The 72,089-nt window shown below is 37.0% G+C and overlaps 1 long non-coding RNA gene across 2 annotated transcripts; it reads right to left on the bottom strand.

The window, feature by feature from the left end:
• Nucleotides 1–28,935: 28,935 nt before the first annotated feature.
• Nucleotides 28,936–56,144, bottom strand: LOC140843556 (uncharacterized). 2 transcript variants are annotated; one of them, XR_012121407.1, is made up of 4 exons: nt 56,045–56,144; nt 51,652–51,778; nt 42,432–42,491; nt 28,936–29,176 (listed from the first exon to the last, which is right to left on the bottom strand). It is a non-coding gene; the product is annotated as an uncharacterized lncRNA (long non-coding RNA). The 2 variants fall into 2 exon arrangements; XR_012121406.1 differs by having other exon boundaries at nt 55,908–56,092.
• Nucleotides 56,145–72,089: the final 15,945 nt, after the last annotated feature.

Here is a 72,089-nt window from a genome sequence, read left to right as displayed (position 1 = left end):
CAACCGAAGAATAGGAAGGTGCTGATCATTTGTCTGAGCTGTTTTTAATTTTTAAACAGGAAAAGGATAGCTTTTTCAGAGATCTCACAGGTATGAATGATAAAGATTATACTGATATTTAATTTTCTATAACTGGGCCAAAGGACAACGGACGGCTACAAGTGAATATTTGAGAGCTATTTGTAAATTTAGTTTTCTAGTCCCAAAAAGAATGGGGTCTGCTAGAAAAGAAGATGGAGATTGGGTTTGAATCATGATTCTCCAATTTACTAACAGAGACTTTTAATAGATTTTTTTTAGTCACTTTGAACCAATTTTCTCATCTATTAAGCGATGAAATAATATCTATTTCTCTGCGTGGTTATGAGAAGTTAATAAGACAGTGTCAGTCATTTAGTGAAATATCTGAATCGTATTGTGTTTTATTGTTCTGATTTATAGGAAGGGTTAGGTTTGTGAAGACATAGAGGTATCTATTAAATGTCTAGAGGTATTTTTTTTTTTGACAGTAGATGTGGTTGAAGTTAACAAAGTAAGTAAGTATTTCAAAACAACTGAATTTTGTTAAAGTCATATGACTGGTATGAAAAAGTTTATCTAATTGCTTTTCCAGAAAACATAATTAAGAATTAATGCTAAATATATTGTTCCCTTACTATGTTCATAAAACCACAATAATATAAAATATTAATGTGCCACCTGTTTGTGTTTTTATGAGGCTTATTTAAAAAGAGCATTTCTTTGGAAATAGGTCAGTAAAGATGACAGATTAAAATCTATATTGACTTTGAGCAGTATTTTCTCAAACAATTCCATCATTTTCACTTATGTTAATCTGTAGTATTATTATGTTTTAAGGGATAATTAATCATTATTTGAGGACATTTACAGAGCAGATGTATATCACCCAGTATAAGTCAAAATCAGAAAAATATCACATGCTCAATTAAAGGCTTTATTATAACTTGAATTCTGATTAAAAAAAGGAATATGTGTTCTTAACTATTGATGGATGGAACCTTGGTTGATTTTCATTAGGAATTTTTGAATCTTCCAAAAATGATCTTATATAATTAAATTAAAACAAAATCCAATGAGAGTAGACAGAAATTTAGAGCAACTCATTTGTTTTGATCACACCTTATGTTCTAAAAAGGTAACAGAGAATCAGGGAAGAAGAAATAAGATATGTTCAGGCCTCCATCCTGCTTTCCTACTGTCTGGCCTTATTTGATGTGGATTCCATATTACAAGCCCCCTGAATGGAAAGGTTTCCCAGCAGGCCTCCATGTCTTCACATCACACACCCTTCACAGGCCTGTCTCCCACGCTTCCACTAGTGTCACTGTTCTAAGACATAGTATTATGTTTTTACCTCTTATGGTCAAAAAGTCAGATGATCCCTTATTTAACAGAGAAAATTCAGTCTGTTTATATTTAAGACCCTTCCCACTGTAAATTACCTCACTGCTTTCTTTCCTCCCAGCATTTCTTTCCTCTGACCTAAGCTTGTCCTTGGGCTGCCCTGAGGGCTTTGCTGATAGTTTCCATCCTATTCCATTTACCTGGCATTTTAGTCTGCTCATCTTAGCCCATTGAAATCTTGTTAAGGACCAAGTTAAATGCCGTATATCTGTGGGTCCTTTGATGACATTGCAGGCATTTCTACTCTCATGCTACTTTATATTTACAGTATAGAATTTTTTAAAAGTTAGCTATAAATTTACTCCCTCTTCTACTAAGATAAGAGTCTGTTTGTTTTTGTATTACCTAGCACATAATCTGAGGAGGTGTACACAGTAGATTCTTAGACACATTTGTTGAGTTAAATTAATATCCATAAATATATGCCATGCAGTTACCTTTTTGTGCCATAGGATTTGCTTTCTTTCAGTAGCTACCAATCTGGGATCAATGCCGATTGCCTTTGCGGCACATGGGAAAGAGGACTGAGGAAACGTCTTGGCCTCTGTCCGCCTTGCTGCATGATCTATCCCACCACTTCCTGCCTTGTGCTTGCGTCATCTCGTTTCTCAAACAACTGCATCATTTTCACTTACAAAATCCTAGGTCATATACACTACATGGTATATAATTTCTGCTTTTATCCAAAAATGTGTTAGTAAAAACTATGTCTTTTTTTAAATTTATTATTTTGTATCCATTTAGTGAGGAATTCCCTTACTGACCACTCATTAAGAGTCCGTCCTGTCCTCTTTGAGTTTTCACATACTCAGAATAGAGGTGAATCTGATAACCTCATCAGATTTTTTTTTTTTCAGTTTTCAGTTATAAAGATTGCAAGGAGAATGAAAAATCCACTGTCCAATTAGGCATTATTCGTCCTCACATTTTTCTCCACGACTGTATTTGACTAAGAAGCCAAATATTCAAAACCTTACATGAAGAGCAACATAATGTGTAGATTAGAGTCCAAAATCTGTTGCTGAGGAAACTGGTAAAGTCATTTGGTTTCTCTGGGCTTTAGTTTTCACATATGTAAAATGTGAGAGTTTAGGTGATGTCTATATTTTTTCTTCTTAAAATTCTTGTTATTTCAGAAAAAAATCAGTTTTAACCAATTCAAGGTTAATACTAGAACTATACAAATTTACATTTAGGAGGCTATGTAGTAAATCATTCTTAAAGTCATGGATTCATACAATATCAGAGTTGGAGGGAAAGTTAAAGCCACATAGTCTAGTCTTTCCCCTCTCAGCAGAGATGTCACATTTATATCCATACTAGGAAATCACTTTCTATCAGTCAAATATGGTCTGAAATAACAAACTTATTATATCAAAACTTAACCTGTTCCACTGTTGGACAAGATGGTTTATCAGGAAACTCTTACAGTTTGCATTTGAATTTCTGTCTCCTACAAATCTGTGGTTAAAAGGGCCTAGAGATCCCAAAGAATGTTTGCTTAGAACTGTGGAATTCTGTCCATGGTCATGACTTTGAGCAGATAAGGATTCACAAAAGAGGCCATTTTAACCAACCAAGGTCTCATCATCTGCAGAAGGCAGAATTCTGAAAGCATGCCCCCATCTTCGGCTTCCATAACCTAATCCCCATACTGTGAATATGATGAGATATCGCTGTGGTACCTGGTTATGCTTTATGGTATAGGTGAATTTAAGTGAGGAAAATTTTCCAGGTGGGCCTGACTGAATACTATAAATCCTTAAAAGCAGAGAGCTTTCTCTGGCTGGTGATAGGAAAGGAAGTGAGAGGGATTCAAAGTATGACGAAGTCTTGACAATTCTGCTGGCTTTGAAGAGGGCCTTGAGAGAAAGAACGTGTGTGGCTTCTATGAGCAGAGAGTGACCCCCAGCTTACAGCACCAAGGAAATGGAGCTCTCAGGCTCACTACCTCAAGGAACTGACTTCTGTCAGCAACATGGAGAAGTTTGGAAGCAGATTTGTCTACAGACCCTCCAGGGAATTCAGTCCAGGAAACGCCTTGATTATAGTTTTATGCAGAGACTCATGCCATATCCTGTCAGATTTCTGACCTACTAAACTGCAACTAATAAATGGCTGTTGATGAAGCTGTTTAATTTGTGGCCATTTGTTATGTAATAACAGAAAAGTGACGCATTACCTAAGAAACAATGTGGTACAGAGTTTATATGTAAATGGAGTACTGATAGAACTAAAGATTCTAAAATTTTACCAAGAGATCTAGTGTTTCCTTCAGAGGAAAATGTTTCAGTTAAGCCGTAATCTTGAAAAATGTGTTTTTCTTAAAGACTGGTTGTTGGCAGCCGCGCTCAGAAAATAGCGCCCAATGCAGGGCAGCCGGAAGGCCCCGAACTTCCTAATGACAAATCATCCCACACCACTAAACTACATGCTAATTGCGCCTTGGCATAAGGACCAATGAGACCCACCAAATGGTTATGCTAATAAGGCATATGGAGCCGCACCAACCAGGTCAGAGCATGAGAACTATATAAGCAAGCCTCTCCTTCCCCTCTGGGTCCTGCCCAACTCATTTGTTTCACAAAGAGCTGAAGAATAAAGCTTTCTGCAGAAGAATCCTGCTGTTGTTGTGTGCTGTTCTTGCCGGCGAGGACGGGGCACGCGACAAGTGGTGCCGAATCCCGGGAACCAGAACATCACCGGCACAGGGAGGACCCTTCAGACATCTGGAGAGGATTCAGAACTGCAGGTCAGAAGAAAGCCCGGAGGGGTAAGTTCCGAGAGGCCCCTGCTTTTTAGGATGATGGTTGATGGTTCTCTGTAAATAAGGAGGCACCATGGGGAATGCACCGTCATTAGTCACGGCGCTGCAGACAGCTCTCAAAGAGCGAAACTTGAAGGTCTCCAGCAAAGTCTTAGGATCTTTTGTGAAGGAGATAGACCATGTGGCCCCCTGGTTCATTTGTTCAGGGTCCCTCTCAATCCCGAGCTGGGACAAACTGGGGAAAGATCTTGATAGAGAGGAGGAGGAGGGTAGCCTGAGGGGAGGCACCAGGCCCCTCTGGAAACTGATTAGAGCTTGTCTGCAAGATGAGAGATGTGAAAAGGTAATAAAAGAAGGTCAGAGAGCATTGACAGATATCCAAGAGAGCATGTCAGAAACGGAACGGGAAACAGAGAGCGCGCGCGGCCGAAAAAAGGCCACAAAAACGAAGGTAAAGAAACCTCAGAGTGAGGGAGAAAGCCCGCCTAGGGCAAAAGCGAAAGAGCCCCGAGAAGCGAGTGACGATCGCCTTGGAGAAAATAGTAAATACCCCTGGAAAGAGTTGAGGGACCTCCAACTCTCCAATAGGGAATCTGAGGAGGAATTAACGTCCGCAGAGGAAGGGGAAGAAAATAAAACCACAGAGTGTAGAAGTAAGGGAACCAGCAAAGTTGAAAAGCGGACCAAGGAAAAAATGAAAGCAGGGTGTCCCCCGACGCCCTTTCCCCCTCCACCTTACGTGAGTGGCGCACTCTCCTTTTGCCACCCAGATACTCTTCAGGCAATTAGACAAATGTTTCCTGTATTTGAGGATAACGGTGTACGCTCTCACCAGCCCCTGAGCCATAAACAAGTTAAAGACTTAGCAGAATCCGTCCGAGCTTATGGGGTCAGTGCCAACTATACCATAGCACAAGTTGAGAGATTAACAGAGACAGCCATGACACCCGCAGACTGGCAATATGTAACTAAGGCATGCCTTTCTAGTATGGGGCAATACATAGAATGGAAGGCATTGTGGCATGATATCAGCATGACCCAGGCACGCGCAAATGCGGCCGAAGGACAGCCTGCGTGGTCATATGATATGCTGATGGGCCAAGGACAGTGGGTAGCCAACCAGACCGCCTTCCCCTTACAGGTATATGCACAAATAAACACGTGCGCCGCCAAGGCATGGAAAGCCCTCAACAACAAAGGAGAAGTATCAGGCAATTTGACAAAAATTATTCAGGGGCTGAGCGAGCCATTTTCTGACTTTGTCGCTCATATGATGGAGGCCGCAGGCAGAATATTTGGAGATCAGGAACAAGCAATGCCCCTAGTGGAGCAATTAGTATTTGAACAATGTACCAAGGAATGCAGACAGGCGATAACACCCTGGAAACAAAAAGGGATACATGCCTGGTTGAAAGCCTGTAGAGAAATAGGAGGGCCACTCACCAATGCGGGCCTAGCCGCGGCCATATTACAGAGCCACAAACAAGCCAGGATCACTAACAGAAGTATCAAATGCTTTCAATGCGGGAAATTAGGACATATAAAGAGAGAGTGTAGGAGCCCAGCTTCAGAACAAACAACCCAAAAGACCCCTGGGTTGTGCCCTAAGTGTAAGAAAGGCAGGCATTGGGCTAATGAGTGCCGGTCTATTAAAGATATAGAAGGGAAACCCTTAGAACTGCCAAAAAACGCCCAGAGGGGCCCCCGTCACCAGGGCCCGCAAATATATGGGGCAACCAGCACGCAAGTGTCATTCGGGAACAACCAGGCCCCCCAAGGAGAGCCACTTCAGGTTCCGCGGGATTGGACATCCGTGCCACCACCAGAATAGTGTTGACTCCACAGATGGGAGTTCAGCCTATCCCTTCAGACTTTAAAGGTCCCCTACCACCAAATACCATTGGGTTACTCCTAGGGCGCTCTTCTGCTGCATTGAAAGGCCTGGTAGTTCATCCCGGAGTCATAGATCAAGATTATGAAGGACAGGTAAAAATCATGTGTTCGGCCCCTAGAGGAATCTACCCTATATCTCCGGGAGACCGCATAGCCCAGCTCTTAGTTTTACCTAGTCTCCACGCCAATTATCCTGCTACCAACACGGAGAGGGGAGAAAGGGGCTTCGGCTCCTCTGACTGGGATTCAGCCTTCATAGTATTAGATTTAGCAGACAGACCAAAATTAACTCTTCAAATAGAGGGAAAGAGCTTTGAGGGAATCCTAGACACTGGAGCAGATAAAAGTATTATCTCTGCAACCTGGTGGCCCTCCAAGTGGCCTGTGACCCAATCCTCACATTCATTACAAAGTTTAGGATATGAGTCAAGCCCTTCAATTAGTGCCAAACCATTGAAATGGCGAGCCCCTGAAGGACAAGAGGGTACAGTCACCCCTTATGTACTCCCTCTACCGGTCAATTTATGGGGGAGGGATGTCATGAGAGACTTAGGCCTCAAACTCATTAATGAATACTCCACCCCCGCCCAAGGCATGATGATGGACATGGGATACATCCCTGGCAAGGGGCTGGGGAAACACCAACAGGGACACATAGAGCCCATCCTGCCCAAAGTAAAGAATGACCGTCACGGCCTGGGTTTTTCATAGGGGCCATTGAAGATGCCATGCCCATACCTTGGCTCACAGAGGAGGCCGTATGGGTTCCTCAGTGGCCCCTATCCTCTGAAAAATTAGAAGCAGCTCATTGCTTAGTGCAAGAGCAGCTCCAAGTGGGACACCTAGAACCCTCTGTGTCCCCATGGAACACACCCATATTTGTAATCAGGAAAAAGTCAAGATCATAGAGGTTGCTTCATGATCTGAGAGCAGTAAATGCTCAAATGAGAATGCTTGGACCCGTACAACGGGGACTGCCACTCCTCTCTGCCTTACCCAAAGAATGGAAAGTGCTCATAATAGATATTAAAGATTGTTTCTTTTCTATACCTCTAAGCTCCAAGGACAGGGAAAGATTTGCTTTTACTTTGCCAGCTATTAACCATGAACAACCCGATGCCAGATTTCAGTGGAAGGTCCTCCCTCAAGGAATGGCAAATAGCCCCACCATATGTCAACTGTACCTTCAGTGAGCGCTAGACCCAATTCGTAAGACCTATCCCACGCTAAAGATCATCCATTACATGGATGACATCCTTCTTTGCTCCCCACAACCAGCAGAAATAGAAGAAGCATATATAGATCTCACTAGATCCCTAGAAAATTGGAGACTGAATATAGCAAGCGAGAAGGTCCAAAAATCTAGTGTTAGCAAATTCCTAGGAGCAACCATTTACACAGATGTAATTTGCCCCCAAAAGCTTGAGATAAGACATAATCAATTGCGAAATTTGAATGACTTCCAAAAACTCCTAGGGTATATTAATTGGTTGCGCCCATACTTAAAGATACCCACCACTGAATTGACTCCACTATTTAAAACCCTAGAAGGAGACCCACAACTAACGTCACCGCGCTCCCTCACACCTGAGGCATTACAAGCCATTCGCAAAGTAGAACAGGCTTTGATGACAGCACAATTAAATAGAGTGCAATAGAATGAACCCTTTGAGTTGTGTGTGCTTCCCACCCCGGAGCTGCCAACAGCAGTTTTATGGCAGCACGGCCCACTGATCTGGATCCATCCCCAAGCCTCTCAGGCTAGGACAATAGAGTACTATCCGGCAGCCATGGCCAAACTTGCTTTGAGAGGAGTAAAAACCTCCATGACACATTTCGGAGAGGCTCCAGCTAAAATTATAACCCCTTACAGCGTAGAACAGATACAAGTATTATGTGCTATGAACGATGATTGGGCCATACTTGCTTACAGTTTCTCAGGAACCTTTGATAATCATTTCCCTAAACATCCCCTCATCAACTTCGCCAAAAATCATCTCCTAGTATTTCCTCGGGTCACTAGCCTAACCTCGCTGCCTCATGGAAAAACAGTTTACACGGACGGGTCTAAGACAGGCACAGGTGCCTATGTCCATGATGGCAAAGTTGTGACAAAAGGCTACACGCCTGACACTCCACAAATAGTGGAATGTCGCATAGTCTTAGAGGTCCTACAAATCTTTCCTGAACCTTTAAATATTGTGTCTGACTCCTGTTATGTAGTTAATGCAGTCAAATCTCTAGAAGTGGCCGGGCTAATCAAAGCATCCAGCCCAGTAGCCACTTTGTTCAAACAGATACAATCAGCACTACTTCATAGGCAATCTCCTTTGTATATAACTCATATCAGAGCACATTCAGGCCTTCCCGGGCCTATGACCCAAGGCAACCACCTGGCAGACCTCGCAACCAGAAATATAGCTTTTCCCCTGCTAGACCCTATCACCACAGCTTCAAAATTCCATACACAATTTCATGTCACTGCCGAAACACTGCGCAAGCGGTTTAGCATAACCAGGGCCGAAGCTAGGAACATTGTCCTTAGCTGCCAACATTGCTGCAGCTTCCTTCCCACACCTCATGTTGGGATCAACCCCAGAGGTATTAGGCCTTTACAAGTTTGGCAAATGGATGTGACGCATATTTCATCTTTTGGGAAACTGAAATATGTACATGTATCCGTGGATACTTGTTCAGGAGTCATCTTTGCCTCCCCATTGTCAGGAGAGAAAGCTTCCCATGTCATCCAGCACTGCCTTGAGGCTTGGAGCGCATGGGGGTTACCACAGATTCTGAAAACAGATAATGGCCCAGCCTATACCTCTACAAAATTTGCTCAATTTTGTCATCACATGGGGATAAAACATATCACTGGCCTTCCCTACAACCCACAGGGTCAAGGGATTGTGGAACGCGCAAACCGCACGCTCAAATCCTATTTACTTAAACAAAAAGGGGGAATTGAAGATATACCCCCCCACACCAAAAACTGCCATAGCCCTAGCACTTTTCACTATAAATTTTTTGAATCTGGATGCTCAAGGCCATACAGCAGCGGATCGCCATAATCAGTGGCCAAAAGACCCACAAGAACTAGTAAAATGGAAGGACGTGTTATCTAACCAATGGAAGGGCCCGGATCCAATCATAATCAGATCCAGGGGAGCTGTGTGTGTTTTCCCCCAGGGTGAAGAAAATCCCTTCTGGATCCCGGAGCGCCTAACGAGGAAAGTCCTAAACAAAGGAGATGACTTCGCTATACCTCCTGACCCTGCTCCTGACACTGGAGACCCCGACTCAGGGAGTATTGAGATGGGGAATCCTGTCTGCCTTTCCTAAGCCTATGCCTGTCCGTTTCAATGCAGCCGTTTTTCCGCGCTTTTTCACTACCAATGCTAGTATGAACTTGCCCTACTTAGTTAAAGACACCCTAGTAGCTCCCCTGGGAGAAAACCGATCCTTCGTAACTAATGGGTCATTATGCTTCACCACTCAGAATCTAGCTGGCTGTATCTCCCTGAAACGGAGGAAATACGGATGGTTCAGTGACATAATTCTAGAGGCCAGTAGCCTCCCCGTTATGTCAGCTAAATTTGAAGGGCCTAATAAGGAAGGGAGCCCGCCCTATAAGAACATGACTATCCACCAGATGGTTCTCTGGATCAATGGCACATTTGTACACTCTCCCAGGAACAATTCCACCGACAGGCCTCGTCAACCCAAATATGCCTCCCATTGTGTGGGCGACTATGAGGGAGAGCTGTGGCCCTGGACTGACTGTCAGTCAACTGTAGTAACGTGGGCAACTGAGAGGCAGGAGTTTACCATCTCCCCAGATATAGAGGGACGGCCAGCCAATGAGGCTGGGTAGCCAGTAAAGGTGCTCGAAGGCGAGTTTCGTCAGCAGCTGAGCATGAACCCCTTCCATAAATGGATGCTGTGTGGAGTCAATGGCTCGTGTACCGACCTCTCCCCCTTTTCCGCCCTCCAGGGTGGGGGAATCGGTGTAAAAAATATCACCTTTTGGTGCGAGAATAACCACATGCGCGCACACTGGAACATGATCATGACCCATAACAACGAGAACTACACGTGTTCAGCAAAATCAGGTCCAGAGTCACCTAATTCCCTTTTTCCACCTTCTCCAGTATGCGTATACCCCCCATTTCTGTTTATCTTATCCAATAGTAGCTTTGACTCCTGCTCCAATGAAACCTGCTTTCTGTCTCAGTGTTGGGATGCGCGTAACTTTACCAATGCTTTGGTAGTCCGCATCCCCCGTTGGGTCCCTGTTCCCGTAGACGCCCCTAACACCATGACTCTGTTTCGAGAAAGGCGCGATTTCGGTGTTACAGCCGCCATAGTGCTCCTAATCTCCGCGACCGCGGTCACAGCCACCGCCGCTGGTATAGCTTTAGACACCTCCATCAAATCGGCTACAGAGCTCAATAACCTTGCAGCCTCAGTAGCTTCTGCCCTGGACCAACAGTCCACACTTGATGGCAAACTGAAAGGAGGAATAATGATCCTCAATCAACGCATAGATCTCGTGGAGGAACAAATAGAGGTGCTCTGGCAAATGGCCCAATTGGGATGTGAGCGGAAATATCGTGCCCTCTGCATCACTAGCATTCAATATAAAAATTTTACACGGGCAGCTAATCTGTCACGAGACCTGTCCCAGTATCTTTCAGGAAACTGGTCCCAAGACTTCGATGGGACACTAGAAGAGCTGCGGCGAGAAATTATCCACATCAACTCCACCCGTCTAGATATCTCCGTAGCGGAAGGACTCTCTTCCTGGTTCCTCAGAGCTCTCTCCCACGTCAAGGAGTGGGCGGGCATGTCTGGGATGGGCGTGTTCCTGCTTGGAGGTCTCATGCTCTTACTCTGGTTGTTATGCAGACTCCGCAACCAACATAAGCAGGACAAGGTGATCCTTGCTCAAGCCCTAATGGCGATAGACGTTGGCGCCTCTCCTCAAGTGTGGCTCAACATGCTTAAGAAGGAAGCTCGGCTTTAGCTTGAGGTAGCTCTTGCACCCTGAGCCTATGTGGCACTGCACCAGGCCCGAGTACCTCAATGCTTAATCACAGCTTTCTTTAAGAAGCTCATGGTGCAAGAGGGTTGAGAAAAAGGGTCCAAACCCTTTGTACCAAGTGGTCCAAACGCCAGCCAGAGGATGCGAGGCAAAGCACTGCAAGAGGTCTTGGACCCCTCTGAGAGGCATGCCTGACTGCATAGGGGTAGATGCCCAGAACCCCTCTCCAAAAAGGGGGCATCAGGAAGTATGATGGAGGTCAGGCCTCTGTCTCCGCCTCTGCTGGCAAGTTCCGCCTTGAGCTTCTGTTAGACAAAAAAGGGGGAGATGTTGGCAGCCGCGCTCAGAAAATAGCGCCCAATGCAGGGCAGCCGGAAGGCCCCGAACTTCCTAATGACAAATCATCCCACACCACTAAACTACATGCTAATTGCGCCTTGGCATAAGGACCAATGAGACCCACCAAATGGTTATGCTAATAAGGCATATGGAGCCGCACCAACCAGGTCAGAGCATGAGAACTATATAAGCAAGCCTCTCCTTCCCCTCTGGGTCCTGCCCAACTCATTTGTTTCACAAAGAGCTGAAGAATAAAGCTTTCTGCAGAAGAATCCTGCTGTTGTTGCGTGCTGTTCTTGCCGGCGAGGACAGGGCACGCGACAACTGGTATTTCATATGAAGACAAACATAGCTGTTTAATCCTTAGAATTTCCAGAGAGAAGTTGCTTATATTAATAACCAGTGTTAGAAACTTGGACAGAAATAAAAAAACTGAATAAAGGCAGTCCAGCTGAATAGTTTTTTATATAATTAAATATATAAGATTCTTTCTAGTCAAATATTAGGGTCACAAATTCTTCTTTATGGTCACTTCATTTTGAGTGACAAAATGTTCTTATATAAAAAAATGCATTGAAAACTGAAAATATTATATAGAAAAAAACATAGCTGACATTAATGAGGTGATTTCTCTTACATTATTATAATATTACAGATAAGGAAACTAAGGCACAGAGATTATGTTTAATGTCCCTAGAGACACAGAGGTAGTAATTACTGAAGCTAGAATGTGAAGCTATGCTCCAGAGCTATGGTCTAAACATTACTTACTGTTTATATGTGTGTGTGTATGTGTGTGTGTGTATGTGTGAGAGAGACATAGATTGTTATCCATACATTCATAAGAAATTACAATATAAAGGTCAATTTCTTTTTGCCTGGACAATATATAAAACATAGACAAAGATATCGTTTTTAACAAAAACTTATACAAAACAAACATCTATAGCTCAGTGGCTTTTCACAAACATCCCTATAACCACCACCTAATTGAGATAATAAAACATTGCGTATTTTCTTATTTTCACTGTCAGGTAATTAAAAGTATTTTCTTCTCATTGTGATTGTTTATTTGACCTTGAGTTATTTATGAATGCATCACTCAGTATCCCAACATATGGGTTTCTAGTTAAGATTTTTTATTAAGTTTTAATTTAATTGATTTTCAGTGACAGAAGATGATGTGTATGATTTCAAGCATTGAAATTTTTTGAGACGTGCTTTATGGCACAGCATATGGTCAATTTTGTAAATTTTCAGTGTGCTTGAAAAGAATTTATATTCAGCATTTGGGAGCACAATAGCTTCACTATTAAGTCAAATTTACTAGTCACATACTCAGATCTTTTTTCAGTCTGATTTTGGTGTGCTTCCTCATGAGTTACTGAGACAGGATAAATTCTTATAATTATTTATTTTTCCATTACTTATGTCAGTTTTGTTGTCTACTTATAAAAATTTATAATTTCTTGATTAAATCTTTTAACATTGATAAAATATCAGTTTATCCCAGTAGTGCTTTTTTGCCTTGAAGTCTATTTTAACATTAATATTTTCACATTACTATGAGTGTTTACATGATTTATCTTTATTCATACATTTATTTGTACTCTCTACATCCTTGTATTTTAGACATTTCCCTTGTAAATAACAAATAGTTGAAACAACTTTTTACAGTTTTGCAATTTTTGTGTTTAATTTGAGCATGCATTACAGTTACATGTAAATCTATGTTATAAAATGTCATATTTGTTTGTATAAATGTATAAATCCCATTCCTTTTTTCTTCCTTTCTTATTTTCTTTTAGATTATTTTTATTCTACTTTTTCTTATAATGCAGTGAAACTCATCCACTACATTACTATTCTTTTAATAGAGCTCTTAAAGTTTACTGCATGAAGTATTCTACTTGCCTTGTTCCCTTACTTTTAGAAATTGTCAATACTGTATAATAATAATTATTTACACATGTCATTCTGATTGTTGTTCTGTAGAATCATATTGACTTATATTTATTCTTTTTTACCATTCTTGAAATGATGCTCCTAATTCTTCCATGCATCTCTAAGCTTCCATTTAGAAACATTTTCCTTCTCCAGCGAATCCTTCATCCTGTAATATTACTATTTGAGTATGAATGCTGGTAATAAAATATTACATTATTATTTTTTGCTTGCAAAGTCAGAGTTTCATACAAAAATTTTTAAAGAAAGCAAGTTAAATCGATTTCACAATGAACACGGACACTAGTACTACCTAGATTCTGCCATTAATAGTTTTAGTGCATTTGCTTTCCTACATATGTTTCTATTCGTATATCTATTCATAAATTTATTGTATTTTTTTATGCATTTCAAAGTTAATTGGTTTTAGGGAAATTAGTTACTGAAATGTGATCTAAAGCCTCTCATAGTACACATCTATTTCTTGCTTACCGTCGTTATTACGCACCTAGATTAATAGTTTATCAAATAAATAGTTTATTTGTCTCGGGGTGAGTCCTAGACTCTAAATCCTGTCCCACTAGCATTGTGAAGCTGTCATATCTTCAGTATTCAGCCGTTGGTTTCTGGGCTTTTCGCGCACCTTCCCAGAGGTACCCTGCCTTTAAGATTGGCCTGATTCTTAGATTCACTCCAGGTGCCACCATCCTCCCCTGAATCCTATCCTAATAATTCTCAACTCTCGTGACAGATTTCCACTTGTTTAATGTACATCTTAAAAGAAAAAACTTTCTGTGTCTTCTAATTCTCTCCAACAGGAACGTTCTGAATTACCTGTTTCTGCATTACTTGGTCTATAGTGGAAATACCAAACAGTAGAATCTGGTCAACATGAGACATGAAACTCTAAAATGTAAAATAAAGGAAATTAGAGATGTTTGGAATGAAGTCAGGACAAGATACTCAGTGCCTTCTTCACTTATAGCCCACAACACATAGTGCCCAGTCTCCTCTACAGAACATAGAATTCTATAGAATTGGAAGTCACTTTATTGGTGTATGCTGATTTCTCTCTCTCTCTTTCTCTCTCATATTTAAAAATATAATATATATCTTTCCTCTTGCTTATTACCTCTGTATCCTCTTTCTAATTAAATTATTTCTGACTCAATAGTAAGTAGCTCCTGAGTTAATGAGTGCACGAGCCTAAAAATCCCAGGAGAAAAAAGACCTTTTCTTTATTGTCCTTAAGTAACTTTATATGTATATTGAAGCCCTTTTTTGCTAGGTGGGTAGGTAATTCCATCTCATTTATTACTGGAACCTCTTCTATTATCAGAATTTCACCATTATCTGAAATAAGTTGGTAATTCATAGAGAACATGGGAAGAACTTCTGGTCACTAGTGTCTAATAGATTTGATTTTAAAACTTGCAATAAACCTTTTAATTCTATCAGCAGTCTGTTTCCTGGAAAACTAGTTGGATACCAGAGATTTTCCTGTTTGTCTTTGGCTTGTTTTCGCTAAAGCTCTGAGCATTATGCCTACAGACCCGCTAGCCTGGCTTTACACTATGGCTCCCTCCTCAGGCATTATTATCTCAAGGGATTGTTTTTCTTGAGAGCCACAATCTCTCCTTATTCTATAGTTATGTGGTAACCTTTTTGCTTCTCAAAGACTTCATTTTCCTCCAGGATAAGTAGAATTTTTTTTTTAAAGAAAGAAGAGTTTATTTAGTATTTTTCTGCTTTATGCCACACCAAAATATGTAAGTCAAGGATTTTCATAAAATATCTGGAGAGTCAGTTGGCACTTGGGGTGGTGCAAAGTTAGGCAGGGAGAAGAAATAACGGAAAAAATAACATATATACATATTTCAGCATTATTCTGCTGGATGAGCTATATCGCACACTCTTCAGAGTATGATAACATAAAGAATCAAATTATCTAGCCAGTTTTAAACATAATCAGAGATCTTTTCTAGTACCAGGTGTCTACAGTGGGAGAACCCAGCTCCTTTCTTTACAAATCTTGTGTGTTTTGGCCCAAGATAATAGATGCAGAATCTAGTTGGTAGTGTGATCATCATACTTACACACAAAAAAGTCATTCAGTTCATTTAACATCTTCATTTTATATTTACGTAGTTACATGGCTGAGAGGATATTTTTTTTGGAGTCAGGCTTTATAAACCATAGGTTATGAATTTGTTTACATAAGCAATTTTAAAGAACCGTCATATCCAAAGTGAATTAAAACAGGATATTGAAGAGCTATCTGCGCTCCTGTGTTCATTGCAGCATTATTTACAATAGCCAAGACATGGAAACAATCTAAGTGCTCATAAAAAGATGTGGTAAAGAAGGTGGATAAAGAAGATGGGTATATATGCAATGGGACATTCAGCTATGAGAAATAAGGAAATTCTGCCATTTACATAATACAAATGGACCTTGAAGGCATTATGCTAAGTGAAATAAGTTTGAGAGAAAAGAAATACTGCATGGTATCACCTATATGTAACATCAAAAAAAATAGTCAAACATAGAAATATAATGGAAAAGTGGATGTGCTAACTAGATGGGGAGAATCCCTTCGCAATGGATCCATATTTCAGATCACCATGATATAAACTAAACAGCTTACAATTTTCTATGTTAATTATGCCTTAATAAAACTGAACTAAAAGGTAAGAATGAGGAGCAACATCTATTGCATGTGTTTGTCATGAGTTCTCTCATTCTCATTTTCCCCATGAAATTAGATCAGTTCTCCTGGTTCTTTTTTTTTCCTGGTACAGGCACAGACATGCTGCTTAAATCTTCCTAGAAATGATGGCATCTTGGAAATGGTGACAATATTAGAAAGTAATATTAGAAATATTACTTCTCAGTGTCTATGAGTCTACTGCTATTTTGTTCATTTTGTTTTGCTTTGTTTTTAGATTACACAAGTCAGTGAAGCCATGTAGTATTTGTATTTTTCCACTTGGTTTATTTCACTTAGCATAATACCCTCTAGTTCTATCCATGTTGTTGCAAATGCAGGATTTCTCTTTTTATGGTTGAATATTATTCCATTGTATATAGGTACCATCTCCTCTTTATCCATTCATCTATTGATGGGCACTTTGGTTATTTCAACATCTTGGTTATTATAAATATTGTGGCTATAAACATAGGGGTGTGTATGTCTTTTTGAATCAGGGATTTTGTTTTCTTTGGATAAATTCCTAGAAGTGGAATAACTGGGTCAGATGGTATTTCTATTTGGTAGTTTTTGAGGTACCTCCAAACTGCTTTCCACAATGGCTACACTAACTGACATCCCCACCAACAGTGTAGGAGGGTTTGCATTTTTCCACATCCTCACCAGCACTTGTTACTTCTTGTCTTTTTATAGTGGCCATTCTAACTGGCATGAGACGATATCTCATTGTGGTTTTGATTTGTATTTCCCTGATGCTTAAGGATGTGGACCATTTTTTTCATGTGCCTGTTGGCCATCTGTATGTCTTCTTTGGAAAAATGTCTGTTCAGGTCCACTGCCCATTTTTTAACTGGGTTACTTTTTTTTCGGTGTTGAGTCACATTAGTTCTTTATAAATTTTGTATGTTAAACCCTCATCAGATAAATCACTTATGAATATATTCTCCCATACTGTAGGTAGTCTTTTTATTCTTTTAATGATGTAATTTGCTGTATAGAAGCTTTTTAGTTTGATGTAGTCCCAAAATCATCTTTTATTTTGTTTCTCTTGCCCAAGGAGATTTGTCCAGGAAAAATTGCTCATACTTATTTATGTTCAAGAGAATTTTGCCTATATTTTCTTCTAAAAGTTTAATGGTTTCATGTCTTACATTTAGGTCTTTGATCTATTTCAAGTTTACTTTTGTGTAAAGAGTTAGAGTAATCCATTGTTATTCTCTTACATGTAGCTGACTGGTTTTCCTAACACCAGTTATTAAAGAGACTATCTTTTCCCCAATGTATACTCATGTCTCGTCTGTCATATTAATTGACCATATATGTGAGGGCTTAAATCTGGGCTCTCTATTCTGTTCCATTGATCTCTGTTCTTGTGCCAGTACCAAACAGTTTTGATTACTGTAGTTTTATAGTATACTTTGAAGTCAGGGAGCATAATAACCCCAGCTTTGTTCATCTTTCTCAGGATTGTTTTGGTTCTTTGGGGTCTTTTGACGTTCCATATGAATTTTAGGATTATTTTCTCTAGCTCATTGAAAAATGCTTTTGGTATTTTGATAGGGATTGCATTGAATCTGTAAATTGTTTTGGTCAGGATGGCCATTTTGATAATATTAATTCCTTCTATCCATGAACATGGGATAGATTTCCATTTATTTGTGTCTTCTTTAAATTCTGAATATTCTGACTTTATAAATAAAGAAGAACAGAAGGTTATAATCTATTCATTAAGTTCATCAATCAATATCTATTTTATGACATGATCCATAGTGTTTCCTGAATGCCCCTAAATTATCAAACTTCTGAATCTATAGGGAATGGGAGATTTCCCTACAATTTAGTGGGATTATGAGACCTGAATTTTCTTCCTCTTTATGCTTTATCTTTTCTCTCCACCTTATCTGCCTTTTCTCTTGAAAGCTTTTTGTTAAGAAAAATGGCCATTTAGTTATTCAGATATTTATCAATATCTACTTATTGAAATAAAGTTAATCTCATTCAATTCCAGTCAATCTGTCCAAATTTCATAAGACAAAGGCAGAAACCATTTGCCCAGCCAGCACTTTTTTGTAGTGAGAACTAAGTAAACACTGCAAATGAAGTGGTAGGAAATCTGAGGACCCTCTGTTAGAGCTCATGCACATATCCAAGTTACCAAGCCTTAAGAATGATTTAGCAGCAATATGCCAACATTGGCAAGTAATTGTATTTCACTGACATTCATACTACAGAGTGAAGAAATACTGTACTGGGAACCAGGACATGTAAGCACTGATATAATGCAAAGCATTTATTTATTTATTTATTTACTTATTTTTTTATTGTTTTTTTTTGAGAGGGCATCTCTTATATTTATTGATCAAATGATTGTTAACAACAATAAAATTCTGTATAGGGGACTCAATGCATAATCATTAATCAATCCCAAGCCTAATTCTCAACAGTCTCCAATCTTCTGAAGCATAAAGAGCAAGTTCCTACATGGTGAACAGTACAAGGGCAGTCATCACAGAAACTTTTGGTTTTGATCACGCATCATGAACTATAAACAATCAGGTCAATTATGATTATTTGTTTGATTTTTATACTTGATTTATATGTGAATCCCACATTTCTCCCTTATTATTATTATTATTATTTTTTTTTTTAAATAAAATGCTGGAGTGGTAGGTAGATGCAAGATAAAGGTAGAAAACAGTTTAGTGTTGTAAGAGGGCAAATGTAGATGATCAGGTGTGTGCCTGTAGACTAAGTATTAATCCAAGCTAGACAAGGGCATTAAAACATCCACAGATGCAGAAGATTTCTCTCAAAACATGGGGGTGAAGTTCTAAGCCTCACCTCTGTTGATCCCCAATTTCTCACCTGATGGCCCCCCTGCGACTGTGCCTGTCTTAGATTGTTCCTCCCTTGAGGAATCTTACCCATCTCCGGCTACAAAGTATTTATTTGATCTAAAACAAATACTTTACTTCAGTTTCTTTAATTGAAATAGAACAAAACTGCTTACCTACTTAGAGAGAAATAGGGGCATATTTGAAGTTATATTTTTCAGTCATTTATAGTTGTTTTACAAACTCATATTATCAGACATCATAATCTTTATTATTTGGAAGGTAGCACAAATTTAACACTGAACCAAATATTCTAAATATTTGTGAATTAGTTTAGAGTTCTAGATCAGTATACAGGGAACATACTGTGATACAAAATCCAGATGTTAAGCAGCTTTATCTCAACCTCTTTTGTAAGCCACAGAAAGTAAATTGCTGGTAGATCTGGGAGCTCAGGAAAAAAAAAATCTTCACTTGAAAAGTTAAATCACAAAGCAGTCAGCTAATTTTCCCCAAATGATCTATTTCTCCTTAATTAAAATATTTTCTAATTAAGATAATTTCTCTATTTCTACTTTTAAAACACTAAAGAAGATAACTGCACCAAAGAGGATAGTGCCATTTTCCCAGGTAAAACAATTTTCATTTAATTTCTCATTAACACTTTTTAAGAGAACATGTGTTTCTCCTTAAGTCTTTCAACTACCCTTTCTTCCTTTTATATTTTGCAGTTACAGATATGTATAAGGGGACTTATAAAAAACAAAACAACAACTAGAAGAGAAGTCCTCTCTCCTAAAAGCAAAGAGAATAGCATAAACAGTCATCATGATGTTAAACTAACATGTCAAGGGAATAATTATAATGAATAAAACCGTAGCAGCAGTGTTATGAACTGTATGTTTGTACTCCCTTCCAAATTCATATGTTGAAGCCTTAAATCCTGTGTGATGCTATTTAGAGATGGGGGACTTTGTGATGTGATTGAGGTAGATGAGGTCATGAGGGTAGAATCCATAGGATAAGGTTAGTGCCCCTGTAAGAAGAGATTCCAGAGAGCTCATTTTCCCTCTCTCTGCCATGTGAGGACACAGAAGGTGGCCATCTACAAGCCAAGAAGACAGTCCTTACCCAAATGGCCATGCTGACACTTTGATCTTAGATTTTCCAGCCCCCAGAACTGTGAGAAACAAATATCTGTTGTTTAAGCCACTGAAACTCCAGTGGAAAAAATCTCTGGGCAAAATACCTTTGAAACCAAAATCAGTCAAAGTGAGAAATAAAGTGGGAGAAGCCTGTTTATTTCTTTCAAGTAGTCATCCACTTCTACTCTCCTGTGTCTCTCATGACTTGGCGGCACCCAACCTCTCTGGTCCAGATATGCCCACACTGGCCCTTGTAATTACCTATTGATATGGAGATGAACTACTTCTCTCCATCCCTGGGAAACATCTATTGATATGGAGATGCAGTAAAGCCAGAGAAGAGATTCTGGAAATACTGCAATTTTACCCACAGCTCCCAGTCTCGGGTGTTTGGTTATGGCAACCCACGCTATCAGCTTCCCTTTTTCTTTTTCCTATCTCCACTGTGACATATATTCTATTCTTCAATGATGGTTTAAGTTGAATTATGATTTCATTCATTAGAGCTGCACTATTCAAGTAGACTTTTCACCAGATACATGTGGCTATTGAGCACTTGAAATGTGGCTGAGTTAAAATGTACACTAAATGTAAAATACATACTGGTTTTGAAGACTTAGTACAGAAAAAAAATGTTACATATCCCATTAGTAATTTTTGAGAAAAAAAATGTTACATATCCCATTAGTAATTTTTTATTTTAATTACATGTTGAAATCTAGATGAAATATATCATTAGTATTAATTACAATTATTTCTTTACTTTTTACTAAAATATGGTTAGAAAATTTTAAATGTCTGTAGCTTGCATGTGTGGATCACACTATGTTTTTATTGGACAGCATTGTTTCGGATCTCTTCTTGTGTCTATTGACAGTCAAACAGTGATTAAAGAAGTTCTGTTTATGAACCAGTTATATTTTGTTTCTCATAAATTGTCAAAACTTAAAAGGTGCATCTGAGGAGAAATTTTTAAAATGAGAGAATCATGAGATCGTATTGGAAATGATTTGGGAAATTATCAAGAGCAAGATAAGAAATTTACAGACAAAGGAAAGCAGAGGAACTCTGGAGATCCACTTTGTTCCAGTTCTTGGGGGGTCACGTGTTATCCAGCGGGGACAGCAGTCGTTGACTCACAGCATGTTAGAGCCGGAGATGCTTTCACTGACTATTTTCAGATAAGGAAAGTAAGGCTTTTGATATAATAAATTATTGCTCCCAACTTATCTTTCTTTATCTCTTCTCAATTTCTCCAATATTTATTATACTTTATTTCCAGACATTGAAACTTAACTTCCACTTAAATGGAAGCTCAGTACTATACTCTATAATGACTCATTTATTCTTTATGCTGAAAATGTTCAAAATAATAAGCTCATGTATTCCTAACAAAAGAAAACCAGTTTTAATAACAAGGTTTTGTTACTCATCTCTTTTGTTTTAGAAAAGCTAACAAAAATGTAGGTGTTATCCATGACCAGCAATGTCAAATGCTCAGAATAATGATTGTAAAATTGTACAGTAATTGGGTGGATTACATTTGAACATAAATAATTAAATAAAGACTGGCTACATACTAGGGTGAATAAAAATGGAATATATCATTTTAAACCTAAAATGGTATTTTATAACTTAAGGCAGATCAGAATAAATGAGATTCCATATTTTATATATACTAACATAGATAGGCTAATAAATAGCTTTAGGAAGACGAACAACTAGTCTAGGGTCCTAACTTCCCACCTTCCACTACATTAGACTCATAAGGGTTCACCATTATAAAGGTAATTCACCTTTTTTTCATTTGTTACAGTTGTTGATCCAAATTCTGTATGATGTTTTATTCTCTCAGTATGTGCGGAATAATATGTGAGATGTGAGCTTATTGGGCTTTAACCTGCATATGAAACAGGCCAATTTTTATGTTTTTTAGCAACCGTCTTTTAGGGTATACTCTGATTTTGTTCTTGAAGTCTTATTACCTGTTGGAGAAAACAAGAGAGGGCTTTTATTCCATGGGCTAGAAGAAAAATGACAGATTTACTTGTCTGCTCTTACAACCTCCATGCCCTTCTAGGCCCTTCCGTGGTACCAGGCCTCTCCAAAATAGAAGGCAGCTGAGCGTATTATACTGCCACACGGAATAAAAGACAGACCTAACCAAAGACAGTACTGCACACACGAGGGAGCTTTTTATTCTTTGCCCATTGTCACTCACCTCCAATACTCAGTAAAAACTCTATATCCTAATGATTATACATTGTTTACCCACATCAGAAATTCCCATCTTTAAGCAGGAGTGAAGGCACATTGACAGTGTGTTTAGTGTTTCCTACACATTCAGGGTGAGCTTTAATTATTCAAAGTCAATTATGGAAATATCCTGATCTTCACCAGTGATTTGTTCCACAATCAGGCTTAAGCCAATCAGTGGGTCCTGTTTCCCACACCAAAAGCATCATTTTGGAATTTGCACTTGACTTATCTCAGGCCAATGAAAGGTGAGAAGTTTTCTTCTAGGCTTCTGCAATATGTCATATCTCGGAACTAAGATTTACAGGAAGAGACAGTTTCTGTCATTCAGATGTGCCATCTGGAATTTCTACAGCTGGTTTTGATGGACTGTGGTTAAGGCCAACCACACAAGGTCATGACCAGGAACACTGAGGGCTTAGAAATGTGATTTAATGGAGCTTGAAAACTTTAATAATTAAATCAACTATAAAGGTGACTATATCTCAGACTTCCCTTTATAGGAATCAATATTATATTTCCTTCTTTTTAAAAGCAATTTGAGTTAGATTTTTCATTTTACAACAGTCAAAAACAACCTAATTCCTTCATGGTGTGAGAGAACTATTAGAGGATGCAGCCACGCCGACTAACCTATGTAGCTGACCTGAAATATCAAGTAATTTCTTTTATTTCCAGAAGCTACGTCGGTAGCCATATTGCCTGATCTAACACATATGCCTCAGAAAGAGTTCAGGGTCATTGACAATCATCAAAACAAATAGAAAGACAATGAGAATAAGGCCATAGTACTACACTTATTTTATAGTGGTCTTTTATTGCTATTGATACAGTCATGCTACCAAAATTCCTTTTATTTGAGAGCAAGAAAAGTAACATGCTTTAGCAAATGAGACACAGCTATGCTTGAGTCCATTATTCTGTCTCCTGGGACCCAAGAAGCTGCTCACGCTGTGTATTTGTGGTTTGTCCCACCATCTGCTATTCAAATATTTCCTATTAACCATGACCACCAGTAGTTTAACCTTTCAGTATTTTTCAAATGTTTCATTGACAGGAAAAAATAAAAACTTTTAAGTAGGATGGATGCATGAAATCCATTTTGAGGCCTGTATTGTACAGCTAATAGATCTGTCATCAATTAAATGAGGACATATGTCAGATGGGTTGCATGACCAGATACATTTCTCTGGTCTGAATGCATCTATCTACGTTGTTAAAAGGCCATGAAATAGCTTCCTTGATAATGTATTACCACTGGGCTGTAAAATTTAACAGCAGAGCCAACATTGTCTGAAGTCTACCTCTTAGGGAGGAAAGGGACAATGAGGAAGATTTAAAGCTTAACCAAGAAAACATCCAGAAGTAGAAATGAATGCTTGGAGTGAGCCTTTGTTAAAACTGAAATCATAGCTGAATGAAATGACTTCCCCTTCATAAAAATAGTGTTCGACATATTTCAAATCCAAATGCTTATTTCTTACTTCATAAGAGCACATACTTAATGTAAATTTGTTCCATGCTCTCTACTTAAGCTGAGGAAAAGCAGCTATTGTGTTACAAATCAAATCCCTTCACGTAATATCTTCCTTTCACTCGTTTGTAGAAAATGCAAAGGATATCAGAGTTGTCAGAATAAAAAATTATTTTTCTTTAACAACAGCAGGCAGGAGTAGACTTTAGGGATACAAAAAGAACTTCAGAGACTGATAGAGAGGATGCCCCTAAATTGTTTATCATCACTGGGTGGGAAAAATAAGACAAGTCAAACGTGAACCAGGGTTACATTATTTTCATGACACATTATACTTGTAAAGCATTGGTAACTGTTACATATACTTAAATCTAAATGCAATTCTCCAGCCCTGTTTGGCATTCATTCTGTAGAAAATAGCATGTTTTACAGAATAATCTGCCAAAGAGCATGGCTTTTGATTCTCAACCAATAGTTTTATCCAAGCTGAATTCTAACAAAGTGGGACATTGGAGAGAAGCACAGATCCTGACGCTTTGTATGCTGTGTTACTGTGGATACCAAATCTTATGAAATAAAAGCTCAGTGTAACAATTTTGGACCTGCTGGCTAAGGATTTGGAGGAATAAGGATGATTCTGAGAGACAGGCTACAAGGGTGGGCATGTCTGATCTCAGCAGAGGGTAGAAACTCATAACTGAAATTTTGAGATAGTTCAACTTGCTCAACTCCCACTTTACAGGGATCCTCCTCTAGCTCCTTCTCAGTTCAGAGCAATGTCTCTGTATCAACGGGGGTCACATCCTCTCAGTCCCCCAGGGAAAAGCATTCAAAGGCTTCTCATTGTATGTAAACTAAAATCCAATTTCCTCATGTTGACCTACTAGTCCCATTATGGTCTGGCTCCTACCCACCCTCAAAATCAGCTCCTGCAATCCCTTCCTGCTTTTCTCCCTCCTTCCCTGAAATCCATATATTTAAAAAAATTCCTTATAAAGCTGTAAGTGCTTTTCAGTGTTTTGGCTCTCATGATCCTTTCTGCAGTTCTCACTCACAGAACCCTCTGCATGGTTGAATTTTTATCATAAATTACCACTTGTTTAATTACTGAGATAGCTCACTAGGCCTTCTCTGCTCCTAAAGCAACCACCACCCCTGTTTTGTTCCACTTCCTGTTGTCTTTTGTGGCAGTTATCAAAATATATAATTGTTTCATTTTTCTATGTATCATCAGCTTCTACCCTGATACCTGACAACTGCATGAAACATTTTAGAAAATGAAATATAAGAAATTATATAATAGTAAGTTTTCCATGTTAGAATACAAGGATTAATACTTTTGCTTTGTTTTCATAAACTACAGTCATTAATTTATTCTGTGAATTTAATTACTATTTGTTGAATGTCTTATAAGGTGTAAGCTACTGAGTTACATTTCATAGCCTACATGATTTGTAAGTATTCTTAAATTTAAAACCTGAAATTTCGGATGAAAATAAATTATCTTAAATACACCTGGTGGAATTTTCATGCCAGAGGTTAAGATCATTGGATATAAAACAGTTTTCTTGACTGGGAGATCGATATAGATAACTTGGATATGGTGGGTTTTTAATTAGTTTTAAAAATCTAGAAGAATATTATATAAAAAGATGTGCATTGGAGTGAGGATAGAGGATTGAAGAGGTATTAGATAAAATTAATTAGTTAATTAATTAAATCATTGGAGAAGATATTCTGGTTTTATAAATAGAAAAATGACAGACCAAAGGCCATGTAAATGCAAGAAAAGTTGTCCAAAAGGAGATTTATGACTGATGTAACTCTTTATAAGAGTTGGTAGAGCCAGAAAAAAATATATAGCTTTTAACCATTTGCTGATGGAGGACCTCCGGAAAGAGCTAATAACCTCAGTGAGTAACATGTCACTGATGAGAGACATACTCAGAGGGTTATAGTGAGTTCAGTGAATTGGGTAGAAGGAAACAGGGATGGCTAAAGTCAGAAAGTCTTATTAACATCTGTTCTATGAAGTTTGCCATGTTTTTGTAGCATCAAGTCCAAATAAGCTAGTAGGAAAACATTTTAACATGGGCTAAAAATAACAATAAAACAGAATCAGTATTCCGCCTCTAGTAACAGAGAGAGAGCTCTTACCACACCAACCCTCCCAGAGATAACCACTGTAAATTCTGGACAAATGTTAAAAAATCAACTATCTAAAAATAAGGGACAGTGAAAAAACAGAAATTTGAGGAGAGCTGATACTAAATACAAACACAGGAAGTCTTTTTCTAATTTTCATGGCTTCCTATCTGGGGACAAACCCAAATAAGATAGAACCCACCATTATCTTAAGAATCATAATGGACATTTTGAGGTGACCGCAACAACTGGAAAGCAACAATAAAAAACTGTACAAGGAGAAAGCTACAGAGGGACATCTTCATAGTAAAATAAACTCTACCCACATCTTGGGATGACCCCGAAATGTTTCCCATGTGGATCAGAATACAAGGTGCCCAACTAAAGCTACAAATGTGAATAGCAATTGTAGCTATTTCACCACAGAATAGAGAGAGCCTGAAGCTATTAAGCTAAATTAACAGGGTTTAGGAGTTCTTTTTTTCTCCCAAAGGTGATTGGAAAACTTACTTTGAAGTGTGTTTATCTTCATGGATATTTTAAAGAGAGAAGTTGGGTTTATCAAGGATAGGCTTGGAATGTTAGAAAGACTGTCAGTCAAGATAGAAACAAGAGGATGAAGAATAAAGCTCAAAGGGCAGTTAATGAATAAAGAATATTATGTCTGTAACTGATTCTTTCATTTGGGTCCATTTGGGTTTCCAAACATTAAATAATGACTTTTGAAAAAGACCTCTTGAAATTATGGGTCACACTGTGCACCAAAGAGTTAAGGAAATTAAGAGAATAAGTGATTTAAAAAAAAATCAAACAGTATTTTAATACTTTATATTTATTTGTCCCTCTATAAAAATGGCTATCTACCATTAAAACAGCTTCAAGAGAGTGGAAAATACTCTTCTGGGAAAGAACATTGCAGATTCTTATTCAATTACTAATTAGTATTTGCCTTTTAGTACCATGTAAATTTCAATATTTTCTGGTTATCCTTCTTTTCTTCCATATAGATAATGGAATATATTTAACAACTGTTAATGTGTTTATAGCTATGGATTACTCTGGCACTTCTATAAAATTGAGACAAAGGAATAACTTTATATTCCACTTAAAGTAATATTTCCATAAGCCAATGGCCCATTACACAAATATAAGGTACCACTTGGAAGTATGTCGGTAATTTAGTAAAACTGGTTTCTTAGGTTAGGTTCCCTTAAAATGAATCCTAAGAGAGGATCATGGTAGTTTATTTGCGACATGACATCAGAAAGCATAAGTGAGGAAATAGGGAGAAGAAAAAAGCCAAGAAGGGTATGTTAACGATCAGGTTAACTGGTGGCCATTTCTCACTTGGACACTCTGAGAGACCAAGTACAATAATGCCTTGAGGTTTCCCAGGAAATCTTGTCCTTAGTTGGTCCAAGGCTACTCCTGGAGATTATTAAATCCCAGACACTTCTTGTCTGTCTTGAGAGAAGATTGAGAAAACTCCCAGGGGGCTGGAGAAAGCCCTCAGGCAAAGCCACAAAGAGAAACAGCCTTTGAGATGGCAAGTTCTCAGGAAGAATGAGAATTATCCATCCCAGCTTTAGGACTCAGAGGTGGGCCATTTAGGAGTGGGTCAATGACAGTGCTTACAACAGATATGTTTGCTAGAATTTAACTAAGAAAGTATTACAAATCATAACTTAATCCAATCCAAATGTATGAAGTATATATATATATACTTTATATTAATATTTATATGAATATAAAAACTTACACAATATGGTTTATCCTTCCCTGAAATATTTTTTAGTCTTCTAATTATGCAAAGTTAAAAATCACAGGGGTTATTTCGATAAAAAATGAAAAAGAGACTTTGAATTTCCAGAAATTATCATTAATTTACGAGACAGATTCAACTGTTGAAACACTAAATTTTACTTTTTCTTCCTAAAACATTAAACTATTTCAATGGACATTGATTTGCCTCTATAGTTTGCTTTCTTTTCCGTCTTTTACTTTTTAATTTTGGGAGGCAAAATCTCAGTAAGTTTCTACATTTGAACATGTGCTAAGCTATTCAAAAGATATACATGTTAGTAAAAATATTCCATGCCTTAACAATGATATAAATTACATATCAAACACCATAGAAAAAGATTTCGGTAATATAACCAAGTAAGAAACGTGAATATTATGTAATTTATTTTTTCTAGGAATTCTGATACTCTAATTCAGATGCATAAACGCTTTCAGATTTGTACCTTTATATTTAGTCAGCTGTAAAAACACTATAATTGTCCTCATGCTTTGAATTGCTTTCCCCATGGGATGTTTTAATGCAAAAATTCATTCCTCTAAGACAAAACTAATCCGGAGGAATTTATACGACTAAGAGAAGTGCTGAATTGAAGTGGCATATGTTGTAACATGCTTTCTTTGAGGATAATTATAGAACATATGGAGAAACATACCTCTTTATTTAAAGTTACTTTTTTAAATGGCCATGGTCACATGGTTTCCCCTGTCAGAAGAATATCCATTATGTAATAAGTCACGGGAGATCTGCTTCAGAACACCTTACTGGGAAGCTTTCCCTGAAAAATACAGAAAGTTAATGCCCTGAAGCAGATACAGTAAATCAATTTTAGGTTGAAGCTTTCTAATGTTATATAACCAACCGTAGAGAGAATTGAAATACAATTCAGACTAAGCAAGTCAGAAGATACCATGTAACCCAGTTATTTTTCGCTAGCTTGGACTCTTCAAATTTCAAAAATGTTTGGGTAAACTCCAAATATAAAAAACCATTCCATGCAGTTTTTTATCCCAACGTGAGGACCCCCACATTGTCACTCTGGACCCTTGAGAACGCTGTAGATCACAGGTTGAAAACCACTGATCCAATCTTGGTGTCATTCTTCAGATGGCAAAACCGTGTATCATAAAAATTACCATATTTACCAAAGCTGTGGCTTGCTGTGTGTGGAGACATCTAGAAGCTGAGTCTCTGGATTCTAGCTCTTCTCTGCATTGAACACCACTTGTTTCATTCCAAATGAGAGCCTGCAGCAGGTTGCAGCTAAATGTGAAAGTGCTATGCAAATACATTCAAAGTGGCCTTCAATCTACTTCCCTTTATTAAAATGAGGTCCTCTTGCAGAAAGGAAGTAAGTAATGCTGTCTGCATAGTACTGGAATCTTAGGGTGATAGGCCAGGCCTGTGTTGTAGAAAGCAAAGAGATTTTTAAGAAGGCAAATTGGCTTTCAAATAATTTTCACAAGCTAATCTTTTAGTTCGCTTTTTCCTTACACATTCTAAACACAGAGTGGAATGATTGGCCTGTAATAACTTAACCATCATTTGGTAGATTATTCTTAAATATTATAATTATTGGATGACAAGATAAAGTTCATAATAAAAGCAAATATTTCCTTTCAACACTTAAAATCATGTGGCATCCTTTAAGAGAAAAGGCACATATTCATGCTTTCATCACTATTATTTTGTTACCAATATTTTAAGTGTCATAAAATGTGAAGAGCCATACTTAATATTCCTCTTGGAAAACAGTCTCAGATGTATCACATGATCATGAGATGCCTGTATCAAAGAAGTGATTAAATCCAACAGCCTGAATTCCCGGAGCAAGGCAATGTGATCATTTCAGTGTTAGTCACTCAGTTTTGCTCTTAATTCTTTATGAAGGAAAAAAAAAAAAAAGATTGCAGTACATCTTTATTGAAAAACTTAGCCCAGAATATAATTTTCAAAAGTGAAAAATTCTATTTTTTTTAAAACAGTTATAATTTGGCTAGGAGTTTTGTTCTCTTTGTCCTATACCATAACCAGTAAAAGTTTATTAGACATCATCACCAAATATTGCAAAGTGATTATTTCTCCCCATCTCAAAGTTGTTTATATATTACAATCTCTTATAAAGTTAAAGAAAAATAGGAATCAACTGAACTATTCATACACTGGTATTATGAACTTGTTCCTAGGGTTAAGTTATAGGAAAATTTTATATTTTTAAGTAGACTCCTTAATCCAAGACACTTTTTGTGTAGTTGATTCATTATATAAAATTGTTTAACCAGGATTCCTCTAAAAATTTGAATAGAAGTAACATTAGTAGTAAAGCAAAAACTTAGCTAACATTTTAATTTCTCAGATATGTCAACATGGGCTAAATCGTTTAACAGTTTAGCACTGGTCAAAATTTATTCCATAAAATTTTCTTAACGTTAATTTAAATAATTTAATTTTAAAACCTTTAAGTTTACCTTAGATTCATTTAAAAATAGTCTAATCTTGTAAAAGTTTGCAATGATGACAAAGCAAAAACAGGTTACGAAAGTGTTAATATTACAAATTAATATGTACTTTCCTATACCTTCATTTTTTCAAATCACAACTATTACTACTATGTACTTCCATATTATTATTGTCATTTATTATCTTATAACTCCCTACATTTAACTTCCCAATTACTTTTAACACTTTTCTATGATTATGGTCATATTTATTCAAGTACTTTTATAGAGTTAAAATTTTGCAGAACTACAAGAAATAGAGAGGTACAGCCTCAGTCTCAGCTGCCTGACATAACTTGTCATACTGTCTGTATGTATTTTGCTGTCATCTGTACATGTCTCCCAAGAGATGAGGGCTAGTTGTCTTTGTGCAAATCCACCTGTTCTGGTCAGGTATTGAAAAACTTTCTATAGTTCTTAACTGAGGACTTCTAGAACTGTTCAGTCTTCTTTTCTTCTTCTATTTCAGGACAATTGGGTTTAATCATAGCTTGTGTTATTCTGTCTTTTATATTTTCTGAGAGAGAATAAACAATAGTAGAAACAATCACACCTGTTTACAGACAACCTTTTTTCATTCCAGTTGCATTTTGTCATTGTGAAATCATGATTTCAAAATCACGACTTCTTTCTCATATTTATAATTATTATTTTGATTTCAATTTCTTTTAAATTTGGCCAGTGGGGATACCTGGCTCTTTTATTCTTTTCAGATTGTTCCTGAAACACTAAAATTGCTCCTCACTTTTATTAAGGTATTCCAAACCAAGGCTGATTTTATTTTTCGTTCCAAAGCATTAAATAGCCTGCTACCTAAATGTGCACTATTTCTTGTAGTATCATAGAGCCATACTGGTGTACTAAAGATTTTGAGTAGAAAATGTGTGACAAATGCTGAGCCACATTTACTAAAGAAGGGGAAAAGTATTTATTTTAAGGTTAAATTTTATTTTAAGAATGGCTTATTTTTGATTGAGTCATACAGTGACCAAATACTATTTACATTGAAATATTTTTAGCTTGGTCTCTCTGTGATTCACATTGGTATAATTTTGAACATACTCAAATTGTATCTCTTTCTCTTCTAATCTTATATGCTTCATTATCCACAAAAAGTCAATTTATTGATAGACATCTATTTCATCTTTTTCCTAATGCTGTAATAGACAATGAAAGCAGAGACATACAGTGGTAAATATGTTCTAGAGTCACTATTCTAAGCACTTTAATACCTTTATTAGCTGACTCACCAGATATGTATTCACATTACACATTTTGGGGACTAAGGCACCAAGAGATTAACAATATATTGTCCAAATTCACACATCTAACCAGGAGTCAGACACAGGTTCTAACTTCACCACTATCCTCTACTAATCCTCTAGTAACTACCGACCTAGAAGCTTAAACATACTAATATTTTTATGATGTTTAAGCCTTTGTCAATTTATTCGGTTATACTATATTAAACTGATGGGTGAAAAAAATCAAATAAAATTACATTCATAGCTTTGTTATTTTTTTTCCATTTGTTCATTTTTACAATTTCTTTGCATTTTGAAGTGATCTAAAGTTTCCAATGTACACATGTAAATAAGGTAGACAAAACCTCTCGTATAAACAGACACATACATTTGTATATTTTTTGTTTTAAAAGTTGTCACAATTTTTCTCACATTTGGTATTCTGAACGATATTTTAAAATGTGGTGAAAGTAACTGTAAACTCTTTTTTTTTGTCTGATTTTTTTTTTTTTGGTATCATTAATATACAATTACAAGAACAATACTGTGGTCGCTAGATACCCCCAATTCTCAAGTCCCCACCACATACCCCATGACAGTCACTGTCCATCAGCAAAGATTTCTTACATATTCATTTCTTTTCCACAACACATTTCTGTTTAATTTCTACCTCAAAAATGCAGCCTAATTTTGACTTGTCAATATTCAATAGACAGCAAGTCAAGGGCAAAGCGGAAACCTGATGAGAACGTGGGGGGAGAAAGGCCTTACCTTTTCCAAATATCAGGAGATAATTAGGCTCTTAGCAAAACTGTCACCTCTACTTCCAGACCATTGTGTTTGTCTCTTCCTTTGTAATAAACTGAACAGCTCTTTGAGGGGTTTACATTTTTTCAGTAATTCCTCTTATAATAATAGGAACATTGCATTATAAAATGATGTTTTGCTCCTTCTTTAAAAAAACCTAAAGTGAATATACCTTCAGAAGCACAATATGTCAAAATGAGGTATATTGAGGCTACATTTTCAGTTCTGACTTTTGAATGTACTCTTGCATTCCAGATCTGAATTGAAAATATAAGTAGCTTCTCAAGAATAGTTATTTCCAATTAGACTACTGCAGTGTGTGCATTTGAATGTGCTACCTAAAACTTCACTTGCTTTAGGCTGAATAATTACATTTATTCTCCATTTTTCACTGGCTACCTTATATTTCTGTGAACTCTTCAACAATTATTTAAACCTTCAAAAAAGAAATATACAAACTTCTAAGTGTCTTGGCTTCTTTAAGCTTAAGCTTTTATTTTAGAAAGTGCTCATCTAATTTAAGCTAATAAGTGAAAAATATTGTATAAAACTAAAAAATTTCTCAAAAGAATTGTGACTTTTTATAGAATATATCATATTATCTGAGAAAGACAAAATGTCAACCTAACAAGGCTTTTAGTTCAAAATTTGTTATACTCTAAATGCATAAAAACTTTCTTTGTGACATAAGATCAGCCTGTGAAACAGTAATGTGGAATTTATTCACAACAAATAGATAAGGTTAGAAAGGATCTTTTTGATGGAAAAAAAATATATTTGTTGAATATTCATAAATAAGATTTGAATCAAGTATGTCCTTTTTCCTCTCTGAAATAATTTGATCGCATATAGCACATAGTGACTCAAAGTCATTTGCCTAAATTATTTACCTGAAACTTAGATGATAAAATGAGTCAAGAAATCCCTTTATTTGGATCTTGCGGTTTTGCCATAGGCAGAGATCCAGAGTCTGGCCTCCATACATTTCAACGCCTTGAAGTGATCATTCCGCCTTTGTAGCTATTCCTTCACTACTAAAAGCTGATAGAGACCCAACCACACTAGGGTTAGTTACTCTTGCAAATTATTTGTAAATACTTTACCACAGTCATGCTGCATTGAATATGTGCATCCAGAACACCTCTCATCTAGGACACTCTGAAACTGTAGGTCACAACCCACTAATGACCTATACATTTGATTTACAAAGCAGACACAGCAGAGATGGTGCAATCTTGGAATTCATCATGTGTGTGTCTATCCATGGGTGTGCTTGAATACTGAGTCTTCATGCATAATGTATGTCTTAAAATAAATTTTGGCCAAAATGCTCAAAAAACACTACCCTAAATGAACTTAAAACATATCTGATGAATTTATTTTCTTAAGAGCAATAAATAAATAAATAAATGGGAGTTTGCAAAATAAATCATGTGAGCTTTTTACTCCATTTTCTGCCCGTTGCTTTTCTCTCATGGAGCATTCTGTATTTCTTCCTATGCTTTGTCCTTCACAGCAGCATTCTCTTTTCATTTCTTTATTTTTATCTGGATAGCACATTCATTTTTGTCCATGTGTTTGTAAAGCAGGTAATGTCAGTCCTCTATGGTAGGCCAGGAACTGTGTTAAGCACTGGAGATCCAAGGATGTATATAATATAATACAATGTTCATTCTTAAGAACCTGGCAACTTATTGGGGAAAACAGATGAGTAAGTAGAAAATCATTTCTCAACTGAAGTTATCATTAGAACTCACAGGAGCTGAGGAGTTGTGAAAAAGGATTGTCAGAAGCCTACTTTTTAAAGGAATTTGGGAGTAAAGAAATTTTATCTGGAGACTAGAGAAATGATTCCTTGACAGAAAGGAATAAAAACATTATGAGGTTACTTGAAACTTGATAAATAGGAAAAAGAGCAGTAAGAGTCTGTGGCCCATTAGTACTCAATGTTTAAATGGCATCTGAATGGCCTGTCTACTTCTGTGTTATTTGCCTCAGAGGCAATTCTTTCAGCTATTGATAATACAGAAAACAAAAAATCTTATTCTTACTACATGATTTACACTGCTTGAGAAACAGTCTTTTGTGCTATTTTGCCACTTCTCTCTGTTGGTGACTGAGCTATAAAATCTCCGGACTATTTTGTGATGTGCATTCAGTGTCCTAAATTTAGTGCTTCCTTTGGGAAAAAGCCTGTGCAGTCCCTAAAGAATCCTGAAAGTATCCCCAATATATATATATATATGAGATGTAATTCTTTCCAAAAATACATACTTTTGTCCTTAACAATTCCTACTGAACTCTGATTCATCTCTATAAATGTTCAAACTTAAGAAAATAGACTTTTGCATGTTTCTCACCATATGCACTTCACAACTCCATTTGCTTTTATGAATTTATCAAATATGTTTCCAAAATAAAGGCAGAACCAGGGACAGTTATTTCATTCAGCAAAATGTACTGAACACTAAAACTGGGCCAGGCACAGGGGATGTGATGATAAACAAAAAGTGGCACAATCGTTGCTTTCATGGAGTTTCCTTTGTGGGGTTCACAGCGTAGGAGATAAAAAACATTTCGTATGCACATTGATAGAGATAGGATTGTCAAAGAGAAGCCCTAGATTTGGCTTTTGCAATTCCATGGGAACCGTGATGGGGCACAGTAGAGGGGGACCAAGTTTGGGGCAAACAACATGAATTAATTTGGGGATATTTGGACTGCTTTTAACACTCCTAAGTGAAAATGTTAAGTAGGGAATTGGATTTGTTGTCTGCAGCTAAGATGGGGAGCTAGGGAAGGAGATAAAAATTTAAATCATTGGCTTGTCAAATAAAACAGCATCATGAATAATATTTTCAAGTGAAATAAGAAAACAGTAAGAAGAGAAAAAGTCTTTGATGTGTGTTTTAAGGCGCTTCAACATGCTCATGAAACTATAAAAAGAAATTCCAGCATGTGTTTCATCTGAAAACACGAATGTATAGCACCCCTAAGCTCATAATGCAGCTGAAATTAGCGCTGTTTCTTTCCGGCTTGGATTATGCTAATATCCGTGAGTTTTCTACCTTATGGTTCACTTCTCTAGGTCAGATGTCTTTTTGTCTGTGTATCATAAAATCTATGACAGGGTTTCAATGTATTTTTTTTAATTGAGTTAAACAAACTTTGAATTCACTTCTGAAATACTCTAGAATACAACCTAATAATGTTAATTGTGTTTGAGCCACAGATTCATGGGGAGAACTACATACAGTAAGTTCACTATTTAGGCCCCAGTTTCGCCATTTCAAAGGAAAAACATAAACAAAATATTAAATTTATTACTGACTAATTTATATTACAAGAATACCAGAATTAATAATGAATGATATTATCAGGTAGCCGACATAGGAAACTTCTCTCTGAATTGAAAACTGTAGTAGATTAAAGAGGGCTGCAAGTGTGCCTTCCTATCAAGAGTGGGGATCTGTGTCCCCTCCCAGGGTATCTGGCTGGGTTTCTGGGACTTTCTGACCAACAGACTATGGTAGAAGGTACGCTTTGCCTTGAGAAACAGGTAGCTTCCTTTGATCATTAATTTTATGTGTCAACTTGACTGGGTCACAGAGCGCCCAGATATTTGCTTAAACATTGTTTTGGATTATGCCTGTGAGCATGTGTCTAGGTGAAGCCAGCATTTGAATCAGAGAACTCAGTAACGTGGTTTTCCGTTACCAGTGTGGGTGCGCATCATCCTATCCACTGCGGGCCCAAACAAAATAAAATATAAAGTATAAAATGAGGAAGGAAGAATTCTGTCATTCCTGCCTGACTGATTGAGCTGCAACATCCGTCTTTTTCTGCCCTCAGCTGCCCTGGTTCTCAAGTCTTTGGACTTGGACTAAATTACGCTGCTGGCTCTGCTGGGTCTCCAGCTTACAATTGGCAAGTCTTGGGACTTCTCAGCCTCCGTAATTTAGTAAGTTCATTTCTAGTAATAAACCTCTTCCATTATATATCCATCCCACTGGTCCTGTTCCCCTAGAGAACCCTGACTAACCCTTTCTCTTCCCGTCATGTGGCGCATTCTGTCTTGGAACTCAGCCACCGTACTATGAGGAACTGCAAGCACCACACTGTGTGGAATCCCATAAAGAAGCCCCACGGAGAGGACCGAGCCAGCAATCCCAGCTGAGCTCCCAGAAGACATCTGACAAATTACCAAAGATGCGAGGAAGCTATTCTCGTAGTAGACCCTCCAAGGCCAGTTAAGCAGGCCGACCTGATGCTTTGTAGCTGAGATGATCCATTTCCACTGCATTCCGCCCAAGTTACAGATTCAGGGTTAGGATACATTTTTGTTGTTTATTTTTAATACACTACATCTTGAGGTGATCTTTTACACAGCCAGAGATAACTACATAAAGTATAAAATGAGATTAAAATAAAAACACTATTTCTGTTAAAGCTGCATTGTTGAATGTGCCTTAGCTCTATGGACATAGATTTCTTCATCACACCATCCCTCCAGTGTCTAGAGTTTGGAACTGCCCAAGGGAAAGTTTGGGTTAGCATAAAAGATACACAGAGTAAAGGACACCATCAACAGAACGAAAAGGCATCTTACAGTATGGGAGAATATATTTGTAAATGACATATCCAACAAGGGGTTAACATCCAAAATATATAAAGAACTCACGCGCTTCAACATCCAAAAAGCAAATAACCTGATTAACAAATGGGCAGAGGATATAAAGAGACAGTTCTCCAAAGAAGAAATTCAGATGGCCAACAGATACATGAAAAGATGCTCCACATCACTAATCTTCAGGGAAATGCAAATTAAAAGCACAATGAGATATCACCTCACACCAATAAGGATGGCCAGCATCGAAAAGACTAAGAACAACAAATGCTGGCGAGGATGTGGAGAATGGGGAATCCTCCTACACTGCTGGTGGGAATGTAAGCTAGTTCAACCATTGTGGAAAGCAATATGGAGGTTCCTCAAAAAACTAAAAATGGAAATACCATTTGACCTGGGAATTCCACTCCTTGGAATTTACCTAAAGAATACAACTTCTCAGATTCACAAAGACATATGCATCCCTATGTTTATCACAGCACTTTTTACAATAGCCAAGATATGGAAGCAACCTAAGTGTCCATCAGTAGATGAATAATGCATAAAGAAGAGGTGGTACATATACACAATGAGATACTATTCCGTCATAAGAAAGAAACAAATCCTACCATTTGCAACAACATGGATGGAGTTGGAGGACATTATTCTCAGTGAAATAAGTCAGGTAGAGAAAGACAAATGTCAAATGATTTCCCTCATTTGTGGAGTATAACAATGAGGCAAAACTGAAGGAACAAAATAGCAGCAGACTCAGAGACTCCAAGAATGAACTAGTGGTTACCAAAGGGGAGGGGTGTGAGAGGGTGTGTGGGGAGGGAGGGAGAAGGGGACTGAGGGGTATTATGTTTAGTACCCATGGTGTGGGGGATCACGGGGAGAACAGTGTAGCAAACAGAAGGGACATAGTGGATCTCTGGCAACTTGCTGCACTGATGGACAGTCACTGCATTGGGGTGTGGGTGGGGACTTGATAATATGGGTAAATGTAGTAACCACATTGCTTTTTCATGTGAAACCTTCATAAGAGTGTGTATCAATCATACCTTAATAAAAAATTTTAAAAAAAAGATTCACTGATCCAGAATTGCTAACTTCCAGAACTCTAGCAAGGTGGGAGGAAAAAGAGATTAAGTCTTATGAGAGTCATTGTGAAGAAACATGGAAACAGATGAAACTCTCTCCCCTGAAATCTCATGATTGATAGGAGTTATGTTAATCAAAGTAGAAAACAAATCCATAAATATTAGAATCACAGAGGAATATATTTATTGTAACATAAGTAAATACCCAGCATTTTATTTCACAGCCTTAAATAGACCATTAACAATGGATATGCTTTTGGTTTTACTTTCTTTTTTGTTTATGATTTTGTTTAATCAAAATCACAAGCATGTTCTAGTCAATAAAGCTTGGAAATAAATCCGTGTAGAAGGAAAAATATGCGTGTGTGTTACATGTATATGTCATAAATTATTTGAAGATGAGTTCTTTAAAGTCACATGTTTGAAATGAAACATGTTTTTAAATTAGTGGTTTGTGTTGAGTTTTCTTCATTGGGTATTTTCCATATTTGCTTAAGGAGTTGAACAAAAAATTTATTTCTACATAAAGTTTCTGCAGTTGGCTATATTTTCTAATATGTATAAAAATATGCATATGTATTTTTTCACTTCTGTCTTCTATTTCCAGTGAGACTAATCTATAGCTATGCCTGCTTGCTTTGATTGCATATAAGGCAAGGAAGAACATTATTTTGCATGTTTTTATTTATTATTTGCATATTATTGTGTAACAATATGCACTTTGAATACGTTTTTACCTCCAAAAAGAGATTTATAAAAAATATGATTTCTTTCACTATAATTACATTAAGAAATATTTTTCAAGAGGCACATTAAAGTAGCAATATTTTAACAAGGCTGACACATCCTTCATAATTACCTTTGTTCTATTACTGCACCTTACAAATTGAATTAATTCACACTATTATAAAACCAAAATATGGGATATAAAATCAGAACACCAAAGAATTTAAGCTAATGTCAGTTCTGTTACCCATATCAGTCAAATCACACTCCTTTTTTTCAAACAAATGTTCTCTTGTAGAAAACATGTGCTAAAATAGAACATGAGAAGACATTAGTTCACCTCAATGACCTCTCCTGACCCATCCACATCTTTGAAATATAAATATGAATTAGTAAACGTATCTGTCAAGAGAAATGATTCATCTTTCATTAGAACTTGAATAATTTAAAACAAAATAAATGAATTAAGGCCAGTGATTGACAGTATTATATTTTTAGTGAAAAGTGACTACTTTATTTTTGGTTATGTAATTTGTGAGGCAAATGCATTGAAAATATTCTTTCTGGTACTTTTTCATAGAAATTATCTATGTCCAACTATTTAAACCTTGTATGCCATCCCCACTAGGAAAAAGATGGTTATAATGATTCCCTCTGCAGAAATTTAAATGTATTTACTTACATATTGGACCATTACATTTTATTTCTCTTCTATTTTGAAATCAACATTTAAACATATAGGCTAATATCACAATATACATTCAATGATATTGTGAAATATTGTAGTGTGTCCTAAAATCATTTCATTAACCTTTATAATTTCACACTATTTGGGTCAGCTAGCTCTTCAGAACTGAGGTACTGAGCCATCTTCATAGCCACTGATCCTTGAATTAGGAAAAAATATTTAAATCCAAGTTATTTCTTTCACATTAAAAGAATGCAAATGGAATTGAACAGTTCCTTTGAAGTTTACAAATAGAGTGTCACTTTAAAATCCATAATCTTATTTTTAGTGTGTAGAGGATATTCCCATAGAAATACAAAGCAGGTTTCCAAGCAAGTCAAAAATTCTTACTGCATAATAATGAAATATGACATATAGTTACAAAATGAATCTGGGATTCTCTGTCTTGAGAGTAAGGAAATGGAATGGAAGAGGTAGAAGGGAAGGTATTTGTTGGTGTTCCTAGAGTTCTGTCCAAGGTACCCTGAATTTTTCAATCTACACGTGCTCTCTCTTAGCCTTGCTCATGGTTCTAACCATTCTATTTAATACCGGTGACTCTTAAATCTGCATCTACCGTTTTTTTAGATATATTATGGGGCTCTAACCACTATGTATCCTAAATTCAGACGAGTTCTTCCATTCAGAAGCTCTCTATGCTGAGAATTTCTCCATAATTTCCAAGTATCTACCTGGGTCTTCTCCTGACTCTAATTACTTAAAATTCACCTTTTCTTGGTGTGACTAATTTCTGATAAAGTTTGCGAGGAAAGCAAAATAAAATTATTGAAAGAATTACATTAATGTAAAAATCATTTAAAAATCTCTGAATCCCTTTGTAGATTGGCATTTTAGGGATATTTTTAATACAAATTAATCTTTAATTAAGGTTAATTTACAGTGAAATGAATCATGTTAAGTAACTTAGAATTCTGGGTGCTATGTCTTCTTCTTTTCCTAGTTTCCTAAGAAAGCTTCACCTAGTGCCTTACCAGTGTCTAATTCTGAACAGTCACTCAAAACAAAACGGTCTTTGATTGGGCAAGACTCAGGATCATATGTACTCATCTCTCAGTGCTATCTGGCTACTCAGCGGTTAGCCTGGAAACATTAGTCATTCTACATTTTTTTTCTTGGAACACCCCAAGCTAATATATTAGTCAATTCTACCAGCCATGCCATCTATGTGTATAACTAGAATCCAAATACTTCTTACTATTACCCGCCACAATTATGTGCACACTGCCATGATCTCTTTCACAGAAGCCAGAATGTAAAATGGGCATTATTTTTTGCCACCTTCTTCCTTAAGAGATGTCTTCCACATCATAATAAAATAAAAAATTTTCTAATGGACAATGAGAACCTATATGACCAGGTCCATTGTCCTTTCAGACCACGTTTTCTATCATTCCCCGTTCACTCATTCCTCTTCTGGGCTACTAGTTGTCATCTACACCAAGTGTACCCTTATCTGAAGGCACGTGGGGTTAGGTTCCTTTCAGCCCTGAACATTCTTTTCACAGATCTTTGTAGATTTCTCCATCACTGCATTCAAGTATTGACCTTTCAGGCAGAACTTCCCTAACAATCCTGTATAAAATGGCATTTACATCTCTCATCCTGAAATATATGTTTTTATTGTAGTCCCAACCAGAAAATAAGGTTTAAGAGCACAGGATATTTTTGCTGTTAAATGTTAAATTATCATTTTCGGCAGATAGCAGCATTTCACAAATATTAATTGAATGAATCTAATGCCAGTTCTGTGGGATTCTATTACCTTTGCTCTACCTGAGCACCATATGCCCTTTTCCTGCCATAAAAATACATTTTGATACTCAGTTATTTATTTTCCTCCAAAGAGGTGATCTATATGAATGGCAGAGAGAGAACAGGAGCGGGGAGTCAACCAACGTCAGCAAGGTACGGATTGTGCATAATATCCTTCCATGGTCCTCTGTCTAATGTGTAAATCTGGACAAAAATTGGAAGATAAATGAATATGTGTTGAATGACTGACACAGTCACATTCCATTTATATCATCTTCCTTTATCTTGGCCACTAAAACCACTACTAATGATAATCATATTGACCTTTCCAGCAATCTACTATGACAGAATTCACTAAATTTCCCTCAGGATCCATTTTCTCCTTTATCTAAATAATTAAACCTTCAAGCTTTAGCTGTGCATGTGGCCACCTGGCTTGAATTTGCATTTCTCAGTTATTCTTGCAGATGTTGTGGCCACGTGTCTCAGTTTTGGCCAGAGAAATGCAAGAGCAATCTATGTGCTCACATGCTGGATCCTTTCAAAAATACAAAACGAAACATTGCTTACCCTCTATCCTCTTCTTCTGCACTGGATGCTGGAATTAACTGTAGGTAGGGGCTGGGTATTTTCTGTTTGCCCCCTAGATGCACTCTCCACCATTCAGTTGTTCTGTGCCCTGGGAAACTGGCTCTTATGGACTCCCAGGTGCCCTGAATTCCAGTGGGGTTAAATCAATGGAAGATGGGTTAGTGGAAGGAGGGATTTCTTCTTCTGGCTTCATTTCTGTCCAGATGTGTGTTCTTTCCCTCAGATACACCTGTGAGATAGTTCAGTCCTTCAGCTGTGGTTATCCTTTTTGGGTTCCAAAAGACTTTCCTTCTCTTCCCTTTTCTGTTCTAGGTATGATAATTCTCCTTTATTTTCAGGTTCATTTAACCCTCTCTATACCATTGTAACTAGCTTCTTTATTAGACTCTTCTCCTTTTTAGCATGAGTGTGACCAACCTCCACCACCACTTTCTGAAAACTTAATTGATACAAGGAATAGTACCAGATGTTGCTCCAGGACACAGACCCTTACATACATTTATAGAATAAATTTGCTTACATATCTGCCACCTTCCTTGCTGGAAGAAAAAAGGACAGAGATAAAGTGACAATGATACTTACTTGCTCAGGAGATGATTCTAAATATAAGGATTGTGGGGAAGCTGGTTCCTTCTGCTGGCCCTAAAAATGATACATAGGAAAAAAATACCACAGTGATGACCTTGGAAGTCTAACTCAAACTACAGATGCAAAGTCAGAAAAATCTCTGTGGGGAAGATAAGCATGAGGGTCAGCCTAGAGTCTGATTTTTTGGGCTATGGAAACACCGCACCAATTAAATGCTCATCCCCACCAGGTATGATGGTGCTAAGGTGAGGGAAATGATGGGGACCATGGAAACACTGCTATGGCTCTGGGACTTTTGAAGCTGAGATATTGAATTCTCAAATTATGTTGAATCTCTTTTTCTGGTGGAAGTATTCTGTCTTCCCTCTAAGACAGCCAGGTTTTCCCTACCATATCAGGCTGTTGCCCTCTAAGGGGATTCTCCACAGAACCCAACCCTGACAATCCCTCATTTTCCTCCAAGCTTACAATAGGAGTTCATTCCTAGCTTATTGCCAATATAGAAGGGCAAGGCCTGGCAGAAAATAGCCAGTATATTGAAAGAGATGCATGACATTGTCAAATTTTATCAGCATGAGCCTGATATTGTAATGAGATTGTATTCTGAAGGTGTTAGAGAAGGCTTTCAAAACATAAGATGTTATCAACCTGATTTTACTGACATGTGCGCACTTACTCAGGGTCCTGGATTAAAAGTGTTAGCTTGAGCCTTGGGGGGTGGAAGTTACATTCTGAGCGGGGGCTAATTGCTCCATGGAAAGTCAATGGGGATGAACCGGCAGCACTGCTGTGCCAGAGGAAGTAGTGCGCAGGCTCAAGCAGGAGGACAGTGTGTGCATCTATTACGTGCAAAGTGCTAAGTTGGTCTTAAGCCCCGTCTGATGAAATGGTTGAATCCAGGAGGGTGTTCTCTTTATGAAAGCAATAAAAAATGCCTCAGTGACAAGGGCACTAGTATCTTTGAAAAATTCAGAGGTGGCTTTCCTCTGTAGGCTGCAGATGAAAATGGGGAATACCACAACTAATTTAGGGACTTGATCTAAATAAGAAAATAAGATCATAGTACACAGAGACCATCTATGGTACATAAATTAGAGATAAGGTGGTCACAGGGATAGAGTGGTGGCAGTTAGTGACAGGAGTCGCATGGTATTCAGAGTGTTTTGATTGACAAGATCTTTGTAAAGCTAATTAATCTAAAAATTCCTAGAAATAAATTGATAATGCATGTTGCCTACCATTGCTAAGAAAGAAAAAAAGTCAGATAATGGAAGTGCTTTCCACACAAGCACTAATATGGGAACCAACAGAAATATTGCCTCTTTAGAGACCTACAGAGATTAGACTACCTCTCAATTTAATGAATAATACAGTGCAGTTGATTTCCCTAAGAAGTTCACCTGATTGGCTGGCTAGCTCAAGAACAAAGTGGATCTTGAAAAGGAAATGATGAGCTCTAACTCTACTTCCCAAACTGTACTCTGGATCAAAATCTCCTGGGAATTTTATCAAAAATGCATATTCCGATTGAAAAGGTCTAGGAAGTAGTGTCAGTTTCTGCATTTCTAGCACATCCCTGGTAAATAGATCCAAATGTTGGTGATTGCCAGTGACATTTTCAGGAGCAAGAGATGACAGCAAACTTAATCTAGTGGAGATACCAATGGCTTCTGTGGCTCTGGATGGATTGTCATTTCTAGAGAAAATCAGCATAGCCAAAAATTATTGCCCCCAATTGTATCACTAAGAGAAATGACGATCAGTTGACCTTTATTGTTATAGTATTCCATGCTTTTCTAGTACATTCATAATTTCTTTGAGCTGAATACTTATCTCCACAATGTTCATCTGTTGAAACCCTAACCTCCAATGTGATAGGATTTATAGTTGGGCCTCTAAGGGGTAATTTAAGTTTAGATGAGGTCATGAGAGTAGAGTGCCTATGACGGAATTACTGCTTTTGTGAGGAGGGACCAGAACCCTCTCTCTCTTCATAATGTGAGGACTCAGCCAGGAAGTGTGCGGTTAGCGAGCCAGGAAATAGGCGTTCACCAGACACAGACTCTACTGGCACCTTGATCTCGATATTCCAGCCTCCAAAACTGTGAGAAATAAATGTTTATAGTTTAAGCTACCCAGTCTTTTGTATTCTGTTTAGCAGCCTAAATTAATATAATTATCTTATGTTAATTGTGCTTGGAGAGCAAGAGGTAGGAAACACCATAGATGCGTTAGTAAGACACGTACTTTCCAGAAATGGGAGACAATTCCCATGGGTGTCATGGGTTTAAACAGTATCTTCCCATTGTCGTAAACACATCACATTGTTTCTGCACATGCAGTTCGTTTCACAGCGAAGGAAAGAGTGTACTGGGCTCACTCTCATTGCATTAACTTGTCTTTCCTCATGCCCTGTCACACAGAGCAGTTTGTCTTTTTTAAATGGAAGATAGGCTTTCTGAAGGGTCAGGTGTAGGATCTTCTTAGAGACAACACTTTGCAAGGTTATCTTCTTCCCTATACCAAATGGGGAAGAAGTGGGAATGGCCTCTCTCACTATTTCTCCAAATAAAGCACTGTGCCAGTGTTATCACCAGGACTTCAGTTCATTTGGAGGTTCCAGCACCACAAGAAGGAAGGTTTCTGTCAGTGATGTAGTTCCCTTAGACGGAAACCTGGGACCAGAACTTGGTCATTTTTATCTCCTAAACCTCCCCAAAAGAATGGGGGTCTCTTCAGGGGCCGCAGTCTTTATAATCTCAATCACTGAAGGGAAAATCGACTGTTGCAAAACAGTGGGGCGAAAAGAAGTATGTGGAACAAATGACATTCATCAGGGCAGCTCTTGGCCCTTCTTGTCCAGTCGTCTTAATCAGTGAGAAAGCACGGCAAACACAAAAAGACAGGGCCAATAGGTAATGAAGGAATGCAGTTTTGGGTTAACCAGTCACGGAAAGAGTCCAGTCCAGCCTAGTGAGCAGCAGAAAGGAAGGAAAAGGTGGAAAGAGGAGAGGGACCAGTAGCGGCCATATGATCTCTGTTAGTTCACTGTTCAGTGTCCCTCCTCTTCCCCGTTACTATCCGTGACGAGTGCCAGGAGGTACGGAAGCTCGATATCAGATCAGATGTAACCAAATGCACGTTGCTCTGTGATTATACAATAGCTGATGGGACGTGGAATGTCTTCTGTTTGGGGAATATATTTTGTCTTCAGGACAAATTACAAAAATGGCTCCTGGTGGATAAAAGTAACAAATCGTGCATAAAATTTTTATTTCTTTAGCCCCTTTGTTACATTTTGTGCTCTGGCAGGCTGTTTAAGAACAGCTGCTGTAGGCGTATTTGTCCTCAGGACCAGGACCACCTGGAGACATTGATATGAGGGTGTGGGGAGAACAAGGTCAGGTATTCATTCCTCTGATTCTGTCCGTTCCAGGACCGCTTCACTCCACCGAATATCCCAGGTCCTGCCGGCTAGCTTTCTCCTCCAGATTCTGGTAAATTCTTCTTCTTGCCCTTTCAGGCAAGTTGTCAGAGGCCTTGTTCTCTGGCCTCCTCTGACATGTTTTACAAAATCTTTTGAGTGTCCTTTAACCCTGCCCTGCTGTTGTAAATTGTCCCTTTACTAAAGTCACTTCAAATATCCCAATGGCCTGTGTCCTGCATTCTTGATGGGGTTCTGATTGATATGCTGTGGGAGCCGGCTTTGAACATGCAGATAACACAACACTCGAGGTGTCAGCAAAGCAACAAGATAAAAGGAACCTGTGTCTGTCCTTGAATTTCCTACTGAGCAGAGCTGCTTACCTCCCCCAGATCCTTGGTCACCAAACTGTCATGTGAAATAGAAATATGTTGTCATCTGTTTAGACAGCACTTTTTTGGGATCTTTGTCATAACAGCCTAACCTGTGCCCTAATTAGTGGACCTATTCTGCATCTATCACCAAGCTAAGGGATTTACACAGAATTTCTCATGTAATCCTTATAAAAATCCTAAAATGTTCCCATTAATCCCATTTTATAAATGAGGAAATTGAAGTTCATGAGGATTTAATAATTTGTCCAAGCTCACCAAGCCAATAGGTGACAGAGTTGGGAAATGACCTGAAATCTATCTTATTCCAAACTGCTCAATCTTTCTACTGCAGCACCTCCTTGAATAAGTCCGTGCTGCTCCCTCCAGGTTCCAGTCTCTGAAGCTCCTTCAGAATTTACCTTAATTAACACTTTTCTGCCGCCCTCTCTCAATCTGTGGAATGCTGTGCTCACACAGAATGTTCTGCGGACATAGGATCTAAGAAATAATCAGGCCTGCCCCCATAATTAATTTATCAATCTTTTATTTATTTATTTATTTATTTTTATTTTGTTATCATTAATGTACAATTACATGAAGAACATTATGTTTACTAGGCCCTCCCCTACCCCAAGTCCCCCAAACAAACCCTATTACAGTCACTGTCCATCAACATAGTAAGATGTTGTAGAATCGCTACTTGTCTTCTCTGTGTTGCAAAGCCCTCCCCGTTCCCCCACCCCCCACATTATACATGCTAATCATAACACCCCCTTTCTTCTTCCCTGCTTTTATCCCTCCCTACCCTCCCATTCTCCCCAGTCTCTTTCCCTTTGGTAACTGTTAGTCCATTTTGGGTTCTGTGATTCCGCTGCTGTTTTGTTCCTTCAGTTTTTCCTTTGTTCTTATACTCCCCAGATGAGTGAAATCATTTGGTATTTCTCTTTCTCGGCTTGGCTTGTTTCACTGAGCCTAATACCCTCCAGCTCCATCCATGTTGCTGTAAATGGTAGGATTTGCCCTCTTCTTATGGCTGAGTAGTATTCCATTGTGTATATGTACCACATCTTCTTTATCCATTCATCTACCGATGGACATTTAGGTTGCTTCCAATTCTTGGCTATTGTAAATAGTGCTGCGATAAACATAGGGGTGCATCTGTCTTTCTCAAACTTGATTGCTGTGTTCTTAGGGTAAATTCCTAGGAGTGGAATTCCTCGGTCAAATGGTAAGTCTGTTTTGAGCATTTTGATGAACCTCCATACTGCTTTCCACAATGGTTGAACTAATTTACATTCCCACCAGCAGTGTGGGAGGGTTCCCCTTTCTCCACAGCCTTGCCAACATTTGTTATTGTTTGTCTTTTGGATGGTAGCCATCCTTACTGGTGTGAGATGATATCTCATTGTAGTTTTAATTTGCATTTCTCTGATAACTAGCAATGTGGAGCATCTTTTCATGTGTCTGTTGGCCATCTGAATTTCTTCTTTGGAGAACTGTCTGTTCAGCTCCTCTTCCCATTTTTTAATTGAATTATTTGCTTTTTGTTTGTTGAGGTACGTGAGCTCTTTATATATTTTGGATGTCAAGCCTTCATCGGATCTGTCATTTACGAATACATTCTCCCATACTGTAGGGTACCTTTTTGTTCTATTGATGGTGTCCTTTGCTGTACAGAAGCTTTTCAGCTTGATAGAGTCCCACTTGTTCATTTTTGCTTTTGTTTTCCTTGCCCGGGGAGATATATTCATGAAGAAGTCACTCATGTTTATGTCCAAGAGATTTTTGCCTGTTTTTTTCTAAGAGTTTTATGGTTTCATGACATATTCAGGTCTTAGATCCATTCTGAATTTACTTTTGTGTATGGGGTTAGACAGTGATCCAGTTTCATTCTCCTGCATGTAGCTGTCCAGTTTTGCCAACACCATCTGTTGTAGAGACAGTCATTTCCCCATTGTATGTCCATGGCTCCTTTATCAAATATTAATTGACCATATATGTTTGGGTTAATGTCTGGAGTCTCTAATCTGTTCCACTAGTCTGTGGCTCTGTTCTTGTGCCAGTACCAAATTGTCTTGATTACTATGGTTTTGTAGTAGAGCTTGAAGTTGGGGAGTGAGATCCCCCCTACTTTATTCTTCTTTTTCAGGATTGCTTTGGCTATTCGGGGTCTTTGGTGTTTCCATATGAATTTTTGAACTACTTGTTCCAGTTCGTTGAAGAATGTTGTTGGTAATTTGATAGGGATTGCATCAAATCTGTATATTGCTTTGGGCAGGATGGCCATTTTGACAATATTAATTCTTCCTAGTCTAATTTATCAATCTTTTGTGCCATACTGATCAAAAATAGAAATCAAGAGTGTAATTTTTGTGCAGGATGTTTAAGGTTTTCATGAAACTTATTTGCTCCTCCATAACGTGGAGTCAATCATGATAACATGAGCTACAGTTAAAGACACTTATCAAATATCTAGATCCTTTGCCTGAATAAATGTGCAAGAAAAAAATGTGATTCTGTTAACTTTAGCAAATGCTTTTAAGCTGCCAGCAGGACCTAATCCTTGAAATGTTTGACAGGAAAAAAAATGTGTGCTGGCCAAAGATTATATATGTTAGATTTCAAGGGCAGCATTACAACATGCTTTGCAATGGAGCACAGGCCAAGATCACTGAAAACCTCATAAACACGACATTATAAAGCTTCAATTCAACTTTTCATACTCTTTCTTCCTATTCTCTGTCTTCTTTTCCATATCCTGTCCTCAAATATACTTTAAGAATATCTCTAAATACTGCACATGTTACTGGAACCATTGAGAATATTGCTCTGGTGACACCTTCAAGATTTGGGGGACTGTCCTATTAAATCTGGTGGGTAGAGATGCTAGCATGTTCACAGTTGTTTTCCTAAGAACTTATATAAAGAACAGTAAAGTGGAATTAGAAGTAATTACCCAGATTCCACCTTTTGTGATCTGTATAACATCACAATGGAAGTTTTTGAGGAATGTTTGGCCATTGAGATATGGCTTGTAGGATAGATGTCTCAGGGCTTTCACAAATTCAGGAACTACCCAGAGATGATAGGTCTGTTGAATATAGGACATTATTCTTATACTTAAATGTGTATTTTATGTATTGGCATAATACATTTTAGAAACGCCAACTATCTGCAGGCTGTATTATGAGAATGAGCACTGGATTTTATTAGAAAGGCTGACTTCTGAACCCAACTCTATCACAGGTGGGTTTTGGGACCTCTCTATAAATATCACTCCCTTGGACTAGGATAGAGCTACTCAAAGCCTTCACAATATAATTTCTTCTCCCAAATGAAAGGGTATGTAACTCAGTGCTTAAGGACACTGGGGTTAGAGCCAAATATGCGGGTTCAAATGCAAACACTTATTCTATGAAATTCTCACATGCTTACCCTCCCTCAATTTGTTTTTACTTGAGCATGTCCCTTGCTAGCATTGAAATGTTTTTATATATGGAAGTTTTTAGAAGAAGAAAATGCTCAGAAAGTGACTTCAGGATATCATCTTATTTTGGTTCATTTAGATTTTCAACAAAAACTCTTTGAGCTGCGTTATAGCAGATCCTGATTGAGATTGGTCTCAATTCTGTGAGCCATTAAAGTGAACATCTAAAATAAAACCCATGGGTGTGTAGTACATTTCCATGCATTCACTGGCCAGTTGGAAGTACTTCTTCAAGTGTTTAATGCATACTTAATAAGAATGTATTTGCATTACCACAGTGTTTCATATTTTACTGTACTTTAATGAAAAGCTTGAAACAAAGGTTCAATTGTTTAAAATTATCATTATACCGTAAACATTTTTGAAGTAATGTTTAACAATGAAATTGATTATCTGAGATTGTGCCCTTCAGAAGTTGTGGACAGAGAATGTGCGGGTTCACCCAGAATTTCCGTCTTCTCAGAAGTACAATGCTTCCATCCAGTGCTGACCAGATAGTGACATTATGTTTTAACTATTATTTTATCGATTTTTAAACTATTACCTACAGCTGTCCTATGAAAAAATTCTTATAATTAACTTTTATTTTGCAGATATTCAAACACATTAGAGAGATTAGAACTAAACTCACACAGTGGCCGAGCTGTGTTTGCTACCCAGGCTCCTATGCAAAATCCATTATTCTGCCCTTTATATCATGCTGTGCTGTCTTCAATTTCTCCCATTTACTGCTCCAGTGAGGCACTTAGGCACACCGCAGGGCGTGAACGCCCGATTTCTTAGTATTGTATTGTGAAACTTATTTACACTTTGCTCATGCTTTGGCTACCTATAGCTTTTTTTTTTTGTTTCTCAGAATTGTGTGACTTAAGACACCCAGACAGAATGGTCAGTAGTATAATTGTCTTGAACCTGCATGAATGCTTTTTGTTAGTTGTAGTGATAATTCTAAACACTCACACTCACGACAGGAGAAAGAGAATAAATGTAGAATACATTTCCTAGTATAGAAGAGATTTTATTGAGCATCTAGTCTGTGCTAAGCAATTTACTTATGTTGTCTCAATTAATTATCTAACATCTTGAGTGCCGGCATTACCATTTTTCCATAATATAAATGTCTTTAAGAAAAAAAAATGCTCGCACAAATCAATAACTTCATCCATTGCACCCAAGTGGAGCCAGCATTCACTTTTCTAAGTTTCCAAAACTCATGCTTTCTGCACTTCTTTTTAAATTATATAATAATATATATTACCTACCAAAGAATATGCACAATGACTGAGGAATGTGATACATGACTATATAATGAATACTTTGAATTCATCACCTGAAGAACAAGAATATTACTGATAACTTTGCTCTTAACTGTAAATACCTCCTATATCCAATCCATTTCCCTTACCTCACACATGGAGTTAACTACTATTCTATATTTAGCATTTTCATTCCATTGCTTTTCTGAGAAACAAGCTTAAAAGTTTCAATCATATGTGTAAAGATCATTAAGCAAGTTACAGTTTAGTCATGCTTTTTTGTAGATTAATAGAAATGATGTCATCAAGAAGATTGCCTTTTGCTATAGATTAAATTAATGGTCAGCAAAATTTGACTCTCTGATGATCTACGGTGGTAAAGGGGTTCACAACAAGCCTTCCAAAAATATGCCACTGTGGCATGTGGATTATTTTTAGCTGAAGACAATCAAGGCCCAAAATAACTCAGTGACACTTTTTACTACCCCTTCACTGCTTCAAAGAATTAGACAAAGGGGAAGGTAGGGGAAGAGCTCTATCATCAGAAACCACTACAAAGAGGTCTAGGCTACGTGGTAAGCTGGGGAGAGTGCAGCAGGCCTGTTTGCTGAAATTCCTCTGTGTTCCGTTGTCTCTGCCTGGCATGGCAAACATTTCTCTGCCAAGTACTCACTCTTCTCATCTTCCTGTGAATCGTCTTCCTTTAGAGTCCCAGACGCCCCTTTTCTCCTTAGTTTGGAATGGCATATAAACTCCAGTTGCCTGACTGTCTTTGAGTCTCTCAGTTTGTTGTGGGGCTCCTGTACATATGAAATTAAATTCATTTTTCACCTGTTTATCTGTTTTACATCAATTTAATTAATAAAGCAGTCAAAAGAACCTAGAAGGGTAGGGGAAAATATCTTTCTTCGCTATGGTAGAATACATTTCTCCAGTCTACACGTTTTGAACTTGGTTGTGTCACTCAACTTTGAACACTGGAATGTTAATGAACTCAAAGCTTGGGTAGCTTAACTATGCTTGTGCGGTTTGCCTTAGCTCTTGGGCTCTGATGATCCCTTGGGAGATGAACATACCCAGGTCATTGCTGTTCCTTCAGCCTGGATCCCAGAACCAGGGATGTGCAGCGGGCCTAGACTCAACCACCCTAACTTGGGTCCAGGTCCAGGTAGTGAACACAAAGCTTGAAGAAAAGCTAGCTGCTCAGACAGCCCAGGGTAAACTACATTAGCCATGTGACCATCAATCTGAACACGTGTGATACTGTCATTTTTAGGAAACATATGTGGTCATTCAGATGACCTGATTTGACCTCCAGCCCTTTCTCCTCTTCCCCAGGTCAGGAGGTGGCACTGAAGATCCCAACCAGTCAACCCCAAAGTCACCTCATTAACATAAAAAACCCCAAAGTCACCTCATTAACATAAAAAAAAGACATCTTTGCTTAGGAAATTTCAAAGGCGTTAGAAGTTTCTGCCAGAAATGGGACAAAGGCCAAATATATATTTCTTATTATAAATCACAGTATCATATTACTGAATACATTTCTGTCATAATTCTAGGATTATTTACTTTAAAAGTTCTTGACTTCGGTTTTGTAAGTTAAATTTTTTGAAATCTTCTAATTTAGTGGCCTACATATTTTTATCATTCTCATTAAATATTAATATGTATTAGGTATTTATATGTATATCCAATTTTTATTCCACATGTCAATTATTTACACTTTATTTCCCTTTCTCTCTTTGATAAGTCCCATTGATTAGTTGAAACTGCCTATAATTTTGGTCATTTCAAAGGATCAACATGTGGCAAATTTACTTTTTTGTTCTTTTTAATTTGCATTTACTTTCTTCTCTAATTCCTTAATTTCAGACATCTACTTCATCAGCCTTTTCTTCTCATATTAATATTTAAGATTACATATTTCCTTCTAGGTATTTCTCAGCTGTTTTTCTTCCATTTTGATGCATAATATTTTCAAAATCATTCTATTTTTCTATAGTTCAATTTCAAATTTTATCCCTACTCTTTGACACATATTCTCCAGAATTATTGCTATCATATCTAATTTTTTGTTTGTTTAGGTGTAGTTACTGACATCTGATTTAATTGATTGGGTCAGAAAACATTATTGCTTTTGCTCACACAACAAATATTCATTGAATGCCTACATGTATGCATATGATAGAGAATAAGCAAACAAAAACCCTTGCCATTATGGAACTTATATTCTATTGATATTGGTAATTTATTGAAACTTGTCTTTATAGCGTAAAATATATTCAGTTTGTATAAATGTACCAAACATACTTGAAATGAGCTCATATTGCTAACTGTTGGTTATATAAATAGTCTCATAAAGCAACTTGCTATTGTGTTTTTCAAATCTATATGCTCACCAATATTTTTATGTTTGGAAGAGATAAGCTAGAATCTTTCATTATGTTAATAAAGTATTTAACAATATCATCCTGAGGTTTTATCAGTTTTAGCTTTATATATTTTCAGTCTAGTTTATTAGCTTCATAATTTTATAACTATTTGATTAATTGAACATTTTATATGAATACTTCAAATTTTTAGCTAGTATTCACTTGTATATTTTTTTGCTTTTCCATTAGTCTTTAGTTCTATGTATATCTTTTGGGATTTGTTTCTTATATTAACCTAGCATTAATCCTTGAAAAAATCTGTTCTGGCAACCTCTTTTTCTTAAGTTAGATCAATTACATTTATTGCTTTTAGCAGTAAATCTGAACTTATGCTTTACAAAGTAAATATTTTTTTCTTGCTGCTGTTTCAGAATGGACTTTCATTGCTTCTGTGTGGGGGGTTACTTAATTTTTACTTCTACTGATTTGCAGGTTGAAAATTATATAAATTGTTTTCATTTCTTAATAATGATCCTTCGGAATTTTTCTTATGAACTTAACAGAGTCTACAGCTTACATATTAATCAGAATCATGAAAAATACAGCAGTAAGTCCTTTAGAATATGAGCTCAGGTCAGTCTCACTGCTTTATATTCTGTTGTTCTCCATCAGTTGTTACTTCTTTTTTAAAAAGACCCAATTAGTTAGACACAATCATTATTATTTTGTAATGATTATATTTTTTATATTCACCTGTTGGTTTTTTGTAGTTTTTTTTCTTAATTTTTATTTTTCTTTCTTTCCTTTCCTTTTCTTGGTCCTTGCAAGGTTCTATGCCTTTCTGAAAGCCTAATAATGTAATATAACTCATTTTATGCAGAGTCAACTTGTTTTACGTCCTCTGTACTGTTTTAAGTGAAAACTCAGTGTTTTCTGTTATATTTCAAAAGTACCAGTTCACCTGTTTTATATACTGGGCTATTAAGTTTTTGCTAAAATAAAAGAATCCATAGTTAGAAAAAAGAAATAGTTATTTAAAAATCACTTCAACAGACTATTGTGCATATTGACAAGTGACTTGTAATGGAAAGATTGAAGAAAAGTGCACAGCTTCAAATGTCTGCTGCTAAATTTTCTTTTCTAAAATTGTGTTAAATTTGTACCCTTGTGATTTAGCTTTAGGTATTCAGAGTTAGCTTTGATTTCATGTAATCAAGATTTTTTTCCCCCAGCTTTGTTGAGGTATGATTGACAAATAAAAATTGCATGCATTTAGGTTGTACAGAATGATTTTTTAAAAGGTGTGCAATGTGATGATTTAATATACATATACATTGTAAAATACTTATCACAATCAAGTTAATCAACACATCCATCACCTCACATAGTTACCAAGTGTATGTGTGTGTGATGAGGACCAATTTTGAAATATCAAAATGCTGTCTGCACTTCACTTTCAGGTTTCCTGTTGTCTCCTTCCCCAGGTGGCACGAACTGTGTGGGACATTGGGGTTTATATAATTCTTAAATCTTCTATTGAAAAGTGATTTTTTTTTTCTTTACTACAATTGAAGAAGCAAGAAGTTTCTACTTTAGGATTTTCTGTTTTCCAGGAAGCTTTATTCTTCCCTCAGGGTTTGAGGAGCCATCTTTTAAACTTCAGAAGTCTTGATTTCAGTGCAAAGATTTCAAGGAGGGGTGAATGTCAGGGGCTTCTCAAAACAAACAGCATCTTCCAACTGCAAAGACAGTCTTACGACGATAAAATGGTCATACACAGAATAAATAACTTTATACCTATTAAAATTGTACAAATGCTCTGGTTACTGACTGTGGCCAATAGCTCAGCCCTTTTTTAAGGTGAAGCCATATGCTTAGGTGTATTTTATTTTGTGTTTTGTTAGCATTGTACCATATATACAAAGGCTGTACTCGGAAAGGGGCCCTTTCTCCCTGTTTTAAAATAAATCTGAAAAATTTTCAGCTTTTCCAGCATGTGTTTTTAATCCCTAGAATGAATACTTTAAAAATATTGAGCTTTTGATGATTAAAAGGAAGAAGAAGCAATAATCCAAGTTAATTCTCTTAAGGGGGAAATAAAAAGATACTATTTTAGTTTCTCAAGATGCTGGAATTTTTTGTTTGCCTGAAATTATATATCTGTAAGAATTGCTGTCATCCCTGAAGGAATTCCGAGTCAGGACTTTTCTGTGGGCTGTGTTTTTGAGAAAACCTGCATTTGAAGAGCACAGACCTGAGAATCAGACTAGTTATTTGTATTTTACAAGTTGCTGTAAGACAGTATTTGTAGTACCTTGGAAAATAAGCAAATAACTTTTTTTTTTAATTTTCCAACATCAGGTAATATTATAAATCTTTATTAATTTGAAAATATAATTCTAACTACAGGTATAGTTAAGAAATCCCACGACAGATCATCTCACAATATAAATGTAAAATTAAATTGTTGTTTCAGTACATTTTATCTAAGCGAAGGACCTTCAGTATTAATAACTTCTGGGCTATTTAAAAACACGAAAAGCTTTTTACGTACTTGCAGTGAACAAAGACATGAACTAATCATCCAACATTATATCCATAAGAGCTGTATGTTGTATTTGAATATTAATATACTCTACTATACTCGCTATAGATTTTCTTGGTATTTCTCGCATTAGTCATGACAGATACCTTAAAACAACAGCAGTTTAATAATTTTTGCCAAACTTGCTGAGCGTTCTGGAGATGTTGTGTTGGTTACCTGTCATTATGTAACACATTAGTCCGGAACTTTGTGGCTTAAAGCAACTGTATTTATTACGTCACAATTTCTGTATGTCAGGAATCTGTGCCCAGCTTCACTGGGTCCTCTGACTGTAATCACAACGTTGGCTGCTGTTGCCTGGGGGAACATCTGCTTCCAAGCTCATCATGTGGGCCTTGACAGGAATTGGTTGCTCATGTGCCACTGGACTCAGGACCTCCATTCCTGTTGGCGGTGGGCTGGAGGCCATCCTTAGCTCACTGCCACGTGGACCTCTCCACTGGCGCAGCTCACAGCGTGGCCACGGCTTCATCACATCACACAAACACGAGGCAGCAGGGGGTGCATGCGAGATGGGAGTTACAATCTTTTATAGCCTCAACCTGGCAGTGGCATCCCACCATTTCTACCATATTCTGTTTGTGAGAAACAAGTCCGTAGGTCCAGCTCACATTCAAGACGAGGGGATTACCCAAAGAGGGGAGTAGCAGGTAGATGGCACCCCTGGCAGCCAGTGCGGTGGCTGCCCACTGCACGGAAGTCCTGGCGCCTGAGCAGGCATTTCACAGGGTTGTAAATTAAACCTGTATGCAGCTTGGGTCTACATAATACCATTCATTTGGATAAACATAAGAATTGCTTTAATAGCCACAACGTTGCCGTACTAGCTGAATCTTAACTGAAAATTTTCCATAAATTGACTGCTTCTCCTTTAATTCTGGGTGGAGTCGGTCATCATCACCTTCAAACAGCGACGAGTGAATGCTCAGGCAGGGCCAGATTACTGAAGTCCTGTCCTAAGTCAAAGCTATGTGACAGCAAATGCCTCGCGTTGGAGGAATTTGATTCAGGAAGACCTTCACCCAGGACTGGCCAGTCCTCTTCCATAACGCCCGCTTGCTATATCCGGGACAAACCATTTTTCCTTGTTTTCCCTAATTTATATTTTGAGAGGACACTTATTTTATTTGCCTCCTTTTTTGTCAAAATGCAGGGACTTGAACTTCACACTTAGCTTCTAGGTAGGAATTGTTGCTGTAATAAATTAGACTTGATCAACTGACGTTTATTGGCTCCTTTACAATGCTTATGTGTCACACATGAAGGGGTTAATTTTACATATCATATATAATATATGTTTTACGTATCATATATATGTCATATATCATCATAATATATAAAAATGAACTACTATGTGTAATCCATTCTCATCCATATTTGTATGGTAATTTGTTTTCTTCTTCTTTGAAATTTACTTTTGGCCTAGTAATGGAATCATTAACATTAATAAATAACAAGTCCTTTATTTAGTCCATCTTTATCTTATTTTTTTTTGCTTCTCATTTCCTTTCATTGAATTCCAAATTCATTTTATCTAAATTTGCTCACTGACTTACATGTTGACGATAAGTAAGTTTACTTTTATTACAATCTAAATTATGACTAATTGGTTTAAACAAATTAGTTATGGAGAAGTCAGGGAGGCCAACGTTGGAGTTAAGAAACTGGCTTCAGAAGGAAGAGTTTAGCTGGTGAATGATGATTTACGTTTCCTGCGTGCTGGAAGTTCCCGACCCTTCCCACGAGAGAAGGTGGTGTTAGAAGGTGTGAAAGACTAATGCAGGGTCTAAGCAATGAGATCTTGTGTTCTCACCACATACACACACACACACACACACAAGTAATTATGTGAAGTGATGGATATGTTAATTAGCTTGTTTGTGGTAAGCATTTCACCATGTATACAGATATCAACTCAAGTTGTACATCTTAAAATACATGCTATTTTTATTTGTCAATTATACCTCAATAAAGCTTGTGGGGAAAAAAAACACTCAAACTCTCAAATAAGTGGTGTTGAATCAGTGATCTTTTTTCATATTAATCATTTATTTTGCTAACATTGTCTTGTCAAAAAAAAAAAGCCAGATCACTATCTTATTTTTCATTTTTCTTAGGCCTGACATTTATTTAAAACAAAATGTTTTTTTTTAATATCTGTAGTTATATTACACACTAACTAAAGTGTTTTCAGTCAAGTAAAAAAATAAAATCAAGATACTACCGCAGTAGAAATGGTTTCAGTAAAATTATAATTTCTCACTGGAAAAAATATTTCTCCAACCCTTGCAAATTTCTCAAGGACTCTTAGGTTCTGATTTTGTAGTTAATGTTCGAGTACTGTCACTATTCTTGTCTGTACATATCTAAGATAGAGAAGTGTTGCTTTGGTTTGCAATATGCCAAGTATATTCCAATTGTAATCAAAATTTCTTAGGTTCCCACTGGGAGAAGAATGCCGTGTTAGGCACTGTGTTATCTTACTTGGAAAGTCAGAGGGACTTTCTCCAAGGAGCTCATATAGATCTTAATTAAAAATAGAAATCAATTTTCCTTTACCTATTCAGGTCAGAAAACTTGACTTCCATTTTATTAAAAACAAAACAAAACTGTAAGTCTGTGGTTATTGTATAATGAACAGAAAATATTAACATCTACATGTATGTATATACCATTTGTATAAATGTTCTTAAGATAGAAAAAATAAAAGAACTTTGAGCAGAAACAATAGCTTATTGTGAAACTTATATTTAACAATCTGTGGATGTTGCTGAGAGTAAAGTTTGAATAAACTTCCAGTGCTACAAACTTTCACTTGAAACTTCTCTAGATAAAAATTATGAAAAAAAAGCTAAATATTGTATAAAGCATCAAAAAGCAGAAATAAAAAAGTGGAAAGTTGATTTAAAAAATACTGTACTTGGAAAGGAGAGAAACCTGGAATTGTAGTTTTCTGACCTGAGTGCATGTCTTAACACCCATGGCTTTGGAGGTGAAAAAAACACTGCAGAAACCTATATAGAATTGGGGTTTAATTTGCAAAACAACGCAAAACAACCAAGAAAACCCTGAGCTCAAGGCTAATAGATATGGTGAAAACAAAAAGGGGAAATTCCTGGCAGAGAGAGGACTCACAGAAGGAGGACAACTCAGGGCAGATACATGAAACTGCACATATCTTTGGCAGACCATGAACAATGCCTGGGCAGGAAAAACGATAGGCAGTCTGGTGAAAAAGTGGGCAGAGATCGAAATACAATGTATTCCTGAAAGACAGAGCTGCATCAGAGAAGATTTGTATATTTTCTGCTTAATAGAGTGTGGCTTTGTAGAAAGATAAAGTCGTATGTGCTTGAATTGTCAAAAGATAGAGTTGAAGTCCAGCTCCGCAGCTGAAGACTAACTGGACATTCCTAGGAGCAAAGAGAGGGCAGTCCCGCATATCTGTGCATAATGCCCGTCCAATCCTGGGCTGGCCACCAAAGAACGCAAAGTCCAGGTTAAGAATACAATAGTAGGAAGACATTAAGAGAGAGAGCATTATTAGATTTTTATTCCCACGGGAGAGACAAAGTGTTCAGATAGCATCTAGGTGAGTTAACTGCTGTCAGAACAAGCTAATGTCCATGGTTAGAATAATACAAGAAAATTTAGAGTCACAACAGGTTATTATTAGCAGTGTCTAAATTTCTTCTAAAAATTCCCAGACATGCAAATAAAGAGGAAGGTGTAGAACCAGATTTGGGGTTGATTAGAAAAGCTAATTTACAAGGCTCCCATTATATATTTTTATATTCTCTGACTATGTACTGGAACTTTGTAGCGATGAGTCCAGAACTAGGTTTTGGGGTAAGATTTACATAACATTTATAAACTGAAGAAACAAAAAATAGTTTTGACAGATGATGTCCCAGAGGCAGCTAATCAAACACATATTCTCTCTAGTCAGGGAAGTCAGACCTGGTGGCTGTATTGAGAAGGAAGGAAAATAGGAAAGTAATTGGAACTTAGATTCTACTTCATGGCAAGTTAGAGGCTTTAACTTATCTGTGGGATTGACATGAAACGGGGACTAATGATTGTAATGCTAAATGATGCCAGCAAATTAGAGAATTTTACATAACTAGCATTTTAAGTTGTACATGATAATGTTTGGGAAAACTTTGGATAATCAGTATGGCTGGTAACACCGAGTTTTAACTTGAGCCATATTACAGGTGTTCTGTAACACGTAAAATATAATGAGGCATAAGAAGTGTCACTGCTCTTTTCCTTTGAGCATGTTAGGTAGCTAGCTCTTAGACACAGACTGCTTACTCTTGTGCTTTGATTAAGGAAAATTATAATTGAATATCATCATTGCCAAACACCTCTGCCTGAGACCAGGATCAAGAATGGTGGGGCCCGTCAGTGGTCCCTCCAAAGCAGTTACTAGGTCCTGCCAGTGGAGCGCTTCTGCCGCCCTTAACCAAAGCTATGGGATCCCAGATACACAAGCAATCAAAACAGTGGTGTAAACCTCACCAATGGGAAAATTAGAAGTCAGTACAGGGGAACTTCTTTTACCATGGAGAAAACACTAGAGGCAGTTCAGCACTGGTGTGCTTGCTACTCTGTTTTGTGGGCAGGATCAACTTCTCTGGCCATTTGACTTTGGTTAGCTTGTGTGTCAGGCTTTGGCCCTTGGGACGTGAGTGACGGTGATGTCCCTCGCATCCCAGCAGAAGCTTGATGCGTTCTCCAGGTTTGGGAGCTCTGTACGTCTTGTCCCCTCCTCTGTCAGCCGCGTCTCAGCTTCCGCCTCTGCCATGAGAATAACCACAGCCTCACCTAAAGGGAGTTCAGGGTTGTTTCAGAAAATCCTGAGATTTGAGGGCTGTTGGTTGCCACAGTAAAGGTTCATGAAAACACGGCTTTTGCTGGATCTCTGTCACAGTGAGCCTTATATTTTCATTTCACTGTTCTTGCAAAGTTCAATTATTTGGAGCCTAAGACAGAGAAGGAAAGCCTAGAAAAATATTGAAAGCACACTGTAAGTTCTAGAAGAAGTCAGAAGGAGTAGAGTTGGAAGCTTTAAATCACTCACAGCAAAATTACACTTGGCGAAACCTTTAAACATCTGCTAGGGTGGAAATTGGCAGACTTCTTTGCACTTATTCTGCTACATCAGGTAAGGTCATACGTAAGGCAGCCTTCTCTCTCTCTGTTCCTCTGAATCTCCCCAAGGACAGACCTGGAAATTAGTTTATCCCTGGCATTAATCAAAAACCCGGCAGAAGGTGCCTATCCTATAGATTTGTGCCCAAGATCTATCTCTGTTTCTCTCTGTCTTTGTCTCTCTCTCTTTCTAACTCTATCTCTTTTCCTCTGTACTTCTCCCCACCAACCTCCAGAATTCATTCCTATATTATGTGCCAAGGTGTAATCCACCAAGAACATACATACAGGAAACTGCTGTAGATAGAAGTTTTGATGAGAGAAATCAAGATGTTAAAAATATCCTTTTCCTGTGAGTGTGTCTCGTGTGTCTGCCTGTGTGTATCTGTGTGTGAGTGTGTGCAAGAGGTACTAATGTAGCTAAGCATAAAGGTACTGGCATCAGGAAGCATAGATTCAACTCTGGGCTCTGTGATTCTTATCTGTTGGAGTGAATAACTATTTGGGGACATTTTTCTGTCCTTTGAAGTGTTAACTGGGAGTCACAGAACCACCTATGCTGCCAGTCCTGAAATAGTTAATGCACTCACAGGATACAGTCACCATCTCTCATCAGCATTTTTGGAGGACACAGAGTCACCCACCGACAGTCATGGAAAGGGTGCCATACTGTACTGTCGGGACGCACAGGCAAGTTGTTGAGGTGCATCTTGTCTAGCCAAAAGTTATATTTATAGTAGCTCCTTCAACTCACTTTACCAAGACAGAAATCTACCTGCAGTTTTCCAGTCAGTACCCTAGTCTCTGTAAAGGAGATATGTTTGGCTGGAGTGTCGTCTGTTTGCAAATTGTTTCTCAGGAAGCTGCAGGAGTTGACCCTGGATTCGGGGATTCAAGATCATAGCTATGTCCTCATAAGAGATGCAAATAACAGTTATGAATCTTCCTTTCTACATTATCATCCAGCCCACATTCCATATGGGGCTTATTAAAGACTCTGTCAAGTGCATTACTGGTTTAGAAATACATCATTCTAAATGCTAATGTGGGTGCAGTAAGAAAGATACTTTCATATATTACTGGAGTAAGCAAACATGGCTACAAACTTTGAAAAGTAATTTGGCAACATGAAACAAGGGTCTTAAATTATTCATAGTGCATAATTCCACTTCTATAAATATATTCTAAGGAAATAACCAGAGAAATTGACAAGCATATTAAAAATAATGCTATTTACAAAAACAAGAACTGGGGGAACTTCAATGGTCAATAATAGGAGCTTGGGTGAATATATCATGGTACAGTGATAGATGAAATATTTTGCAGAAATAGCAAATATAATTTTTTTAAATTAATGACATAGAAAAACACTTATGAAATAATGTTATGTGAAAGAAAGAACTAAGACCCAACAAATATAAGGAGTTAATTTATATTTAAAATAATATATAGAGTTTACATGATACATTATCCAATATACAGGAAAAAATCTTGGGAAGGCATACAGCAGCGAATTAAAATTAGTTCTGTCTGAATTTCTGAATTCTGGGTATATTTCTTCTTTATATTCCTTTTTCTTTTCCAAATTTAGGAACATGCAGTTCATTTCTTTCTAGAAAAAGGTAGTATTTTTGCAAGTTTGTTGACACTTAGATAAATAAACCTTATGATGGTTGGACTACCAGTTTGCCAGTAGTATTATGATTTGAAATGAAATTAATCTTCAATAACTCATTCTAATTAAATTAATTTGTCTTCTCGTAACCCCTTCTTTGGTCTCTACGTGCTTATAACCATTCACTTGAAATAGTTTATCCATTGTGTTACATTCAGCTCATCGGTCTAGATACTGCAGGGTCCTTCCCCAGTAAAACATATTTCTCTGTTTAACACCTCAATTTCTTCTTAAGCAAAATCAGTTCCTTTGCTTTTTAGCATTTCTCTTTTCTTTTTTCTTATTTATTTAGTATTTTTCTTAAATATTCTTTTCCCAGTCTGTATAAAATGTACATAATATATGGTAAATACACTTATTTGGGGTCGCTTATATAGCTTTCAGTAATCTATGCATAATAATCTTTAAAGCAACAGAATTTACTTCAAAATTTATTTCCTTTTCTCCCCTGGTTATTTCTAGTCTGATTAGTACCAATTTTTTTGGCTATTAAACAATTCTGAAAGGTAAAAGGAAAATGTTTTCTAGATTTTTGTCTTTATTGTTTTTAGCAACAACACAGTTTTAAAATCATCTTAAGCTGAATTCCAGTCTACCAGGGAGGAGAACAGAGGGGGTGTGCTACTTGGAGAGAGAACAATTTGGAGCCGCAGGCTGGAGCTCAGTTCCTCCTTTGCGCCAGGCCCTCCCCCTGGGATGCCTGAAGTCTGGAAGAACACAGTAGGAGATCAATACGCTAGGATAGTCTGTGCATATGTAAAAGCAGGTTATTGCTACTGCACATTTGAAAATAAGAAATTTCACTGTTCTGCGTCTTCTGTAGCATCCAATAAAGACACACGTCACTCCCTGCTCCCTCCTTTCCTCCGTCCATTCATTTCTCTTGAAGTTCAAACGAATAAAAGCAGCTGTCTGTGCTGTGAAAAGGCAGCTACTGAAAATTCAATGTCACCCCACAGAGTTACTGATATATCATTTCTAGTAGCTTTTTGTTTGTACAAGTGGACATTTTACCACCGTCAGAACTGTATAAGTGTGCACAAAACTCTAATAATATGCCTTTGAAATATAACCATTTCTTTATCAAATGAGTCATACATGGAACCTTGAAAATTTTGGGAAGAAGAGATGTATTTCAATTCTTCTAGATTTTTTTATTTTATGTCTGAAAGAACACAGATAATAGGAAACAACAGAGAATATCTATTTCCCTTAAATTGACTTCACAACGATGCACCTATGTCAGAGACACTTATCCAGCCGAAACTGCAGAAACAGAAATTTAGCATTTGGCCCTGGTTAGGGAATCTCTGGACTTTTACTAGAATGACAATTTCATATATAATCATTTTAATTCACTAATGTTTATAAAATGAGGGACTTAGTATTTCTCAAATATTATTTAGTGAATGTGAGTATTAAAATATCTGTAGAAATTACAAATTAATTTAAAGAAAACTTCCTATAAATTGTTGTTAGACCCTCTCCTACTAAGTATCATAGGAAATATTCCAAAATTAGGAGAATACATATCTGCCTATTTCACAATATATTAGAGAATTTCTCAAGGTTTCTGCAACAATCGGTCTTATTCAAAATTTAGCCCATCTGATATAATAAGACTTGAGAAGTCAAGCCACAAAATATTCTGAGGAAGGGCATGTATTATGATTGGATGATATCCATCACCACTAGTGTAAATTGGTCAAATCTGAGTCAGTTGGTCAAGTACATGTCTAAATATAGATATAGACATAAACGTAGATACAGGTACATACAGGTAAAGATGCCCAGGTACATAGTACAGTTAATGAAGAAACTTCCTTAAGCACAGGTGATTCTTAAGTGATGCTTAAGCACAGACATTGTTAAAGGTTGGTGACATTTACTGTTTTTCCATCCAGCACATTCCCATATCTTTTCAGGGACTATCCATCCCTTCTTCTACTTGAAATTGCTAAATCTATCCTCAGAGTTACTATGGAAGCCTCATGACAATATAGGGACACTCAAGCTTTTGGATATAGTCGATTGGTTCAGGAGTTGGCCTGGGACACACAACTGCCAGTAATCACCCTTCTCTGGGAAGGATTAAGAACAAGACTACAATACATGCCAGCAAACTGCTCTGTCTGTTAAAGGAGTTATTTATGGGTGGCCACTTTTCTTTTTTCTGTTAAATTTAGATCACAGGAAGCAATAAAAGTAAAAAAAAAGAAAAAACAAGTGTGAACTGAGCAGTCAAAAATATAAACTATAAAGATGAATAAAGTGTAACGTCAAGAAGCTAAAACCAAAAACAAACCAAAACTCTAGACAGAGTTTGGTTTCTGATTTCACTCCTGAATGGTATTTCTGTCCGTAGCTCCTAGAGATAATGCTAATACTCTTTTAATACACTAGTTAATTCACTCTTTCATTTCAGCTAATTTAAGTCTGGGTTTCTGGCACCTAAAAAGTCTGAGCTTGAAGATCAGGTCTGAAAATTAGTAATATTGCTGCTGAACATATAATACACTTTCTTTAAATAAAATTCTCCACATTATTTCATAGAAGCAAAAGCAATGTTACCACTTTTTATTAGTTAAAATTTTAAATGTTAACTTCAATTTGGAGGAAAAAATGTTAATATACAAGCAAGATATAACATTTGAATGATACATGCTTGCCAATTTATCATGTGTAAGGCAATGTTCACATACATAATAGGAAAAACTGGAAATAATCCAAACATCCATAAATTGGAAAGACAATTATACATGAACCTAATGGAATATTATATAACAGTTGATGCATAAACACAACTCTACACAACAATATGAATGAATCTTAGCAAAGTAAAATTAACTCAAAAAGTCTGAAAAGATTGTATGTAACATGATACACTTTTGAAAATGTCAAAAACAGCTAAACCATAAACCTGCATTTTAGCAATAGATATAGGTAAAATAAAGCCCTATAAAATGGTAGGTAAGGAAGTAATGATCATGAGATTCAGGAGAATGCTTATCTACCTTCATTTAGGGAGTTAGAGGAGTTTCGAAGCATTTGGTCAAATGTGGGCTAGTAAATATCCTGTTTTGGGGGTATTTGCAAAAAGTAACATAATGAATACATGAACAAATAAAAGTGGGCCATATCTGAACCAAAGATGAGGGTTTTTCATGAGCCAAGAGTTATTCTTAATCTTGTTAGTCCAAACTTTTCCTCAATATATGCAAATGTTATTATGGCATGTTTACAATTTTTGGCAGAGAAATGGAGTTAAGACATTTTGAGTAATTTTATCAAATATAGGGAACATTAAAGCATGCAACTTTTTTATTAGTAGAAAAATCTTCGATAACCTCTATCATATTTCAAATAATATTTTAGAATTTATAACATTCCAAACGGTTCTGATGCTGTAATGTCTAAGGTGCCTTTTCTTTTCAAAGTTAAACATGAGGAAGGGAAATCAAGTTCCCAGATGAGATGAAATAAGGGTCAGGTAGTTACAATGAGAGGTGAGCACAGCAGTAACAAGAGGGAGTATTTACTTTTGCTTGTCTATCAGGCTCCATTATTCATGACTATGTCTCTGAAAATGGTTTTTCAGTTTAGATGACTGTTAACGCCAACATTTTATTCAGCATAGATTGGATGATATTGATCATCAACTGTAAATTTATGCACCCAGGTTATGCCTGAGAATTCTGAGCAAGGTGACTTGATGGTATTTCTGAATAATTGGCTCTCACTTCCTAGGAAATTTCACCTTTATTACCTCAGCGTGATGCTTTCCACCTTATCGCTCATCAGAAAGGGTCTACCAAGAAGTTGCTAGTAGTCTGCCTCTCATATCCTAAAAATCAAGTGTTACTGAAGAAAAAAAAAAGGAAATGTATTTTTCATGTACCCAAATTCTATTTACATAAGAATCATTCTGACGAAACTGCTTCTCTTTTGACTGTGATTATGGCTGTAAATAACAAAATTTTATTTCTCCACTGGATTGGCTCTCTCCATGAAAAACTAAGGTTCTCTTCCAGACCACTAATTATTTTTCCCTGACAATAAAACTTGATCAGAACGGCTGTGCATTACCAAAATGGATTCTGTTCTATGGGAGCTTGAAAATCAGGAAAATGTCCCATCTGACAAGTACAGTTGAGGTCAGGATTATTTTGTAATACATTTTGTATCTTAGGAGCTTCCTAGTTCTCTTTTGGCCCGGTGACTATGTATTATCTTTGTTGTCAGTAATATTTTTGAGCAAATTAAAAACTGTAACAACTTGCACATCACATATTCACCTTGAGACCTGTATGTGGTTCCATTCTCAAGTCATCTGGGATAATGCCATTAATTGCAAACACAGCCAGAATAATAGGTATCTTACAACTGCTTTGATATATATATATATATATATATATTTTCAAAGGAGAAAATGACTAATGAAATTATGAAAATTCCATCCATTAGAACATTTAGACTGAGTATACAAGTAACTCTAAAAAAAATTTCTGACACAAAATATTTAAGGTTGCATATTGTTATGAAATAATGTTATCCTCAAGTACTGCAAGTTCTTGGAAAATGCTAAGTATTAAACCTCTAAAATGAATATACAAATCTGCCTTGGCTAGGTTTGGAAGCAGTTTTCTGTCCACCTTTCACAAAAGGAATGTTTCTTTCCACAAGGTAGCATGAAGTTGGAATTAAATGTATACACAATAATAAACTTATCTAGGTACATTTCATAAGGAAGCATGTGGTAGTAATATTTCATGTACTACTTCAGGTCTATAGAAAACCGTTGATGTAATAGTCCCTTACTCATAATATCGACTTCTCTGGCCTACCTTGAGCGCCCATTCAATTCCTTCTTCACTGTCCTGTATCCCTACCTCATTGAACGCCAGGCCTGTTGATCCTCAGAATTTCCCTTACATGATTTAGACTTCATTTTGCATTTTGTAATGATATTAATATAGATGACCCAACACCTGGAGCGCCCAGGTGTTCCTCATTGCTGCACTTCCCTGTCACCCCAGGACCCTCAAGACCTGGCTTCTTCTGGGACGTATGGTGGGGGCAGGAGGGCCTGGATCCCATCCTACCATGTTCCAGTATGGCCCTGACGCACTGTCCCAGCCTGTCCTCTCACTGCCCTGCCGTCAGGACGTGCACTTACTGCTCTGAACACCCATAGCCACCTGGTACATCCTGTCTGTGGGCTCCAGATGTGCCATTTGCAAAAAATAAAAGAAGTTTTTACATTGAAACATTTAAAAATATTGAAGATACAATTTCATGTATCTCCTGACAACATTATTGAATCTGGTTCCTAATTGCTTTCCCTGCTTCTATATCTCCCCTTGAATTCATGGAATATATGTTTATTGGATCAATATTTTTAAATTTCTTCTTTTATTATGCCATTCCTCAGTGGAATTGTTTAATATGACCCTAAACCCTTACTTACATTGAAGCCCAAATTCCTCAACCTACCATTCTGGGTCTTTGATAAACTGCCCAGAAAGCACTACACAGCCATAGACCAAAGACTTTGTTATTCCAACCAACCACCGTGTGTCTTTAAATCATCTCTCTTCTGTTCACATGTTGAAGTATTATTCACTCCTTCCTTTTTCTCACCTAAACACTTTCATTCTTTAAGATTAAGCTAAAATCTCACACTTTCTATGGAAAATTACCAGAAAACACTTCCAAAATGATCTCTCTTTGTCTGAGCTCCTGAAAATCTCAGCACCTCAGCCACTGTGTGTCCCTTATCATAAACCAACTTTGATTTTATTATTTAAACATGAATACTCTTATTATTTTGGAAATACTTGGAGATAGGAAGATGATATACTTTTCAATTTTTCCAAATACTTTTTCCTAATAAATGTCAATAATAATGGTCTCCTCTGTGTTCTAGACAGTCTTCTAGAAGCTGCATTTACAATGGTAAGCAGAACTGATGTGGCTCATTACCTCACTGAATTTCTAGTAGTAACTTTTACTGGATAATTTTTTAGTATATAAGACATTTATCTGATTAAAAAATGAGTCTCAGATTCTCACACTTCAAGGGCAATGCTCAGACTCTAACTTTTTATAATAATATTCCAATTGAGGATATTACATTCTATTCAATTAACCTCAAATTCCAAAACAATGATAAAGTAATATATGTGTAAAGTTATGGATAATTCTTCTATGTAGGAAATTTTTCATTTGACATAACCATGTACCTTGAAAGTAATATTCTAGTTTCTAGCTTGATTTCTTCATTGCTTTATACTTTAAATAATTAATGATAAAATGTTAAAGCAATAAAAGTTGTCAAATTTATGACAAATTGTAGCTACTCATTGTGGCCACACAAAGCTACTCAGAATTATGTGTATGAAGGAATGTTTTGAAAAGTAAATTGAAGATAGTTTATGGCCATTGGCACACTTAAAAAAATAATAACAACCATTACTTGAGTGTAGTTAGGGGTACATAAAGTCTAATCAAGGTCAGGAATCAGTTGATACTTTTTAGTGGAAATGAACTTGACAATCTGGGAGTTTTCTTCTTTCTTTGGTTTCAATGATTATGCTGCAGTCTCAAAAGCAGCAACTTTAAGAACATTTGAAAAATTTTTAATCTGTATGTCAGAAAATGGTCAAGCAAATAACATAGCAAAAGGAAGCTGAATGAAGAAGAAAACATGAATAGAAGCTATTTTTAAATAATGTGAATGCAAAAGAGGACATTTGAAGTATGTATATATTCTTTTATATACTTTTTAACAATGGAATATAGTTTGAAATTTATAGTTTTTGCAATTATTCATTTTATTCTGAGTATACCAATATCAGACAGAAATTTGTAAATGATTCAAATAAACATAATTTTAACTTTCAGGAACTAAAGGGGCTTGTTGGTACTGACAAGCACAGGAGGTGATTAGAATGATGATTAATTTAAGGCACGATGTTCAACTTTTTATTGGCTTGTGATCACCCATAGGTAGATAAATTTCTCCTCCCTGAATCAGGTCATGTATCTTGTTCTTTCAAAATTTCTCCATTTTTTAAAAATTTAGCACATTCTCAAAAGTCATGTAAAAGGTGTATCATCTAAAGTATATTCATAATCAAATATTACCTTTTTAATGTAAAATTTGTGATACCAGTTTTGTCAATAAGATGACTGACAGCTATCATGGATATGACATGCTTTGGGATGAATATATATAATATATATGAATAATAAATACATATGCAAGTTATATTGTCACATTACATATGTAAGACATATATCCTACACATAGAAGAAAAGTTTACCATTTCCATTCTCCTATCAAGAACAGAGGGATGAAATAATGCTTCCATTAACTTGACTATTAGCAAAGTGCATTTAGCATAATACTGTATCAAATTCTATCATAAATCTGGCAACATTACTGGTTAGTTGGCCTGTAAGTAAAACATAACACAATGACAATAATGTCTAACTATTACACAGTAAGTTTGGATAAGGATAAATTCTCCAGCTTTTTTTGGTCTTACCCTATAATAATTCAACATGAGGAAAGGAAACAATCAATTCAGTAACATGTGACAACCTCAATTTCACAAATAAAATGTAGTTAGCGGATCAGTTCAAACTGTGACTCTTGTGAGTTCTGTAGTAGATGAATATTTACTAGCATCATTAGGCTTAACTTAAAAATACACCTATATTTTATGAATTTCACCACTTTCTTTTTGTCTATATCATTAGTTAATAAAAGTAAAATTAACTGCACTATTGACAGAATCACCATTACTCAGCTATTACCTTCAGTAAATTGTTGATCTGTGCACTTCAGTTCCCTGTTATGTAAAATGGAGATGATAATGCAATGATTTCTTGGAGTTGTTATGAATGAATAATACCCACAAAGTGCTTAGAATGGGGTACAGCCTATACAAAAAAGATCAATAAATGACAGGAGTAGAATTTGTAATACAAGAAAATGAAACAAAATATATTCATAATAGCGTCTTGAGTGAAACGTCTCATGCTTCAACCCAACCTCAGTGGCATATAATGAAATTCTCTTTGCCCATCCTATTAAAAGATGCTAATTTAATTGCCCCATGGAAATTTGTTTTCTTTATGTGCTACTAAAATGCATTCTCTGCCCTAAAAGATGAATCCTATAGGTTGTGTATTTTCACTTGCCACTACAAAACTAACATGCAGGGCACAATAGCATCCAAGTGCATGTTACATGCTCTGCAGAAGCCTGATCTAACAACTTATGTACTCTGAAAGTCTGCATTTAGGTAAATGTGAAGTATGTGAATGATAATTTTAGAGCTTTGAAAATAAGACACTATCTCCAGGCTGGTCAAATTTTATCTACTAAGCACCTATATTCACTTAGGTTTTGTCTTAAACAAAACATAAGCATTACACCAAGCAGGTCACATGAAACTTCACCCCTTATATAGGGAAATAGAAATTTTTACCTATGAAAAGTTTTGATTCAAACATTGCTTTGAAATATTTTTATTATTTTCTTGTGTACAGCCTGATTGTTGGCCATTGGTTGCATCTCCAACCAGACTTTATTTTTAGGAGTCCCCATATATCTTAGGAGATAAAAACTTCACATCCATCAAAACACAAATTCCTACCTATATTTATTGCGAAGACATAGTCCTTTATTATTATTTCACGTATTATAGAATGACACTACTTTAGACTCCGTTGCCGATAATAAGCCAGACCAAGTGTTGGAAAAACCCTCTAACTCATGCCTCCCAAAACGGCCAGGAAATTTTTCCTTCCTGTTTTTATAAATGAGCAAGTTTGACAACTGCGAGAGTTGTTACAACGTAACACGTGCAAGATGATCATTGGCCGCTGATTATTTTCCACCGATTTCTACGTAGAAAATCCCCAATGGTTTTCCACCGATTTCTACGTAGAAAATCCCCAGTGGAAACCCGCAGTCACCAGGCCTTCACCCAAGCACCTGGAAGCAGGGTCATAAATATCCATGGAGCTCAGTGTGTTTTCAAATGATGTCAGAGTTCCACTCCCAGAGTGGCAAGGGAAGGGGCTCTGAGAGTCCGCTGCAAAACAAGCATCCCTGGGAAAACTGTTTTGTAAAAATCAGCCATTTAAAGCCTCTGGAAATCGTTCTGCGGGCACACAGCAAACTCGGAGCATTTCTGCAATACAGTTTGTTAAAGCGAGCGTCGGGGGCACTGAGGCACGACTCACTCTCTCCCACCACCCTCAGCTTGACAGAAGACAGGGCGTCC

Source organism: Manis javanica, chromosome 9 (assembly GCF_040802235.1).
Source record: "Manis javanica isolate MJ-LG chromosome 9, MJ_LKY, whole genome shotgun sequence".
Lineage (NCBI taxonomy): Eukaryota > Metazoa > Chordata > Mammalia > Pholidota > Manidae > Manis > Manis javanica.
Note: the sequence above shows the minus strand (reverse complement) of the source record. Positions and strands in the feature narration are given on the sequence as shown.